General features: G+C 42.8%; 1 protein-coding gene across 1 annotated transcript; it reads right to left on the reverse strand.

Moving 5' to 3' along the window:
- Nucleotides 1–42596: 42596 nt before the first annotated feature.
- LOC147441566 (linoleate 9S-lipoxygenase-like) lies at nt 42597–46903 on the reverse strand. The gene is made up of 9 exons (XM_086483751.1): nt 46749–46903; nt 46359–46645; nt 46037–46277; nt 45686–45967; nt 45512–45597; nt 45326–45433; nt 44718–45019; nt 44371–44634; nt 42597–44134 (listed from the first exon to the last, which is right to left on the reverse strand). Exons 1-9 carry the CDS (start codon nt 46882–46884, stop codon nt 43375–43377), a joined length of 2466 nt encoding a protein of 821 aa, XP_086339877.1. The 5' UTR covers nt 46885–46903; the 3' UTR covers nt 42597–43374.
- Nucleotides 46904–72089: the final 25186 nt, after the last annotated feature.

A 72089-nucleotide genomic window follows, 5' to 3' on the forward strand; every position in this document is an offset into this window, starting at 1 on the left:
AATTTTGCAAATGATTCCATTTACCTTTTCCACCAAGCCATTGTACTGAGGGTAGTAAGGAGTAGAGTGTTGATGCTGAATATTTAGCTTCTGCATGAGTTCTCCTACCAAGTCTGCTCTAAACCCTGGTCCTCTATCAGATAGTATTTCAAGAGGGGTCCCAAACCGGCAACAGATGTGGTCAAAGATGAACTGACTCACATCCTTAGCAGTAATTCTATTGGTCGGCATAGCCTCAGCCCATCTAGTCACGTAGTCTACTCCCATAATGATGTACTCTTTACCTGACTGAGTGCGTGGTAGAGGCCCTATAGCATCAATTCACCACTTCTCAAAGGGCCCATATCCTCTATTGGGTTCTGAGGTTCAGCTATGAGCCGTCGTGGTCCTGCTTTTGGACATTCATCACATGTTTGACACCAGTATTTGATGTCACGATGAAGACTTGGCCAAGTAAACCCAGCTTGTAAAACCTTTCTACTAGTGATGTCGTGTGCAAAGTGTCCTCCACGCACATCATAGTGACAAGTTTTTAAAATCTCTTCAAAGGCACTCTCCTAAGCACACCATCCTTACCAAGACAATACAAATTATCATTTACTATGCGATACCTGGTAGCCTTCCTAGCTAACCATCGCCTTTCCCCTGCATTCAAGTGTTTAGGAGCCTCTCCTTACTCCAAAATGTGCATAATATCTTCTAAGTCCTCCTTGCCTTGCTGAATTGGAAGTTTGATGTCCACTGCTCCCACTATTAAGTCATTTAACTTCGATGATGCTAGGTGGTCTGCATCCTTGTTCTCGTCTCTTGGCACATGATGTACTTGTGCATCCCTAAATCTCCTCATAAGAGCTTTGGATTCTCTCATTTTAGTAGAGAGACTGGCATTTTTGCAAGCCCATGTACCTTGCATTTGCCTTACCAAAAGCATGGAGTCACCAAAAGCATTTAGTCTCTCAATTGAATTATCCAGCCACCAACAAAGGCCATGAATTAGAGCTTGATATTCTGCTTCATTGTTGGAGTGGACATCTTCTAGAGTGATCCCTTCACCATGGATCCTCTCTCCCAATGGAGATAAGACCACGATGCCTGCAACTGCCTTATCCTTGGTTCTCTTGTATGCTCCATCAAAGTAGAGGCTATAAGCATTGACCAGAGCCTCTAGAGCTGGAGGTGGTGGTAGTTCCTTTCTCTTCAAATGGAAAAATTTTTCATAGCACTTCTTTGTTAAAATGTCGGCTAAGCATGCTCGAGTTGTTCTTTCAACCTGTATTGTATAATCAAACTCTTGAAGTCGCACCACCCACTTTGCTATTTTGTCAGAGATTTACATATGTTGTAGTGCATAGGGAAACATATCCTCCACAGTGATAATTACAAACTTCTTTGGCAGCAAGTATCGCCGAAATTTGGTTACCGTTGAGTAGCGTTAAACGGTAACCTTGCATTTGCACTACATTTCTACTCAAATGTATATATTATTTATCAAACTTTTAACCTAGTGTTCATTTTCTCTTTTCGTAATAGCCTTTTTTCATACAAACACCTTACCCTTCTTAGATCTTTATGCATTTACATCATATTTCTCTCTTCATGCTAAATGTAAATAGTAAACTTAATTCTACTCTACTAATTTTTTACTGTATATTCTTTTAACTAATTACCTTTACTAAGTTAAATAGCTATCTAAATCCCATAATTTGTAAATAAATAATTTATGGGCACTTATCTTACCCATCTTCTCTCAAGGGTAGGGTTAACCTTGTAGGCCTTCCCTTCCCCACCACTATGTGACCCAACTCTTGGATCATTTACTTTTGTTGGTCAACAAATCTTAAATATAATGTATATCCCCAATGAATCAAACTTTATTGGAGCCTACCTCATTTGTTTAAGGTGGATTCTCTTTTGAAAAAGCATGCTACACCTTGGATGCATGCTAAAGGGTCCCCTACAAGGAGACTTGGTTCAAAAGGTGTTTTGGATGCATCTTGAACGCCTTAGCTCGTGAATATACTTGAGAAACACTCCAAAATCATCTTAAACACTTTGAGAAGGTCAACTTTTCCTTCTACAGCACCGGATTCTGAGTTACAGGCTGAACGTTATGGTGAAAACAAGGTGCTACGGACACTATTACTGCAGGTCAAAGTTACAATCAGGTAAACCACAAAGGTGAAAATTTTTCTTGACTTCTTCAATATTCTAAAATACCAATGCGGAGTTAAAAACCACTTGCATGTGGAGGGGTCGGCTCAAGATGCTTCCAGAGACACAACAAACAGGATGGGGACACTCTGCAGGAGCCACTGGAGGGACATCATGGTGGGGCCCACATACATTATCAACCCTTATGGAGCCTCCACGACCTAAAAGGCTATTTTTAATGAAAAATAAGTCCCTTATTTTCATAATTGACGGAATGGTCAAAAGGGAACCTAACTATGGTTAACTACCTACCCTAATCAAGTTTAACCTAACCCAAGGTCTTGTACAGCTATAAAAAGGACCTTTGGCAAGCACAAAAATACACACACCTACTCCATTGCTGCAAATAAGATCCTGTATGGTTAGGGAAGCCCTAATATCTCTCTCCTCTTGTCTCCCTACCCATTTCCTAAGCTCGCTATCATAAGCGGTGCCATAGAGAGAGCATCAATATGCTATTGCTACCATTCTCTTGCAAACATCTATCTTACCACACTCATCCCTAAATAAGGATTGTAGCTTCTATATGAGAGCAAGGATATCAAGTTAAATGATCTATCTCATGGTTTGATCAACAAATTGCTGCAATTGGGGTGTCGTCGTCACACTTTTGCTCTAAACGCGTGTAAAATCGGTAAGCATATCTTGGCAGCTTCTCATATTTTGTGCTCATTGGGTTGCTTGTTTTGTTGAGAAATTTTTTTGTGCACCATGATGTCTATTTTCTTGGCTTCTCTCCTTATGTTGCGTGTAAGTAACTCTTGGGGCTGCATAGATGGAGAAGAGCTCTATATGCATGCCGCCTTATGTGTGTAACTAGTCTATTCTTTTGGGAGAGGAAAGGAGTTTTCAAGTATTTGTGCATTATAGTGTTTTGAGCTTTGTTAAGAGGTTGTGTGCTTTCTTTTCTTAGAAGTATATGAGCACTAATATGGTGAAGGTCACTCTTTGCATGTGAGTTTGTGCAGTGTTCAAAGGGATTCCTGAAGGAGTGTGTGTTAAATGGTTGAAGGGAATTTTGTGTTGAAGCACATAAGGAAGGTGTGAGTGTGTGTGTGTGTGTGTGTGTGTGTTGTGTATGGTTTGTTTTGGTTTCCTTCTTTCTCCATAAAAGAGGGTGGTACCCCTAAGAAATATGCATGTGTAGGGTCTCACGGAGTGGTTGTCTGGTGGGAGCCTTGAGTTGAGCCCCATCTCAAAAATCCGTTCTCATAAAAGTGGTGCCCCCACAGAGGAACTTTCCTAATTTCCTTCTATTCTCCTCATGAACAATAGAGTTTCACCATGTGATTTTCATTTTGCACAACGCATCAGACTTAACATTTGTGTAGATCACAAAGTTTTTTACCAGCAACGCATTGTATTTATGTTTGGAGCAGAAAGACTTGGTGAAATCTTGGCATCTCCAAATCCCATCATTCTTCCGTTCATTAATTATGATGATTCATTTGATGTCCGTGTTTTTATTTTGTTTTGAGGCAGGGACAAGAGGCGCCTAGATAGCGATCCACTCAAAAGGAAACTTTCTTCAAGAGAAAGAAAAAGGAGAACACATTGTCACATGAACCAACCTGGAGCTGCTTCTCCTTTTACACCCATAGCTCGTCAATCTGTGCACATCATAATTGCTACAAAATTTAGATTTCAAGGAACCATTAGGAGAATTTTTGGACCCACTCGCCTTAATGAAATTAATGCCTCAATCAACCCTTTTATTTTGCCTATGATAAATTATGAACTAACACTTGATGTATATATTTTCATTTTGATGTGATCACTCATTGTATTCAAAATGCTGTGGTACACAATCCTCCTTGTATTGTAAAAATGTCAAGCACTTCTCCTACCTTTCATTCTAAAAATGGTGAGGATGCACAAGAATTTCTGGATGATTTGGAGGTGGCACACCTCATCTCTGAAAGAGATCAAGAAGAGGTAAAGCTGCGTGCTTTTCCACTCGTTCTCAAGGGGGAGGCTAAGGCATGGTACGAGGCCTTGCAACCTCAAAACAAAACCAATTGGGAGAGGCTACGTGCAATTTTTCTTGCCAAATTTGGGCAAGGAGATACTCCAGAGGTTCTTTGGAAGTGTCTACTTCAACATAAACAGGTATTCCTTGAAGACTACCCATCTTATGTTGGTCATGGCATGTATAATTGCCCTCACCCTCAAAGAATTCCAGGGGACATATACCCTCCTAGACCCCCTCCGCTCATGGTGCAACAAGAGCATGCTCAAGCCCCACAAATTCTTCGTCCACCACCACCACCTCCATTGGCAAACATCCCTCCTGTCCCACCAGTGGAGGAAAAGAGAGGAGTAAACACAAGAGCACACAACAAGGATTAAGACACAAGGAATGAAGAGTCAAAACCTGCAAGGAAGGAGAGGAAGAAAAAGTCAAAGAAGGAGGAAGGAGACACGAAGCAGAGATCAAGGCGAAGGGAGATCGGCATCAATGATTTTCCATTAGGAAAGAATATGGAACCCTACAACATCTTAGAAGATCTGCAAACTCAAAAGCCCAATATTTCTTGGCCTCGACTCCTACATCTATCACCCAAGGTGAGAAAGCACTGGTCCCAACTTGTAAGCACAAGACTCCCAAGAAAGAAAGAAAAGGTGACAGTAAAGGCATTGACTTCAAAGCCACAACAAGATGTGGAACCTATTGTAGATCCTTATGTAAGGGGTAGGAAGGTATCCTATGTGTATGTTGATGGTGGAGCACAAATGTGTGTGATCACGGAAAGATCCATGAATAGACTAGGGCTTGAAATCACTAAATCCTCTAATGGTCAAGCTAGGCTGGTGAACAATGCAAGTGTGAAGTGCCTAGGGATCATCGAGAATTTAAAAGTTTCTGTATTTAATATAGATGCACATGTGGACATGTATGTTATGCCGGCCAGGGGGGGGGGCTATCCCATCATCCTAGGGAGGCCTTGGCTCATTGCTATGAATGCAGATCAAAAACGGGGACGAGCACAATTGATTCTCAAAAAGGGACAACATGTAGTATACGATTGGCATTAAGGAAAGCAGCTCGACATCAACTATGAGACCACGGTTGATGAAGAAAGTGAAGAGAGTTTTGGCTCAAGAGACGAGGAAAGTTCAACCACTACATCCAATAGCGAAGAAGAATCATCTTTGGAGGTAATGGGAATCATCTTCAACACATCAAAAACTCCATCAATAGAGGTTGATCCAACCAAGGAGCAAACAAAGTATGACAAAGGTGACCACAAGCACTTTGAAGACTTTGAGAGGATGCTTGCAAAAGATCTTACCCCTGAGGAGAAGTAGTCCTACATCGATATTCTCAAGAGGTATCCCAATTTGTTTATCACTGATTACTCACAAATTAGAGGTGTGGATGTTATAGAGCATGGCATAGAATTAAAACCAGGTACTAAACCCGTGGCTCAAAAGCTAAGGCACCTAGGACAACTACAACAAGAGGCACTTTTGACAGAGGTTAACCGACTCCTCAAAGCTGGTTTCATTTGCCCTGTGTCTAACTCTGAGTGGGTGTCTCCAATTGTAGTAACCCCTAAAAAGAATGGAAAATGGAGGGTCTGTGTTGACTACAAACCGCTCAACACTGCAACAAAGAGGGATCATTTTCCTCTTCCTTTCCAAGATGAAATCTTAAACGAAGTAGCCGGCTATGAATGTTACACAGTGTGTGATGGGTATTCAGAGTATTTTCAAATCAAAATAGCAGAAGAAGATCAGTTAAAAACCACTTTCATCACACCTTGGGGTTGCTTTGCCTATAGAGTGATGTCATTTGGGTTCACAAATGCTCCTAGTACCTTTATAAGGTTTACAACTCTTGTCTTTCAGCCCTTCTTTGGAAAGTCAATTAGGGTTTTTATGGATGACTTCTGTATCTATAGTAGCCAAAGACTTCATTGCCAAAAGTTGAGGAGGGGCTTAGGAGGCTTCATCAATTTGGGGGACAGCTTAATCCTGAGAAGTGTCACATTGCAGAGTAACAAGTGGTGTTGCTAGGTCATGTGGTTTCTTTGCAAGGAATTCAAGTGGATCCATCAAAAGCAAATGCTCTCTTGTCACTACAACCACCAAGGACAACCAAGGAGCTCATGACTTTCAACCACAAAGTAAGGTACATGTCTCGTTTCATTCACCTTCTAGCGGAAGCTATTGCACCTTTGCAGAAGCTAGCAAACAAACCCACATTTGAATGGAGAGAGAAACACGAATTATGCTTTACTGAAGTAAAGGGTATTTTTAACTCTCTTCCAACAATAATGCCACCAAATCCAAAGGATAGATATTACATCACGCCAAGTGTAGGAATGGAGGCCATCGGTTTAGTTCTCATGCAAAAAGACCCAAAAACATGCTACATGAGGCCAGTATACTTTGCAAGCAAAGTCATGACCGCTGCAGAGAAGGGCTACACCGATATGGAGAAGGTGGTATTCACAATTATGTTTGCGGTAAGAAAGTTCCGATCATATCTCTTACCTGCACCATTTGTCATTCTCACCATGGAAAACAATTTACCATATGTTGTGCAACACATGAGCCTCTCATCTAGGATAGCCAAATGGGTTCTAGAACTTCAAGAGTTCGAATACACTTTTCTTGTGGAAGATAGCACAAGGGCAGGTCTTGCAGACATTCTCACATACAAAGTGAGAGAAAGGAAAGAGTCACCAAAGGGAGGAGACAAAGCTACACCACAAAATAATGAGAAGGACATGGACAACGCACACATTTTGTGCTTTGATGGAGCTTACCGACGACAACACGATTAGGGAGCAGGGGGGGTTCCTATTCTATGTCCACAAAGGGAAGTTCTTGTTAGGAAAGGTATCACCTTGGAAAATGTTCATTCTAATAATGATGCTGAGTATGTCACCTTAAAGTTGGGGCTTGAAGAATGCAAAAAACTTGGCATCAAAAGACTTATAATAAGAGGTGATTCCTTACTAGTTATTAGGCAAATCCAAGGGATATGGAAGTGCAAGAACCCTACTCTAGTGGAGTGGCTTAGACAGGTGAAGGCTTTTATAAAGAACTTTGAAGCTACATAGGTACAGCATGTTGTGAGAACCCTCAACAAGTAAGCAGATTATCTCGCCAATTGGAAACTTCAGATCATGGTGGGAGGTGTGAAGCTCTACGAACCAAAGTACCAAGGCCAAGAGGAATTGAAGGACATCATATTTTTCCTCCAAACGGGTGAGTTCCCTAAACACTTGGATAAAGTGCAAAGGCATAGGTTGGTAAAAAAGGCAACTCTTTACCAACTCATAGGAGATGATTTGTATCATAAAGGGAAATATTTGGTGCTAAGAAGGGTACCCTCTGTTCAAGAAATAGAGAGAATCCTCTTTTCATGCCATGATGATGTCGGTGGGGGTCATTTTTCTCATGATATTACAAACAGGAAGATTTTGCAAGCAGGGTTTGTTTGGCCAAGTCTACATCGTGATGTCCAGCATTGGTGTAAGTCATGCAAAGGTTGTCACATTGCTGGAGATCGACGACTCACTTACGAGCCTTGAGTTCCAATATTTTTGTATGGTCCTTTTGAGAACTGGGGTGTGGATGCAATAGACCCCTTACCTCGCACATCTACCAGGAAGGTCTTCATCATTGTGGGAGTATATTACATGACACGATGGGCGGAGGCATCAAGTACAACACGAATTACAGCCGAGGAGGTATCAAAATTTATCTTTGATCACATATGCAGTAGATTCATCACACCATTAGAGATTTTGTCAGATCGTGGTCCAGGGTTTAGAGCAGAGCTCCTAGATAATCTTTTGGCAAAGTTAAAAGTCAAACATTTGCATTCTACACCTTACTACCCTCAGTGCAATGGGTTGGTTGAAAAGGTGAATGGAATGATATGTAAAATCATTTCTAAGCAGGTTGCAGATCGACCAAATGATTGGGATCGTCATTTGACTGCATCTCTATGGGCATACAGAACATCTTTCAAGGTATCCACTCAATTCACTCCTTTTCATTTGGTATATGGACAGGAGGCACTCCTTCCTATTGAGGTGGAGCTTGCAAACCTACGCATTCTCTCACGGGGAGCAAAGAGGCCAAAAGAAGCTTTGCAGAAAAGAATTTTAGATCTTCAACGACTTGAGCTTGATAGAGAAGAGTCCATCGACTATTACATTGCCCAAGCCACAAGCCAAAGGGACAAAATCAACAAGAAGCTCAAGGGGAAAGGATTTAAGGAAGGTATGCTGGTTCTTTGCTATCATAACCGACTTGATACTTGACTTGACAAAAAGTTTTTGCAAATATGGGAAGGACCTTTCATGATAAAACAAAGTTTGGGAATGGTAGTTACAGATTAGCAGATTTATCCGAAAAACTCTACAAGACCAGGGTCAATGGATGGAGATTAAAGCCCTACTTTCAACGTATCAACCCGTTGATAGGAAGTCATCTACCTACATCGTCTAAGCTCCAAATTCGCATGGCTCCCTTCGGCTTGGCAAATGCTCCACCTATTTTTAAAGCTTTGATGTGGAAAGAAGAACCAGCCTTGGAATCTGAACATGCCCAAGGCAACCCTCCCATCTCCGATTTATGGGATTGAGGTAATGAAAAGCAGGTCTAATGGAGTAAAAGAGTGCATATCACTCCTTCTTTTTTTGGAAAAATAAGAAAAAAAAAAAAAAAAAGGAAAAAACTCTTTTGTTTCATCTGGGAGCATGAATGATCCTAGATGAAGGGGGAGGGCTAATATGAGTAGCGTTAAACGGTAAACTTGCATTTTCACTACATTTCTACTCAAATGCTTATATTTTTATCAAACTTTTAACCTAGTGTTCATTTTCTCTTTCCGTAATAGCCCTTTCTCATACAAACACCTTACCCTTCTTAGATCTTTATGCATTTACATCATATTTCTCTCTTCATGCTAAATGGAAATAGTAAACTTAATTCTACTCTCCTAATTTTTTACTGTATATTATTTTAACTAATTACCTTTACTAAGTTAAAAAGCTATCTACATCCCATAATTTGTAAATAAATAATTTATGGGCACTTATCTTACCCATCTTCTCTCAAGGGTAGGGTTAACCTTGTAGGCCTTCCCTTCCCCACCACTATGTGACCCAACTCTTGGATCATTTACTTGTGTTGGTCAACAAATCTTAAATATAATGTATATCCCCAATAAATCAAACTTTATTGGAGCCTACCTCATTTGTTTAAGGTGGATTCTCTTTTGAAAAAGCATGCTACACCTTGGATGCATGCCAAAGGGTCCCCTACAAGGAGACTTGGTTCAAAAGGTGTTTTGGATGCATCTTGAACGCCTTAGATCATGGATATACTTGAGAAACACTCCAAAATCATATTAAACACGTTGAGAAAGTCAACTTTGCCTTTTACAGCACCCGATTCTGAGTTACAGGCTGAAAGTTATGGTGAAAACAAGGTGCTACGGACACTATTACTGCAGGTCAAAGTTACAATCAGGTAAACCACAAAGGTGAAAATTTTTCTTGACTTCTTCAACATTCTAAAATACCAATGGGGAGTTAAAAACCACTTGCATGTGGAGGGGTCGGCTCAAGATGCTTCCGGAGACACAACAAACAGGATGGGGACACTCTACAGGAGCCACTGGAGGGACATCATGGTGGGGCCCACATACATTATCAACCCTTATGGAGCCTCCACGACTTAAAAGGATATTTTTAATGAAAAATAAGTCCCTTAATTGCATAATTGAAGGAATGGTCAAAAGGGAACCTAACTATGGTTAACTACCTACCCTAATCAAGTTTAACCTAACCCATGGTCTTGTACAGCTATAAAAAGGACCTTTGGCAAGCACAAAAATACACACACCTACTCCATTGCTGCAAATAAGATCCTGTATGGTTAGGGAAGCCCTAATATCTCTCTCCTCTTGTCTCCCTACCCATTTCCTAAGCTCGCTATCATAAGCGGTGCCATAGAGAGAGCATCAATATGCTATTGCTACGATTCTCTTGGATCTATCTCATGGTTTGATCAACAAATTGCTGCAATTGGGGTGTCTTCATCACACTTTTTCTCTAAACGCGTGTAAAATTGGTAAGCATATCTTGGCAGCTTCTCATATTTTGTGCTCATTGGGTTGCTTGTTTTGTTGAGAAATTTTTTTGTGCAGCATGATGTCTATTTTCTTGGCTTCTCTCCTTTTGTAGCGTGTAAGTAAGTCTACGGGCTGCATAGATGGCGAAGAGCTCTATATGCATGCCGCCTTATGTGTGTAAGTAGTCTATTATTTTGGGAAAGGAAAGGAGTTGTCAAGTATTTGTGCATTATAGTGTTTTGAGCTTTGCTAAGAGGTTGTGTGCTTGCTTTTCTTAGAAGTATATGAGCACTAATATGGTGAAGGTCACTCTTTGCATGTGAGTTTGTGCAGTGTTCAAAGGGATTGCTTAAGCAGTGTGTGTTGAATGGTTGAAGGGAATTTTGTGTTGAAGCACATAAGGAAGGTGTGAGTGTGTGTGTGTGTGTTGTGTATGGTTTGTTTTGGTTTCCTTCTTTCTCCATAAAAGAGGCTGGTGCCCCTAAGAAATATGCGTGTGTAGGGTCTCACGGAGTGGTTGTCTGGTGGGAGCCTTGAGTTGAGCCCCATCTCAAAAATCCGCTCTCATAAAAGTGGTGCCCCCAGAGAGGAACTTTCCTAATTGCCTTCTATTCTCCTCATGAACAATAGAGTTGCACCATATGCTTTTCATTTTTCACAACGCATAAGAATTAACATTTGTGTAGATCGCAAATTTTTTTACCAGCAACGCCTTGTTTTTATGTTTGGAGCAGAAAGACTTGGTGAAATCTTGGCATCTCCAAATCCCATCATTCTTCCGTTCATTAATTATGATGATTCATTTGATGTCCATGTTTTTATTTTGTTTTGAGGCACGGACAAGAGGCCCTTAGATAGCGATCCACTCAAAAGGAAACTTTCTTCAAGAGAAAGAAAAAGGAGAACACATTGTCACATGAACCAACCTGGAGCTGCTTCTCCTTTTACACCCATAGCTCATCAATCTATGCACATCATAATTGCTACAAAATTTAGATTTTAAGCAACCATTAGGAGAATTTTTGGACCCACTCGCCTTAATTAAATTAATGCCTCAATCAACCCTTTTATTTTGCCTATGATAAATTATGAACTAACACTTGATGTATATATTTTCATTTTGATGTGATCACTCATTGTAGTCAAAACTTTGTGGTACACAAGCCTCCTTGTATTGTAAAAATGTCAAGCACTTTTCCTACCTTTCATTCTAAAAATGGTGAGGATGCACAAGAATTTCTGGATAATTTGGAGATGGCACACCTCATCTCTGGGAGAGATCAAGAAGAGGTAAAGCTGCGTGCTTTTCCACTCGTTCTCAAGGGGAGTCTAAGGCATGGTACGAGGCCTTGCAACCTCAAAACAAAACCAATTGGGAGAGGCTACGTGCAATTTTTCTTGCCAAATTTGGGTAAGGAGATACTCCATAGGGTCTTTGGAAGTGTCTACTTCAACATAAACACGTATTCCTTGAAGACTACCCATCTTATGAGGCCGTTTTCCTTAACCTATGGGATAGATGGGAGGCTACCTTACAAAACCAAGGTGGTGCACCAAACTTGCTAACGAAAGATAGGTTCATGGCTGGCTTGTATCCAATTTTGAAGACCAAGGTAGAGTTAAAATTCCCATCAACATTTGAGGAATCACGTGAGGTGGCCATGGTCAAATTCAAGAAGTTAAATTTTCAAGGACATAGAACAAGGGACCTAAATGAAGTCATTGAGAGGGATTCTTCACCAAGAATGGGAGCACAAGTTAGGGGCTCTCTTGCCCAAACTTCACAAATAGGGGAAGGATCACAACAAGAGATCTTGCAAAGATTAACTCAACAACTAGAGAGTCTCACCTTGAATCTAGTGCAGGGCCTACCCCAACAACGACAACCAAGAGAAGGGAATCGCAATCCACGACGTCAAGCACAAGAGTTGAGATGTTGGATTTGCAACGAAGTTGGTCATGGCATGTATAATTGCCCTCACCCTCGAAGGCTTTCCGGGGACATATACCCTCCTAGACCACCTCCGCTCATGGTGCAGCAAGAGCATACTCAAGCCCCAAAAATTCTTCGTCGACCACCACCACCTCCAGTTGCAAACATCCCTCCTGTCCCACTAGTGGAGGAAGAGAGAGGAGTAAACGTCATAAAGCTCGAAGAGGAGATAGAGGTGAGCCCTATACATTTTGATGTTATGCCACTAGAAAAGCGCACAAGAGCACACAACAAGGATGAAGACACAAGGAATGAAGAGTCAGAACCTGCAAGGAAGGAGAGGAAGAAAATGTCAAAGAAGGAGGAAGGAGACAAGAAGCAGAGATCAAGGCAAAGGGAGATCGGCATCAATGATTTTCCATTAGGAAAGAATATGGAACCCTACAACATCTTAGAAGATCTGCAAACTCAAAAGCCCAATATTTCTTGGCCTCGACTCCTACATCTATCACCCAAGGTGAGAAAGCACTGGTCGGAACTTGTAAGCACAAGGCTCCCAAGAAAGAAAGAAAAGGTGACAGTAAAGGCATTGACTTCAAAGCCACAACAAGATGTGGAACCTATTGTAGATGCTTATGTAAGGGGTAGGAAGTTATCCAATGTGTATGTTGATAGTGGAGCACAAATGTGTGTGATCACGGAAAGATCCATGAATAGACTAGGGCTTGAAATCACTAAATCCTCTAATGGTCAAGCTAGACTGGCCAACAATGCAAGTGTGAAGTGCCTAGGGATCATCGATAATGTAAAAGTTTCTGTATGTAATATAGATGCACGTGTGGACATGTATGTTATGCCGGCCAAGGGGGGGGGGCTATCCCATCATCCTAGGGAGGCCTTGGCTCATTGTTGTGAATGCACTTTGAAGACTTTGAGAGGATGCTTGCAAAAGATCTTACCCCTGAGGAGAAGCAGTCCTACATCGATATTCTCAAGAGGTATCCCAATTTGTTTATCACTGATTACTCACATCGATATTCTCAAGAGGTATCCCAATTTGTTTACTCACTGATTACTCACAACTCTGAGTGGGTGTCCCCAATTGTAGTAACCCCTAAAAAGAATGGAAAATGGAGGGTCTGTGTTGACTACAAACCGCTCAACACTGCAATAAAGAGGGATCATTTTCCTCTTCCTTTCCAAGATGAAATCTTAAACAAAGTAGCCGGCTATGAATGTTACCCAGTGTGTGATGGGTATTCAGAGTATTTTCAAATCAAAATAGCAGAAGAAGATCAGTTAAAAACCACTTTCATCACACCTTGGGGTTGCTTTGCCTATAGAGTGATGCCATTTGGGCTCACAAATGCTCCTAGTACCTTTATAAGGTTTACAACTCTTGTCTTTCAGCCCTTCTTTGGAAAGTCAATTAGGGTTTTTATGGATGACTTCTGTATCTATAGTAGCCAAAGACTTCATTGCCAAAAGTTGAGGAGGGGCTTAGGAGGCTTCATCAATTTGGGAGACAGCTTAATCCTGAGAAGTGTCACATTGCAGAGTAACAAGTGGTGTTTCTAGGTCATGTGGTTTCTTTGCAAGGAATTCAAGTGGATCCATCAAAAGTAAATGCTCTCTTGTCACTACAACCACCAACGACAACCAAGGAGCTCATGACTTTCAACCACAAAGTAAGGTACATGTCTCGTTTCATTCACCTTCTAGCGGAAGCTATTGCACCTTTGCAGAAGCTAGCAAACAAACCCACATTTGAATGGAGAGAGGAACACGAATTATGCTTTACTGAAGTAAAGGGTATTTTTAACTCTCTTCCAACAATAATGCCACCAAATCCAAAGGATACATATTACATCACGCCAAGTGTAGGAATGGAGGCCATCGGTTTAGTTCTCATGCAAAAAGACCCAAAAACATGCTACATGAGGCCAATATACTTTGCAAGCAAAGTCATGACCGCTACAGAGAAGAGCTACACCGATATGGAGAAGGTGGTATTCACAATTATGTTTGCGGTAAGAAAGTTCCGATCATATCTCTTACCTGCACCATTTGTCATTCTCACCATGGAAAAAAATTTACCATATGTTGTGCAACACATGAGCCTCTCATCTAGGATAGCCAAATGGGTTCTAGAACTTCAAGAGTTCGAATACACTTTTCTTGTGGAAGATAGCACAAGGGCAGGTCTTGTAGACATTCTCACATACAAAGTGAGAGAAAGGAAAGAGTCACCAAAGGGAGGAGACAAAGCTACACCACAAAATAATGAGGAGGAGATGGACAACGCACACATTTTGTGCTTTGATGGAGCTTACCAACGACAACATGATCAGGCAACAGGGGGGGTTCTTATTCTAAGTCCACAAAGGGAAGTTCTTGTTAAGAACGGTATCACCTTGGAAAATGTTCATTCTAATAATGAGGCTGAGTATGTCACCTTAAAGTTGGGGCTTGAAGAATGCAAAAAACTTGGCATCAAAAGACTTATAATAAGAGGTGATTCCTTACTAGTTATTAGGCAAATCCAAGGGATATGGAAGTGCAAGAACCCTACTCTAGTGGAGTGGCTTAGACAGGTGAAGGCTTTGATAAAGAAGTTTGAAGCTACACAGGTACAGCATGTTGTGAGAACCCTCAACAAATAAGCAGATTATCTCGCCGATGAGAAACTTCAGATCATGGTGGGAGTTGTGAAGCTCTACGAACCAAAGTACCAAGGCAAAGAGGAATTGAAGGACATCATATTTTTCCTCCAAACGGGTGAGTGCCCTAAACACTTGGATAAAGTGCAAAGGCATAGGTTGGTAAAAAAGGAAACTCCTTACCAACTCATAGGAGATGATTTGTATCATAAAGGGAAAGATTTGGTGCTAAGAAGGGTGCCCTCTGTTCAAGAAATAGAGAGAATCCTCTTTTCATGCCATGATAATGTCTGTGGGGGTCATTTTTCTCATGATATTACAGACAGGAAGATTTTGCAAGCAGGGTTTTTTTGGCCAAGTCTACATCGTGATGTCCAGCATTGGTGTAAGTCATGCAAAGGTTGTCACATTCCTGGAGATCGACGACTCACTTACGAGCCTTGAGTTCCAATATTTTTGTATGGTCCTTTTGAGAAGTGGGGTGTGGATGCAATAGACCCCTTACCTCGCACATCTACCGAGAAGGTCTTCATCATTGTTGGAGTATATTACATGACACGATGGGCAGAGGCAGCAAGTACAACACGAATTACAGCCGACGAGGTATCAAAATTTATCTTTGATCACATATGCAGTAGATTCGGCACACCATTAGAGATTTTGTCAGATCGTGGTCAAGGGTTTAGAGCAGAGCTCCTACATAATCTTTTGGCAAAGTTAAAAGTCAAACATTTGCATTCTACACCTTACTACCCTCAGTGCAATGGTTTGGTTGAAAAGGTGAATGGAATGATATGTAAGATCATTTCTAAGCAGGTTGCACATCGACCAAACGACTGGGATTGTCATTTGACTGCATCTCTATGGGCATACAGAACATCTTTCAAGGTATCCACTCAATTCACTCCTTTTTATTTGGTATATGGACAGGAGGCACTCCTTCCTATTGAGGTGGAGCTTGCAAGCCTACGCATTCTCTCACGGGGAGCAAAGAGGCCAAAAGAAGCTTTGCAGGAAAGAATTTTAGATCTTCAACGACTTGAGCTTGATAGAGAAGAGTCCATCGACTATTACATTGCCTAATCCACAAGCCAAAGGAACAAAATCAACAAGAAGCTCAAGGGGAAAGGATTGAAGGAAGGTATGCTGGTTCTTCGCTATGATAACCGACTTGATACTTGACTTGACAAAAAGTTTTTGCAAATATGGGAGGGACCTTTCATGATAAAAACAAAGTTTGGGAATGGTAGTTACAGATTAGCAGATTTATTCGAAAAACTCCACAAGACCAGAGTCAATGGATGGAGATTAAAGCCCTACTTTCAACGTATCAACCCGTTGATAGGAAGTCATCTACCTACATCGTCTAAGCTCCAAATTGGCATGGCTCCCTTCGGCTTGGCAAATGCTCCACCTATTTTTAAATCTTTGATGTGCAAAGAAGAACCAGCCTTGGAATCTGAACATACCCAAGGCAACCCTCCCATCTCCGATTTATGGGATTGAGGTAATGAAAAGCAGGTCTAATGGAGTAAAAGAGTGCATATCACTCCTTCTTTTTTTTGGAAAAATAAGAAAAAAAGAAAAAAAGAAGAAAAAAAGGAAGAAAGAAGAGAAAAAAGAAAAAAAAAGAAAAAAACTCTTTTGTTTCATCTGGGAGCATGAATGATCTTAGATGAAGGGGGAGGGCTAATATGAGTAGCGCTAAACGGTAACCTTGCATTTGCACTACATTTCTACTCAAATGTTTTTATTTTTTATGAAACTTTTAACCTAGTGTTCATTTTCTCTTTCCGTAATAGCCTTTTTTCATACAAACACCTTACCCTTCTTAGATCTTTATGCATTTACATCATATTTCCTTCTTCATACTAAATGTAAATAGTAAACTTAATTCTACTCTCCTAATTTTTTACTGTATATTATTTTAACTAATTACCTTTACTAAGTTAAATAGCTATCTACATCCTATAATTTGTAAATAAATAATTTATGGGCACTTATCTTACCCATCTTCTCTCAAGGGTAGGGTTAACCTTGTAGGCCTTCCCTTCCCCACCACTATGTGACCCAACTCTTGGATCATTTACTTGTGTTGGTCAACAAATCTTAAATATAATGTATATCCCCAATAAATCAAACTTTATTGGAGCCTACCTCATTTGTTTAAGGTGGATTCTCTTTTGAAAAAGCATGCTACACCTTGGATGCATGCTAAAGGGTCCCCTACAAGGAGACTTGGTTCAAAAGGTGTTTTGGATGCATATTGAACGCCTTAGATCATGGATATACTTGAGAAACACTCAAAAATCATCTTAAACACTTTGACAAGGTCAACTTTTCCTTTTACAGCAATCAATTCTGAGTTATAGGCTGAACGTTATGGTGAAAACAAGGTGCTGCGGACACTGTTACTACAGGTCAAAATTACAATCAGGTAAACCACAAAGGTGTAAAGTTTTCTTGACTTCTTCAACATTCTAAAATACCAATGGGGAGTTAAAAACCACTTGCATGTGGAGGGGTCGGCTCAAGATGCTTCCAAACACACAACAAATAGGATGGGGACACTCTGCAGGAGCCACTGGAGGGACATCATGGTGGGGCCCACATACATTATCAACCCTTATGGAGCCTCCACCACTTAAAAGGCTATTTTTAATGAAAAATAAGTCCCTTATTTGCATAATTGAATGAATGGTCAAAAGGGAACCTAACTATGGTTAATTACCTACCCTAATCAAGTTTAACCTAACCGAAGGTCTTGTACAGCTATAAAAAGGCCCTTTGGCAAGCACAAAAATACACACACCTACTCCATTGCTGCAAATAAGCTCCTCTATGGTTAGGGAAGCCCTAATCTCTCTCTCCTCTTGTCTCCCTATCCATTTCCTAAGCTCGCTATCATAAGCGGTGCCATAGAGAGAGCATCAATATGCTATTGCTACCATTCTCTTGCAAACATTTCCCTTACCATACTCATCCCTAAATAAGGATTGTAGCTTCTATATGAGAGCAAGGATATCAAGTTAAATGATCTATCTCATGGTTTGATCAACAAATTGCTGCAATTGGGGTGTCGTCGTCACACTTTTGCTCTAAACGCGTGTAAAATTGGTAAGCATATCTTGGCAGCTTCTCATATTTTGTGCTCATTGGGTTGCTTATTTTGTTGAGAAATTTTTTTGTGCACCATGATGTCTATTTTCTTGGCTTCTCTCATTTTGTAGCGTGTAAGTAAGTCTTGGGGTTGCATAGATGGAGAAGAGCTCTATATGCATGCCGCCTTATGTGTGTAAGTAGTCTATTCTTTTGGGAAAGGAAAGGAGTTTTCAAGTAGTTGTGCATTATAGTGTTTTGAGCTTTGCTAAGAGGTTGTGTGCTTTCTTTTCTTAGAAGTATATGAGCACTAATATGGTGAAGGTCACTCTTTGCATGTGAGTTTGTGCAATGTTCAAAGGGATTGCTTAAGGAGTGTGTGTTGAATGGTTGAAGGGAATTTTGTGTTGAAGCACATAAGGAAGGTGTGAGTGTGTGTGTGTGTGTGTGTGTTGTGTATGGTTTGTTTTGGTTTCCTTCTTTCTCCATAAAAGAGGGTGGTTCCCCTAAGAAATATGCGTGTGTAGGGTCTCACGGAGTGGTTGTCTAGTGGGAGCCTTGAGTTGAGCCCCATCTCAAAAGCGTGCTTTTCCACTCGTTCTCAAGGGGGAGGCTAAGGCATGGTACGAGGCCTTGCAACCTCAAAACAAAACCAATTGGGAGAGGCTACGTGCAATTTTTCTTGCCAAATTTGGGCAAGGAGATACTCCAGAGGTTCTTTGGAAGTGTCTACTTCAACATAAACAGGTATTCCTTGAAGACTACCCATCTTATGAGGCCGTTTTCCTTAACCTATGGGATAGATGGGAGGCTACCTTACAAAACCAAGGTGGTGCACCAAACTTTCTAAAGAAACATAGGTTCATGGCTGGCTTGTATCCAATTTTGAAGACCAAGGTAGAGTTAAAATTCCCATCAACATTTGAGGAATCACGTGAGGTGGCCATGGTCAAATTCAAGAAGTTAAGTTTTCAAGCACATAGAACAAGGGACCTAAATGAAGTCATTGAGAGGGATTCTTCACCAAGCATGGGAGCACAAGTTAGGGGCTCTCTTGCCCAAACTTCACAAATAGGGGAAGGATCACAACAAGAGATCTTGCAAAGATTAACTCAACAAATAGAGAGTCTCACCTTGAATCTAGTGCAGGGCCTACCCCAACAACGACAACCAAGAGAAGGGAATCGCAATCAACGACGTCAAGCACAAGAGTTGAGATGTTGGAATTGCAACAAAGTTGGTCATGGCATGTATAATTGCCCTCACCCTCGAAGGCTTCCAGGGGACATATACCCTCCTAGACCACCTCCACTCATGATGCAGCAAGAGCATGCTCAAGCCCCACAAATTCTTCGTCGACCACCACCACCTCCAGTGGCAAACATCCCTCATGTCCCACCAGTGGAGCAAGAGAGAGGAGTAAACGTCATAAAGCTCGAAGAGGAGATAGAGGTGAGCCCTATACATTTTGATGTTATGCCAGTAGAAAAGCGTACAAGAGCACAAAACAAGGATGAAGACACAAGGAATGAAGAGTCAGAACCTGCAACGAAGGAGAGGAGGAAAAAGTCAAAGAAGGAGGAAGGAGCCAAGAAGCAAAGATCAAGGCGAAGGGAGATCGGCATCAATGATTTTCCATTAGGAAAGAATATGGAACCCTACAACATCTTAGAAGATCTGCAAACTCAAAAGCCCAATATTTCTTGGCCTCGACTCCTAAATCTATCACCCAAGGTGAGAAAGAACTGGTCCGAACTTGTAAGCACAAGACTCCCGAGAAAGAAAGAAAAGGTGACAGTAAAGTCATTGACTTCAAAGCCACAACAAGATGTGGAACCTATTGTAGATGCTTATGTAAGGGGTAGGAAGGTATCCAATGTGTATGTTGAGTAGCAGGTCTAATGGAGTAAAAGAGTGCATATCACTCCTTCTTTTTTTTGGAAAAAAAAGAAAAAAAGAAAGAAAGAACAAAAAAAAAAGAAAAAAAAGAAGAAAGAAAAAAAAAGGAAAAAACTCTTGTTTTATCTGGGAGCATGAATGATCCTAGATGAAGGGGGAGGGCTAATATGAGTAGCGTTAAACGGTAAACTTGCATTTGCACTACATTTCTACTCAAATGCTTATATTTTTTATCAAACTTTTAACCTAGTGTTCATTTTCTCTTTCCGTAATAGCCCTTTTTCATACAAACACCTTACCCTTCTTAGATCTTTATGCATTTACATCATATTTCTCTCTTCATGCTAAATGTAAATAGTAAACTTCATTCTACTCTCCTAATTTTTTACTGTATATTATTTTAACTAATTACCTTTACTAAGTTAAAAAGCTATCTACATCCCATAATTTGTAAATAAATAATTTATGGGCACTTATCTTACCCATCTTCTCTCAAGGGTAGGGTTAACCTTGTAGGCCTTCCCTTCCCCACCACTATGTGACCCAACTCTTGGATCATTTACTTGTGTTGGTCAACAAATCTTAAATATAATGTATATCCCCAATAAATCAAACTTTATTGGAGCCTACCTCATTTGTTTAAGGTGGATTCTCTTTTGAAAAAGCATGCTACACCTTGGATGCATGCCAAAGGGTCCCCTACAAGGAGACTTGGTTCAAAAGGTGTTTTGGATGCATATTGAACGCCTTAGATCATGGATATACTTGAGAAACACTCAAAAATCATATTAAACACTTTGAGAAAGTCAACTTTGTCTTTTACAGCACCCGATTCTGAGTTACAGGCTGAAAGTTATGGTGAAAACAAGGTGCTGGGGACACTGTTACTCCAGGTCAAACTTACAATCAGGTAAACCACAAAGGTGAAAATTTTTCTTGACTTCTTCAACATTCTAAAATACCAATGGGGAGTTAAAAACCACTTGCATGTGGAGGGGTCGGCTCAAGATGCTTCCGGAGACACAACAAACAGGATAGGGACACTCTACAGGAGCCACTGGAGGGACATCATGGTGGGGCCCACATACATTATCAACCCTTATGGAGCCTCCACGACTTAAAAGGATATTTTTAATGAAAAATAAGTCCCTTATTTGCATAATTGAAGGAATGGTCAAAAGGGAACATAACTATGGTTAATTACCTACCCTAATCAAGTTTAACCTAACCCAAGGTCTTGTACAGCTATAAAAAGGCCCTTCCGGAAGCACAAAAATACACACACCTACTCCGTTGCTGAAAATAAGCTCCTCTACAGTTAGCGAAGTCCTAATCCCTCTCACCTCTTGTCTCCCTACCCATTTCCTAAGCTCGCTATCAAATGCGGTGCCATAGAGAGAGCATCAATATGCTATTGCTACCATTCTCTTGCAAACATTTCCCTTACCATACTCATCCCTAAATCAGGATTGTAGCTTCTATATGAGAGCAAGCATATCAAGTTAAATGATCTATCTCATGGTTTGATCAACAAATTGCTGCAATTGGGGTGTTGTCGTCACACTTTTTCTCTAAACGCATGTAAAATTGGTAAGCATATCTTGGCAGCTTCTCATATTTTGTGCTCATTGGGTTGCTTGTTTTGTTGAGAAATTTTTTTGTGCACCATGATGTCTATTTGCTTGGCTTCTCTCCTTATGTTGCGTGTAAGTAAGTCTTGGGGCTGCATAGATGGAGAAGAGCTCTATATGCATGCCGCCTTATGTGTGTAAGTAGTCTATTCTTTAGGGAAAGAAAGGAGTTGTCAAGTATTTGTGCATCAAGTATAATTCATGGCATGTATAATTGCCCTCACCCTCGAAGGCTTCCAGGGGACATATACCCTCCGGGACCCCCCCCCGCTCATGGTGCAGCAAGAGCATGCTCAAGCCCCACAAATTCTTCGTCGACCACCACCACCTCCAGTGGAAAACATCCCTCCTGTCCCACCAGTGGAGGAAGAGAGAGGAGTAAACGTTATAAAGCTCGAAGAGGAGATAGAGGTGAGCCCTATACATTTTGATGTTATGCCACTAGAAAAGCACACAAGAGCACACAACAAGGATGAAGACACAAGGAATGAAGTGTCGGAACCTGCAAGGAAGGAGAGGAAGAAAAAGTCAAAGAAAGAGGAAGGAGACAAGAAGCAGAGATCAAGGCGAAGGGAGATCGGCATCAATGATTTTCCATTAGGAAAGAATATGGAACCCTACAACATCTTAGAAGATGTGCAAACTCAAAAGCCCAATATTTCTTGGCCTCGACTCCTACATCTATCACCCAAGGTGAGAAAGCACTGGTCCGAACATGTAAGCACAAGACTCCCAAGAAAGAAAGAAAAGGTGACAGTAAAGGCATTGACTTCAAAGCCACAACAAGATGTGGAACCTATTGTAGATTCCTATGTAAGGGGTAGGAAGGTATCCAATGTGTATGTTGATGGTGGAGCACAAATGTGTGTGATCACGGAAAGAGCCATGAATAGACTACGGCTTGAAATCACTAAATCCTCTAATTGTCAAGCTAGGTTGGCCAACAATGCAAGTGTGAAGTGCCTAGGGATCATCGAGAATGTAAAACTTTCTGTATGTAATATAGATGCGCGTGTGGACATGTATGTTATTCCGGCCAAGGGGGAGGGCTATCCCATCATCCTAGGGAGGCCTTGGCTTATTGCTGTGAATGCAGATCTGAAATAGGGACGAGGACCATTGATTTTCAAAAAGGGGCAACATGTAGTATACGATTGGCATGAAGGAAAGCAGCTCGACATCAACTATGAGACCACGGTTGATGAAGAAAGTGAAGAGAGTTTTGGCTCAAGCGACGAGGAAAGTTCAACCACTACATCCAATAGCGAAGAAGAATCATCTTTGGAGGTAATGGGAATCATCTTCAACACATCAAAAACTCCATCAATAGAGGTTGATCCAACAAAGGATCAAACAAAAGATGACAAAGGTGACCACAAGCACTTTGAAGACTTTGAGAGGATGCTTGTAAAAGATCTTACCCCTGAGGAGAAGCAGTCCTACATCGATATGATCAAGAGGTATCCCAATTTGTTTATCACTGATTACTCACAAATTAGAGGTGTGGATGTTATAGAGCATGGCATAGAATTAAAACCAGGTACTAAACCTGTGGATCAAAAGCTAAGGCGCCTAGGAAAAATACAACAAGAGGCACTTTTGACAGAGGTTAACCGACTCCTCAAACCTGGTTTCATTTACCCTATGTCTAACTCTGAGTGGGTGTCCCCAATTGTAGTAACCCCTAAAAAGAATGGAAAATGGAGGGTCTGTGTTGACTACAAACCGCTCACACTGCAACAAAGAGGTATCATTTTCCTCTTCCTTTCCAAGATGAAATCTTAAACGAAGTAGCCGGCTATGAATGTTACACAGTGTGTGATGGGTATTCGGAGTATTTTCAAATCAAAATAGCAGAAGAAGATCTGTTAAAAACCACTTTCATCACACCTTGGGGTTGCTTTGCCTATAGAGTGATGCCATTTGGGCTCACAAATGCTCCTAGTACCTTTATAAGGTTTACAACTCTTGTCTTTCAGCCCTTCTTTGGAAAGTCAATTAGGGTTTTTATGGATGACTTCTGTATCTATAGTAGCCAAAGACATCATTGCCGAAAAGTTGAGGAGGGGCTTAGGAGGCTTCATCAATTTGGGGGACAACTTAATCCTGAGAAGTGTCACATTGCAGAGTCACAAGTGGTGTTGCTAGGTCATGTGGTTTCTTTGCAAGGAATTCAAGTGGATCCATCAAAAGTAAATGCTCTCTTGTCACTACAACCACCAACGACAACCAAGGAGCTCATGACTTTCAACCACAAAGTAAGGTACATGTCTCGTTTCATTCACCTTCTAGCGGAAGGTATTGCACCTTTGCACAAGCTAGCAAACAAACCCACATTTGAATGGAGAGAGGAACACGAATTATGCTTTACTGAAGTAAAGGGTATTCTCAACTCCCTTCCAACAATAATGCCACCAAATCCAAAGGATACATATTACATCACGCCAAGTGTAGGCAACTCCTTACCAACTCATAGGAGATGATTTGTATCATAAAGGGAAAGATTTGGTGCTAAGAAGGGTGCTCTCTGTTCAAGAAATAGAGAGAATCCTCTTTTCATGCCATGATGATGTCTGTGGGGGTCATTTTTCTCATGATATTACAAACAGGAATATTTTGCAAGCAGGGTTTGTTTGGCCAAGTCTACATCGTGATGTCCAGCATTGGTGTAAGTCATGGAAAGGTTGTCACATTGCTGGAGATCGACGACTCACTTACGAGCCTTGAGCTCCAATATTTTCGTATGGTCCTTTTGAGAAGTGGGGTGTGGATGCAATAGGCCCCTTACCTCTCACATCCACCGGGAAGGTCTTCATCATTGTGGGAGTAGATTACATGACACGATGGACGGAGGCAGCAAGTACAACACGAATTACAGCCGAGGAGGTATCAAAATTTATCTTTGATCACATATGCAGTAGATTCGGCACACCATTAGAGATTTTGTCAGATCGTGGTCCACGGTTTAGAGCAGAGCTCCTAGATAATCTTTTGGCAAAGTTAAAAGTCAAACATTTTCATTCTACACCTTACTACCCTCAGTGCAATGGGTTGGTTGAAAAGGTGAATGGAATGATATGTAAGATCATTTCTAACTAGGTTGCAGGTCAACCAAACGACTGGGATCGTCATTTGACTGCATCTCTATGGGCATACAGAACATCTTTCAAGGTATCCACTCAATTCACTCCTTTTCATTTGGTATATGGACAGGAGGCACTCCTTCCTATTGAGGTGGAGCTTGCAAGCCTACGCATTCTCTCACTGGGAGCAAAGAGGCCAAAAGAAGCTTTGCAGGAAAGAATTTTAGATCTTCAACGACTTGAGCTTGATAGAGAAGAGTCCATCGACTATTACATTGCCCAAGCCACAAGCCAAAGGGACAAAATCAACAAGAAGCTCAAGGGGAAAGGATTGAAGGAAGGTATGCTGGTTCTTCGCTATGATAACCGACTTGATACTCGACTTGACAAAAAGTTTTTGCAAATATGGGAGGGACCTTTCATGATAAAAACAAAGTTTGGGAATGGTAGTTACAGATTAGCAGATCTATCCGAAAAACTCCACAAGACCAGAGTCAATGGATGGAGATTAAAGCCCTACTTTCAACGTATCAACCCGTTGATAGGAAGTCATCTACCTACATCGTCTAAGCTCCAAATTGGCATGGCTCCCTGCGGCTTGGCAAATGCTCCACCTATTTTTAAAGCTTTGATGTGCAAAGAAGAACCAGCCTTGGAATTTGAACATACCCAAGGCAACCCTCCCATCTCCGATTCATGGGATTGAGGTAATGAAAAGCAGGTCTAATGAAGTAAAAGACTGTATATCACTCCTTCTTTTTTTTGGAAAAATAAGAAAAAAAGAAGAAAGAAAAAAAACAAAAAAAAAGAAAAAAGAAAAAAAAAAGAAAAAACTCTTTTGTTTCATCTGGGAGCATGAATGATCCTAGATAAAGGGGGAGGGCTAATATGAGTAGCGTTAAACGGTAACCTTGTATTTGCACTACATTTCTACTCAAATGTATATATTTTTTATCAAACTTTTAACCTAGTGTTCATTTTCTCTTTCCGTAATAGCCTTCTTTCATACAAACACCTTACCCTTCTTAGATCTTTATGCATTTACATCATATTTCTCTCTTCATGCTAAATGTAAATAGTAAACTTAATTCTACTCTTCTAATTTTTTACTGTATATTCTTTTAACTAATTACCTTTACTAAGTTAAATAGCTATCTACATCCCATAATTTGTAAATAGATAATTTATGGGCACTTATCTTACCCATCTTCTCTCAAGGGTAGGGTTAACCTTGTAGGCCTTCCCTTCCCCACCACTATGTGACCCAACTCTTGGATCATTTACTTGTGTTGGTCAACAAATCTTAAATATAATGTATATCCCAATAAATCAAACTTTATTGGAGCCTACCTCATTTGTTTTTGGTGGATTCTCTTTTGAAAAAGCATGCTACACCTTGGATGCATGCTAAAGGGTCCCCTACAAGGATACTTGGTTCAAAAGGTGTTTTGGATGAATCTTGAACTCCTTAGCTCATGGATATACTTTAGAAACACTCCAAAATCATCTTAAACACTTTGAGAAGGTCAACTTTGCCTTTTACAGCACCCGATTCTGAGTTACAGGCTGAAAGTTATGGTGAAAACAAGGTGCTGCGGACACTGTTACTGCAGGTCAAAGTTACAATCAGGTAAACCACAAAGGTGAAAAGTTTTCTTGACTTCTTCAACATTCTTAAATACCAATGGGCAGTTAAAAACAACTTGCATGTGGAGGGGTCGGCTCAAGATGCTTCCAGAGACACAACAAACAGGATGGGGACACTCTACAGGAGCCACTGGAGGGACCACATACATTATCAACCCTTATGGAGCCTCCACGACTTAAAAGGCTATTTTTAATGAAAAATAAGTCCCTTATTTGCATAATTGAAGGAATGGTCAAAAGGGAACCTAACTATGGTTAATTACCTATCCTAATCAAGTTTAACCTAACCCAAGGTCTTGTACAGCTATAAAAAGGCCCTTTGGCAAGCACAAAAATACACACACCTACTCCATTGTTGCAAATAAGATCCTCTAAGGTTAGGGAAGCCCTAATCTCTCTCTCCTCTTGTCTCCCTATCCATTTCCTAAGCTCGCTATCATAAGCGGTGCCATAGAGAGAGCATCAATATACTATTGCTACCATTCTCTTGCAAACATTTCTCTTACCACACTCATCCCTAAATAAGGATTGTAGCTTCTATATGAGAGCAATGATATCGAGTTAAATGATCTATCTCATGGTTTGATCAACAAGTTGCTGCAATTGGGGTGTTGTCGTCACACTTTTGCTCTAAACGCGTGTAAAATTGGTAAGCATATTTTGGCAGCTTCTCATATTTTGTGCTCAGTGGGTTGCTTGTTTTTTTGAGAAATTTTTTTGTGCACCATGATGTCTATTTGCTTGGCTTCTCTCCTTATGTTGTGTGTAAGTAAGTCTTGGGGCTGCATAGATGGAGAAGAGCTCTATATGCATGCCGCCTTATGTGTGTAAGTAGTCTATTCTTTTGGGAAAGGAAAGGAGTTGTCAAGTATTTGTGCATTATAGTGTTTTGAGCTTTGCTAAGAGGTTGTGTGCTTGATTTTCTTAGAAGTATATGAGCACTAATATGGTGAAGGTCACTCTTTGCATGTGAGTTTGTGTAGTGTTCAAAGGGATTGCTTAAGGAGTGTGTGTTGAATGGTTGAAGGGCATTTTGTGTTGAAGCACATAAGGAAGGTGTGAGTGTATGTGTGTTGTGTATGGTTTGTTTTGGTTTCCTTCTTTCTCCATAAATGAGGGTGGTGCCCCTAAGAAATATGCGTGTGTAGGGTCTCACGGAGTGGTTGTCTGGTGGGAGCCTTGAGTTGAGCCCCATCTCAAAAATCCGCTCTCACCGCAAACATGAGGGCTAACACTAGCTGTTCCATCAGGGTGTAGGCATTCTCTGTGTTTTCCATTAGGCGGCTAGCAAAATACACAGGCCTCATAAAGGATGTGTTTTGATCTTTTTGTAGGAGGGCAGCACCAATGGCCTCTTCTCCCACACTAGGGTTTACAAAGAATGTTTCTTCCCAACAAGGTTGGAGGATTAGTGGGAGTGACCCTAACATTTTTTTTATCTCTCTAAGATGCCCATCACTTTCTTCACTCCAAACAACCGTCTCTTGACGAGTCAGGTGTTGTAGAGGAAATATCACTTGGGAGAGTAAGTGTATGAATCTACTCAAATATCTTAGCTTTTGTGAGAAAGAGATTAATTGTTTGATGGAAGTTGGGGAAGGTAGATTTAGCTATGTTTCTATCTTTTCAGGATCTACCTCGATTCCATCAATGGACACTACATGCCCCAATAGTGTAACCTTGCTTTCCCCAATGTGACATTTGTCCTTGTTTAGTTGTCCACCAAGCTTAGCTAAACAAGTAAATCCTTCACCAATCTTGCCAAGATGCATACTTTTGGAGCTGTAAATACAAAAGTCATCCATGAAAACCCTTATGGACTTACCAAAGTAAGGTTGGAAGACCATTTTCATGAATCGTTGAAACGTGGCTGGAGCGTTGGTGAGACCAAAAGGCATGACTCGAAATGCAAAAGAGCCCCATGGTGTGATGAAAGTAGTCTTTTTCTGGTCCTCCTCTGCAATGCGTATTTGAAAGTAGCCGGAGTAGCCATCACACACTATGTATCGCTCGTGGCCTGCTACTTCATTTAGAATCTCATCTTGAAATGGGAGAGGGAAGTGGTCCCTCTTTGTTGCATCATTTAGTGGCTTGTAATCCACGCACACTCGCCATTTACCATTCTTCTTTGGCCTCACCACTACTGGGGAGACCCATTCTGAATCTTCTACTGGGTGTATGAATCCTTCTTCTAAGAGTCTCTTCACCTCGGACAATAGTGTATTTTGTTGCACAAATCCTAATCTTCTTAGGTTTTGTACTACTGGCTTGCTCCCTTCTTTTAGATGGATATGATGCTTCACTGCAGTGACACCTGTAATGTGAGTGTAATCAGAAATAAACAATGATGCATGCTTCTTGAGAACATTTACATAACCCTCCCTTTCTTCTTCCTTTATATCCTTGGATAACATCTTCTCTAGGCTAGCATCCCACACATTCTCCATTTGGATCCTTGGGTTGTCTTCTGATGAGGTAGTTTCCTTTATGCTGACGCCCATGACTTCGAGAGTGCTATCACTCTCTTCACTTGAACTCTCTTCCTCGTCCATGGATGAGGAGCATCCACTTGAGCTCCACTCATCAGCTGACGTCTCTAGTTCAAGGTTCTCTTGTCGCCCATTCTTCAAGTTTTAAATCACCTTCCGACTATGGCCACCCACACTTGGCCTCAACTCCAAGTCTCCTCTTGCCCAATCTTGCCTAGCTCCTATACCCATGAGCCAAGGTCGTCCTAAAATAAGGGGGTATCCTTCTCCCTTCACTGGCATCACATAAGCATCAACCTCTGTAGTGATTCCAAAAACAAAAACTCTCAAAGCTTTCACTACACCCACACAAGTGACAGAGACATTATTGGCCATTTTTGCCCTAAAGTTTGATGATTCCATTACCTCTAAACCCAATTGATGCATTAGCTTTTCTGTCATGACACAAACCTTTGCTCCACTGTCAATGTAAGTTTTTGGAATCCGTTGTCCCTTGATTTGAGCCTCCACCAAAGGCACTATATCCTTGAGACTATAGGCTTTGATTACACTTACTAGCTTACTTCGCTTTGCCCTCGTGCTCACCATTTTTTACCATTGTCGTCACAGCTTTGGGGAGATATGAAGTAGTTGTGGCCAAGTAATATTTGGTCCTTGAGAACTCACATCAGCTGTCAAGTCATAAGGTTGTGTCCGAGATCTTATAGGGAAATCAGAGATATCAATTTGAGACCTAGTATGGGTCTTTCTCTTCTTGGCTTCATCTTTAGTTGCCCGAGATGTACTTTCTTCTTGCTTGCATCCTTGCTTGTTTCTTTACTTACTTCATCTTGGACACGCACACGCTTGATAGGCATTGTAGCCACTTCATCTATCTTCATCTTCCCTTTAGCTATTTCTTCCTGGTTTCTTCTGCCCTTGATGACCTCCTCCATCCTTATGATGCTCACATTTGGTTGAGTAGCAGGGGCTTGAACTTGAGCACGAGGTGGCTGCAAAATTTGAGGTTGCGGTTGCTCTTGTGCTTGAGCTCTAGCACGGGGAGGACTTACTTTTTGTCGAGGACCTCTGACAGGGTAGTCATATCTTCTGGGATGAGGGCAATTATACATTTCGTGGCCATTTTCCCCACAATTGTAACACAAAATTTCCCTTGCTTGACGTCGCATTGGTGGCCAATTCCCACCATTCCCCTCAATAGGCCTTCTTGCACCCTGCACAAGATTTACTCTCAAACCCTCTAGCTGGTTTGTGAGATTGTTTATTTGTTGGATCATATCTTCTTGTTGACCTCTATTGAGGTCTGGTGCATTAGCCACATTTGGAGGTACGTGAGAAGCTTCCATAGTTGTGATAATGCCTCCCAAAGCTAGCTGGCCAGCTTGGGCTTGATAGAGAATCTTTCAATTCTTTTCCCTAGCAATTCTTAAGGCATCTTCAAAAGTATTTGGAAATTTGCTCTTTACCTTCTCCCTTAGCAAGGGGTACAAACCTGAGATAAATCGATCCTTTTGGAGGCAATTGGGAGCTCGCTCACCAGGGTTTAGTGAGTCTAACCATTGCCCCAAAGTTTCAGAAAACCTTCCTCATAGGTTGCATAACCATGAGGGTCAACTTGATGAAGGGTCAGAAGCCGTTGCCATAGTTCTTCTGCCGAATTGGCTCGTTGAAATCTTCGTAGGAAAGCCGCCTTCAATCCCTCCCATTCAGCTCTTTGGGTTGGATCTAGAGCCTGGAACCATATCCTAGCTTCTTCTTTGAGCACCAAAGGAAAAGCTCTCAATTTCAATGCTTCATCATCCCTCCCAGAGACAAGAAAAGCCATCTCCAAGTTATCCAAAAAATCCCCAGCACTTTCCCCACTACGCCCAAAAAAATTAGGGAAAGCCATGATAGGATGGGTTACCTTCCTCTCAATACAGCACAAAGATGAAAACGTTTAGGCCCAAATCATATCTTATTAAGGGTAGAATAAATGGATTGATAGATGCATTAATCTCAGCTAGACGACGAGGGCCTAGTAAGTTCCTTATGATGTTTTGGAACCTAAGCTTTCTGCTAGCTATTATATGCACAGTTTGTCTAGCAAGAGGTTGGATAGGTCCATATAAATCCCTATGATTCATGGAGTGTGCTTAAAGCAAGATGAAGATGTGAACATCAAAAGATACATTATAATCCAAAATAGGAAATATTATAGGGTCAAGGGACAACAATATCTCTCTCAACCTCTCAGCTCCAAAATAGAAGATCAATCTTTGTTGGAAAAAAATCTTTCTATCAATGCGCACATTCACCCTAATATTTTGAACTGATTGGAAGTTGTAGAAAATGGGATTATTCATTTGTGCATTAACTACAAACTTCCATGAAGCACTTAATTGAAGTTCAGCTCTCTTGGATCCCACCATTTGAGAGATGCAAAGAATTTGCTCACCATTGATTAGCTTATCTTTGGTGTGACCATATTCAGCTTTGTAGAGTTCATAGGGTTCAATGGCTACCTTGTCAACCACCTTGAGCCTTCTTGCTAGTAGTAGTTGGAGTGCATCACCATATGTAGCCTCTCGCCAATACCGCACACCATTGATGTGTAGCTCCCCCTCCAAAAACTTGTTAATACCCGAGTTTGAGAGTTCTTTCACCACTTGAAGTCGAGGCTTCAAAGGAAGTGTCTTCACACTAGCCACGAAGCACTCATCACAATGCTTTGACCTAGGGACTTGATGACTACAAGATTTTCCTTGAAGCAAAGAAGGGTGTATGCCATTTGTCGATAAAGACGCTTCTTCTCTCGAGCTTCTTGGGAAGACCATAGTGGAAGTTTTGGAGAATTTGATGGACCTTCCTTCATAGGATTGGCAAAGCATTGCTTGAGAACTCCTCTGGGGGGGCACCAATTTATGACGAAGGAAATTTGGAATGACGGCCTCTACACCAAAACAAACTCCATTGCGCCACAAGGGTAATGAGATGAGGGCACCACCTAGTCTTGGAAGCGTGGACTAGGACCGCTACGCAAAGAGAGAGAGAGAGAGAGAGAGAGAGAGAGAGAGAGAGAGAGCTATCACTATGAATGAATCATTAACCTCAATGTGTGTACAAGGAATGGATAATTCCAAGCACTCCCAACACAAATAGCATGTAGATTACTAAACAACAACTCAAGATTTGGCCAAAATCACATCAAGCACTCTCACACACACATAAAAGATCTCTCTTAATTAACATAAGTAAGAGGAGGGGAGGTTACTAGCATAAAACAATTTGCACTCTAGAATGTGCAAAGAATAGAGTGAATGAATGAGCTTTATAGGCTCATGATGAGTGATACAAAGACTCAATGAGGCTGAGGGAGACTTAAAATTACAAAGGGGAGGCCTCTTTATATAGGCAAGAGAGTGATCAGGAGTGAGGTTAAGATCCAAGTGCAATTTGTACAAATGAAGCTTGATTAGGGACATTCCACCAATGAAGAAGCTCTTTCCAAGTGATTTGTTGACCTATTTGCAACTAATTGGCTCCATCATCACTTGTGTTGTCTTCACTCCTTCCTCCATAGCTTGAGTCCAAGAGCTTCCTTATTTTAAAATGTAAAGAATCTACATAAAATCAAGGCATATCTAGTAATAATAGAAAGGGGTTGAATGAAAACTTATGAATTACAACAAGATTAAGCATGATTTGAGACGTGATTAGAAGAGGAATTTATGATGGTTTTATGAGCTTGAGAGAGAGGAGGAAGGAGGGGAGGGTGAGAAGACTAATGGCTGATTTTTAGAGAAGGACTCATTGTGGAAAAGGAAGGGTGTGTGTGTAAAGGTAGAGGGGGTGGTCTCCACCACAGTTGAAAAAATTGGCGTCCGCCATTTTGGCTATATCGCCTAGACCATAGATGCAAAAATTATAAAACAAATATGGTCAGAATCTCCAACTCATAAGCTACAACTTTGATGAAGACAAATTTTCTTGGATCGGAGTGGACGTATTTTTAAAAAATCCAGCAAAATCATGTGTCTGTTTCCTTCCTTTACCAAGTCTTCCACCTGGGTCCCATCTGTTTGAATCATCATATGGATCCAAATCCATGATGATATGAGCCCCTCATGACCCTTGAATCATGGGTGCATGGCTCCACAAACACATCATATCTTTTCTTTTCTCATTTACATATTTTCCCTTCCCTTTACCATTAGGTGCTACCTTTCACCTCCTATGAACTAGTCAAGGAAAAATTCCCATCATGTCATTTTTTGATTTTTTCCAAGAGGTTGTTCTCACTCTTTCTTTTATTGTAAACCTCTAGAAGCAGGGAAAACCAACAAAATATAGTAACCAAAAAATTTGTGATAGGCTCGGATCAGTGTGTGCATGCATTAGTGTGTTTTCACACACTAATTTGTGCCCAAGCACACACTAATGCAAGCGTTAGTGTGTGCATACCTCTCTAGCACACACTAATGCTTGCATTAGTGTGTGCTTGTACACTAATTAGTGTGTCTACACACTAATTTGTGCACAAGCACACACTATTGTGAGCATTGGTGTGTGAAAAAATTGCACACACTAATGCTTGCATTAGTGTGTGTATAATGCATGCACACACTAATGCTTGCATTAGTGTGTGCTTGCGTTACAAGCACACACTAACGCTAGCATTAGTGTGTGCTTGGGCATGCATTAGTATACCAAAACATACCTCCATTAGCATTAGCATACCAAAACATACCTCCATGTGGGTGTGTGATAAGGTTGATTGAGACCCCAATGGTCACCGAGAAGCCCAACGGTAGATTAAGGTCCAACACACACACACTAGATTAATTTCTTTGCCACACACTAACGTACACACACAATAGATTAATTAGAAGCACACACACACACACTCTAAATGGATGCAAAAAAAATAAGCACACAAACCATTTCTTAAATAGAAGATGAAAGGAATCCTATGTAGGGAGGAATCCTATGCAATAAAGAATCTCACTTTGACTAGAATCCAATGTTAATTAGGGTCCCTTTTTTTGTGAAATTGTAGGATATGGCATCCTCTTCCACGCCCGGCTATCGATCCATAGAGGACTTTCTCGCCGAGGGCCTCTCTTACGAGGACGCTTGCGATGCTTACTACTCGCAGTCTTCCTCCCACCAATCACAATCCACCTTCGGCTTTCAATGGTTCTGAGATGCAGTACACGACCCCGACCTCGAGAGGGCATACCGTGCCCAGGTAGAGTGGCTATCCTCACAGCAAAGTCTTCGTGGGCGGTACACACCAGCACAGTTGGCTGCCTATGGGCTCTCACCGCTTGCGACACCGGGCGTCGGCACTCCGAACGTGCAGAGTGTGCCTCCCTCCACCTTACCCTCGACTTTCCCGTCACCCGCAGCTCCCTCCACCTTGCATTCACAGCGATCCATGCCCGCACCGTCGAGTTATCCGTCACCTACACTACCCAACGGTTCGGGCTCGGGCCAGCGCTCTTTGGGTGGCCAGCGCTCTTCCCGTAGTGGTGGCTCACCCTCTCGTCAAGGTAGTGGCTCATGCTGCTTTGGTGGTGGAGGGGGCAGTGCTACAGATTCACCTCCTCCTACACCCCGACCTCCTCGCTCACCCCTTGGAGCTCCACATGAGGATGAGGACCACGATGCGCCCGCCCCGGACGCTCATGGCTACTACTATTATATACATCGAGGGGAGGAGGTGGATCTAGGTTCCTCTTTGGGGAGGACATTTTGAGGGCACGTTAACCAGCTGATCCACTCGACATACCAAGATTGCTTTAAATCTTTCAAATATCAGGACCTAGCCGACTTGAGGTGCGTACATTCACACGAAATTGCTCATGCGGTTCCCTAATCCGGAAGTGGAAGAGTTCTCCAGGCAATGGCTCGAGGAGTACGTCAAGAATTTCTTGAAAAATAAGAAGTCTAGTGTGCGAAGGGCGGCAAACCAAACATTTGAATCTGAGGGTCACAACTATCTCCCTGGAAATGTTCACGACAAGGAGTGGGAGAAAGCCCAGGGCGAGCTGGAGGACGAGAGAGCGGCAGGTGCTAGGACACACACTCGGCAGGTGGAGGCGAGGGCGCAACAAACGCCCACGCATTACGGCTCGGGCGGAAAAGCAGCATGGAAAGATAAATTTGTGAGTGCACATATTTTCATTTGAATTGATTTAATTTGTGGTAATAAGGTTAGGTTTGTGATATTTTTTAATTGATATACAACAAAATATTACTATGACCCGCCCAAGCCGAGAGATCCAGAGATACAGAGAGAGCCACTCCGAATAACAGACATGGTGCTGGCTGTAGGAAAACAACAAAATCAATCGCGAAGAATTTGAAAATGCATGTCGTACACTACAGCCTGTAAGTGTGAACTTTTTTTTTTAAATGAGTGCATGCAAAATTATGTATCCATTTGTATTAATTAAAGGTTTTGTTGTTTTTTTCTTTTCTAGAGTCAAGGAGTCCCTCGAGAGGTCCCAGGATCCGAGTAGCTCAATCCTCCAAGTGTTTTTGGGCCCGTCTTCTTTTGGCCACAGTTGTATAGCCCCCATGTATCGCCTATTTGGGCAATTTTGTAATATCCAATATAATTAAACACTTGATTTTGGCCCAAAGTCTTCTTTTGGCCACAGTTGTATAGCTGCCATGCATCGCCTATTTGGGCAATTTTGTAATGAGCAGTTTCTCCAATATAATTAAACATTTGATTTTGGTCCAAAGTTTTTGTGCAATGAAATTTTTGTTTTTCTATTTATTAAATGTATAGTAAAAAAAAGGCAAACGACCATTTGGATGGGTCCTACCAAGGACCATCCAAATGGTCATCTACTTTTTTTTTAAAAATACTCGCGTGCGCGGTAATGGTTGCAGTTGTATTGGCGGTAAGTCCCGCGGAAATAAGTGTGGAAATATAGCTGGGCCGATTACCACGTGCATTGCTGAAGGACCATTACCGTCGCGAGCATTGACTCGAGGCTTACTGCTCCCGAGATTTTTTGTCTTGAACTTTTCCTTTGTTTTTGTGTGTCTATCTGAGCGGTAATGTGCTCCAAATGTCATAGTGGTTGTCCAAGAGCGAGCTACACCGGTCGCTGAAGAGTCAATGTCCACCTCAGTAAGTAGTCAGGGGAGGGGGGGGGGGGGGCACAATTGTGAGGGTGGCAGATGCAGCAGACGAGGGGGTGTGTCTCAGCACATGAGAGAGATAGAGAGTGTTTGATGCGACTATTTGAGCCTGGTCTTGGAAACCAGTTTGCCTCACAGAGAGTCGAGAGGGAGAGAGAGATGTTACTGTGGCAATGCAAAACAACACCCTAGCTGAGTCCCACGCTATTCATGTCCCCGAGCACGGGCTTTTTTGTCTCCCGACATCACCTTTCTTCACACAGATGGTAGATTATCCCGACCTGTCTTGGGCCACGTTTCCTCTTCTGCTCTTTTACACCCTTTATTCTAGGCCATGCAGGCCCTTTCCCATGTTGTCTACATCATGGTAGAGGTTTGCATTGACTCGATAATATTCTTGAGTCTCTCCAGTAGTCCTCCTTGCCCTCAGAATTTGTGCTCCTTCTCAGCTATCTTTGCATGCCTCACAAGTTGCCAATAGCGCCTCACAGAAGGCGTCCATTTGCACCTTCCAAACAACCACAAGCTTGTCATAGTTGCACACTTTGTAGGCTGCTACAAACTTGCACTACAAGCATATTCCAATCATGATGTGCTTGTGGGATTTTCATGGCCTGCATCAGCTACAAACAATGTCGCCAACACATGCTTTTTACTAGCTAACAATATAGCGCTTGTCACTTATAGCTATGAGTTGGTGGCAGTTGCATATTGTGCTAGAGTGTCTGGTGTGTGTGGGTGTGTGAGACGGTGAGTAGGAGGCTGTAAGATGGAGGCTCTGTGGAGGTGGAGGTGGAGGCGGTGCAATGCGCGCTGATGGTGTGAGGAGAGTGTGATGGTGCCGCAACCAAAATTTCCTACTGCAGCATGGGCCTGCTGAATGACTCGTGACCTACTGCAGCATAGCTACAGAAGTGTTGACATCAAGGTGATGTCCTGGGAGTGCATGCAGCCATCGGACATAACCAGAGGCGGGCATGCATCAGTTCCCCAAGTTGGTCTAAGGCGCCACTAGTTGTTGGGTGGGTGATGCCATGCAAGCAACTGAGAGAGAGGGAGAGTTAGAGAGAGAAAGAGTGTTTGATTGGACTTAATGTGGTCACAAGATGAGGAGTAGAGAGAAATTGGGGGGAATGTGCATGTCACAGGCGAACGAGGAGAGAGAGACGACATAGGGTAGGAACTATGCAACTCATAGTTATTCTTCTTATCAGGCCTGAGTTCTGTGGCAGTGGATGGAGCCAAGCCTGAGAGTGGTTGGGAGGATGAAGGGTGGCAGGGCACGCATGCATGCAATAATGGAGGGTGGGCCACTCCAGTGGAGGGTGGCGTAGACAAAATAGGAACCCGGAGAGTGGATTGGGGGGGGGGGGGGGGGGGGGGGGGAGGGGGGGGGAGGGGAAGGTACGTAAGCTATATAAAAAAAAGAGTGGTCGATACCGTAGGAAACAAGTAGCGGAGCAGTGGTTGCAAGCCAAAGAGCCGAACAACAAGAGGGGATCCTATAAAGGCGGGTCGCCAAGTCGCGTACGGTTGGCAGGGCCTGCCGAGCCCTCTGCGGGTAGAAGGGGGAAAGTGGCACCCCGGTAGCACGTGAGGCTGGCGCAACACAGACACACACACACACAAAGAGAGAGAGAGAGAGAGAGAGAGAGAGAGAGAGAGAGAGAGAGAGATATGACGACAAAAAGTAGCCAGGCCTTTACCCGTAGGTTAATAATTTAAACATGGAGAATATGAGGGTGTTCCCACAAACAGTTTGTTAAGGTAACCTTGCACAAGGGTAAACTAACAGATAGCCAGTCATGGCAAAACTCCATCGTACTCATGCAATTAAGATGTGATTAGCAAAGACATCATGTGATTAAGAAAAACTTGAAGCAAATTGTAACCATAATCATGCAATTAATGGAAATTTAAAGCAAATTCTTAATCATAATCATACTACTTAGGATCAAAGCTGCACTTATCTTTGCATGCGCAGCCTTCGTAATGTTGAAACTGATTGGAGCGTAGTCCTGGGCTTTGATACCACTGCTTGAAAGGGAAGACGTGGCGTCCCTATAAAATACTCGAAACAACATACTACTAGTCATAAATGAACGAATCCGCATACCTGACGCCTCGCATAGTACATAATCGACGATATACGCGAACAGAGGGAGATAGAGAGCGAGAGAGAAATAAGAACATGCGCAGGTGCACCTCCTAGAGCAGAGTGCTACACTAAGAGAGGAGAGAAGAAGAATAAGACGACACTGGGTGCAATCTCCCCCCGTGCAAGAGTGACCATTTCCCTCATGCATGTATTTCATTTATAGATTTCTTGAATGGTCAAAGATTACAAACTGGCCGGCCGGTCATAAATGGCCAATGCTCATAAAAGAGCACTTGAATAATAAAATGTACAATATATATAAATATTTCCATTCAGATAGGCCTAGCTCGGTCTAATCTTTTCCACCTGTCAGCTGCAATAAATTATAAAATATCAATTCTATAACACATTAGGCTTGCAAGATGCATCAATAAACAGTTCTCTATCTTGTAGAGGCTCAAAATCAAGTAGAGCATCATCCAACAAATGCATAAGGTCATCATCAGCTGCATCTGAGTAAACTTTCTCATGCATGAATCTAAATTGATTGGTATCCTTAGCATCTGTATTTGAGAACCATTCCAAAGCTTTGTCCAATAAGCACATAAGATCTAGGTCCACCTCTTTAGAAGGTTTCTCCATCCTACACATCTCAGGCAGTTGTAAACTAAGATTTCCACATATAACATGCATACTAAATACGTCTATTGTAAATTGGTCTTCAAGTCTTTCACCCTCATCCAAATATCTTTGCACTTCCGTAGCACAAGTTTAGCAAAAGCACATTAAAAATTTCATCTATTTCCCTGTTTGTATCATCGGCACAATGAAACCAATCATATTCAACACCAAGAGATTGCACTTCACTATGCACCCCCTCTGAATCAACATCATCAAGTTCATGACATATTGTGAGCCTTCTGTCACAAACTCTTGATGAAGAAGAAGCTTGTTCCCCCTCCAAATCATCAGCAAATTCAGGATTAGTTTGCCACATCGGTATCTCTGGGTCACAGAAACTTGTCAAAGAAGGAGTCTGCACCCCCTCTGAATCATTATCATCACATTCAAGCTCAGTTTTCCACATCGGTAGCTCTGGGTCACAGAAACTTGTCAAAGAAGGAGTCTGCATCCCCTCTGAATCATTATCATCACATTCAAAACCAGTTTTTCACTTTAGTAGTTGTGCATCACAACAATTTTTCAATTAAGGAGTCTGCACCCCCTCTGAATCAACATTTTGCGGATCTTCAAGTACATACTCTTACTTAACCAAGTCCTCAAAATCTGGTACATCCAAATTTGGTAAATCTAGTATACCCAAATCCATGGTCATGTTGCTCTCAATAGCAACCTTGCTTTGACCTATAACATCTGTATCATCAATCAACTCTATGGTAGAATTTGTACTAGAAACATTTTGCTCTAATTCTGAGTCAGTAGCAAAAGTATCAGTTAAAATTGAATCTTCATGCATGTCTACATGAATATGGTTGCACTCATTCACCTGCACAATTTCTTCTTGAGCTTTAGCCCATTTGTTGTTTTGATCCCCTGATTTCTTTCCTCCTGTATTGCTTGTATGGGTTCTCTGCAAAATTCACCCTGTGTATCTTGAGGATGTAAAGCCTCACCCTAACGACTTCTACTTCATGCACAATGTCTGCAAACCCCAACTTTTCACACACAGTTTTAACTATGTCGTCGTCATTAGCCTATAAAGAGGTAGCATCTTGTACAATACACTCATCAATCACAGCTTCTAACTTTGATCATACTTCTCCTTGAATATCTGCGTAGTTTGGTAGACTTGAACTCTATTCTTGATAGCTTTCATAATGCTCATAACTTACTTGTACAATAGCTTCTTTGAAATATTCCCAATCGTTATTGCAGGCTTTGGTAACCTCTTGAATCTACTCCTTCAAATCTAAACTCACTAACTACTCAAAAGATCTGATCATTTACTCTTCTAGTATCCCTCTTACCTTGGTTTTCAACTCATAGCACCCTAGGTAGCCCTCTGGATTGTATCCATCAAAGACTCGTCTCTCGTCGTATATCGAATCTAAAGCTGCATACAAAGCTTCATGCATTTGCTTTTTCTTCTTTACGGTCTCCATTTCAAGGAGAGATCCTTGATCCAATTGAAGCATCTTCAAAAAATCTAGAATTGCTGACTTATCATCAAAACCATTTGCACTTAATTCTTCAATCAACTTCATCATGTGCTCCAAATTCTCCATCTTTACCCCCCACCTCCGTTTCGCGTCGGGTTCACCAAAGATATCGGGGGATATATGTTCGAAATGTGAGCCGGCTGGGCGTCGGGCCTCTGGCTGTGAGAGGTGTGAAAGAAAAAGAATCGCAAACATTGAAAGCTCGGGCAATCACCGTAATCTTCAATTAATTGAATAACTCTTTGAGTTCAACTTAATCCTTAACCAAGGCGAGCTGTTAACAGCACCGTCACTTGGCTCATCTGCTTACTAGGAGTTTAAGCTTTCATTTTATAGGATTAATCGGATTGTTAACAACATCGGGGCTTAACATGATGGTTAATCAATCTCTAGATGATGATGATGGTGATGGAAATTCTCTTCTATTGCTTTCTTTGCTTCAAGTGCCCCTTATATTTTGCAAACTTTAATTTAAGTTCGTTGTGTCAATCATCATGCTTCAATTATTGTAAATTGTTATGTAGACTATCTCTACGTGGCATTCTCTGCTTAACTAATCTTGTCCTGATAGCTCTCCTGGAGATCCTTCCTTCTTGCGTTGCGTTGCCAAAATCGAGCTCTGATTGGTCTTCGCCCAAAAAAATATTATATGTTCTTGCCCACCAAATTCGAGAGAGAGAGAGCCTTAAAAATCCCCTTCTTCCTTTGTTAACCGAGGACGAGAGAGAGAAAAAGCTTTTTCTTCGTTACCTCCTTTCCTTGCCTCTCGTAACACCTTCACGCTCCCCTTCTTTTGCTTTATGACCTTGTTTTTGCCCTGCTACGCCTCTCCAACACGAGAGAGAGAGAGAGAGAGAGAGAGAGAGAGATCCCTCACTTTACTTCTCCAACACGAGAGCGAGAGAGAGATTCTCTTGCTTGCCTCTTGTGCCGACAAAGAGAGTTAAAGAGAGAGAATGCTCTTCCTGCTTGAGATCGAGAGCGAGAGAGAGTGAGAAAACCAAGGCCTTCTTTATCACGAGCTCAAGGGAACTTCCGAGGCCTTCTTCCCTTCGTTTGCTTCCTCCAATTTCCTATTCCCCTCCTTGTCCTGGCTTGAGAGAGAGAGCATGAAAAAGAACTCTCCTTCCTTCTCGTTCCTTATATCTTCCGCTATGCCCTTCAATTCTCCCTTTTTTACCATATTTTTCCCTCAACCCATCCCGTGACTGATGTGGCACGTGAATTGTTGGATGACGTGGCAGCTGGCTTAGGTGACTCCACGAAATTCTGAGAGCGTAGCACCGAATGTGGTCATCCTGTTGAGCTGAGCAATCTTGTCTTCATGCACGTCGTCGTCCCGACACCATGGAGCACGGTGTGAGCTCCTCTATCTCCGCCTGCGCCGCCTCCCGCTGCTCGCACGCCATGGCCACATTTTTCTTCTTTGCTTACACACTAAAACCCTTTAATTTATCAAGTGGGCAGCCATTGACTTCCCATAGTGGTGGACGGTCACCATAGTGGACGGCCTTAAGCTTTGTAAGGACACCGCATTGAACATACACACCGAGCAAAGCAATGCCAAGCACATCAGCCAATCAATACACTCCATGAGACGTCATTTCGGACAACGAGCTCATCAAGAGCTTTTTGTGCTTTCGTAACGGCACCACATTAGGCATACATACTGATCGATTGGGCGGCCAAATTATTTGGCTTCTTCCTCCAACAGTCCTTGACGAACAATATCATCATGAATTTCGCTGCCATTTTCCAAGACACAGCCTTCAAGATGCTAGTATAGGTGATTGCATTTTGAGAGAGACCCTCCATTTCGTATTTTCTTAAGCCATAGCCGTGTTGGGCATTTCTTGCTATCAACAATCTCCAATAAATAATATTATTGTCATGACGTTTCGAAACTTGGTTGAAGTCAAAAAACTCCCAGATGGCACACCGATCGAGCCGACCAAACTGGCACGAGACCGACCCCCGGTGAATCTTTAACGGACAATATCTTGGCAACCAGAACTCCGATCGCTGATCTGAAAAGACCGATGCGCTCACACAGTGAGCACTCCAAGCCCGTGCATTCACTTCATTTTTGTCCCCTTAGCTTCAGTTGCCCAATCCAGTACGGATCTGCAATTGACTCAACCTTCAAACTGCCGTAACTTTTGCACCGTAGCTCCAATCGACGAGCCGTAAAGACAAGCCAATAGAGCACTTTAAGCACTGCAGTTCTAGATCACAATCTCTCATCTATTCTCACTTCAAGCATACTCTTTTTTAGCATCATTAAGGCATCTATTGACCCTTTAAAACCGTATCTGACATACATTAATCATTAAACTTGACATGTTAACAAGTCGTGATCACTGCTCAATAAATATGTAGGCTTCAAAGAAACTTAACTTGCATTTCTTTGCTCTTTTTCCCATCATGGAAACGGAGTTGCACGACATCGTGTGGAGGATAACACAACACTATTGTCTATGCCCTTTAGGTAGGCAAAAAGCCACTCTATTTAAACAATCCCAAGATACCTCAAAATTTATTCGATAACAATTCTACCAATTGGCTTGGATAATAGAAAGGTTATTTCAGTTTGCTCCTCTGATTTTCGTGTACACACACAAGCATCAAGCATGACCAATCATGTTGCTCACTTTGGTGATTATAGTTTCCTTTTCTCATCCACATGACACATAAAAGGAAAGTTTTAACGGTGTGATTGATCCTCGATTCCTTTGCAGCTGACCTATGATTTGGGTTAAGTATCTTTGTACATTATCTTGGTGAATACAATACATACACTCCCTCTTGTGACAGGCCAAACCCTTTACACTGTTAATGGCAAGCAATTTCTCTTCGTGCTGTTAGATCTAAATATTTCCTGTACTGTGCTGGATTCGACGTGTGGAGTAAGTAAAATTAAGGTATGGCCGTGAAGGATGGCTTATAATGGTAATGCCATGGGTCGATCTACGTAGATCTCCCTCTCTCCCAAGAGCATATAAGTGGGCTGGCTTTGATCGCAATGAGAGGGGCAGGGCGAGCAGGAGGGCGAGGGTTCTCTTGCTCTCATCGCTGTCGCGGTCGTACCCTACCCTTGCATCCTGAATCTTGAAGCTAAATTATGATTATTGTTTCAAACACACCAGTTTGGTAAGTATGGATACTATGGTGGTGGAAGCTGACACACCAGGAGTGACCCTCCCTTACATGGAAATGCTATTAGGGACCCCACAGAATGTCAAGCCTGCAGTGGACGATGAGGGCACTAGCAATGTGTAGGGCAAGCCCCCAGCTTCTCCTCGACGATGAGGGAGATGTGAGCTGGCATTGCGCGCATGGATGCCAGCTTCAACTTTTGCAAGGTTTTCCCGAAAATCGTCCAATGCTGCCAGTACTCGTGCATCGCAGTTCCATCGAGGGTCTACGCGCTCACCTAGGTATTCTTCTTCGTCTAGATGTTGCGCCAACAGCTCAAGGACTGCGATAGTCAGCGCAGTGGCCCCTTGTGGGGGCACCATCTCCAGCAAGAACTTCTCAGGATTTGACAACATTTCTGCGTATCTGGCTGTTCCTTCTTCTGGAATAAGGCATGTGCTCATGCAGGGACTGTTGGGCGTGTACGCGCCATATGCGTATTGCCCAAAATTCATGGCTGCATGATATGCAGACACCACCCAAATGAGTGTGGTCACTACCTCCACCAATTCATCCAATGTTTTCATGCTCACCCACCAGTCCGCCCTTGCATGGTCTGCGTGCCCAACCTCACGGATCTCATTCCACCAGTTGCTTACTTCACTGTCCTTTTGCAATGCCTGGTCATCTCCATAGTAAAGAATCAAGTAGTCTTTCACCCATTGACGTATGGCTGCCCACAGCTCCAGCCCATCCACTGCATAAGGATAGTCCTCCACAAGCAACCTCACTCCGTGCTTGGCACTCTTGTCCTCTACAGCCATACCTCTGGCAATAGCAAACGACAGGTTCAAATCTTTCAAAGTGGTCATTATTCATTGCCATCAGCAAAGAAAAAATTTGTGAACAACTTATGTGATGCTGCCTGGATGCCCCTATCATTATTAATTGGTTGCAAGGACAAGTATGGCCTAACATATCTAAGGTGCTCTTTGAAATTCTGTCTTTGCATACACGTTTTGTGGATGCACAAGTGGAAGTGCACACACAAGACTGGAATCTACCTTTTGATTAAATCTTTTGGTAGAGATTCTTCATCAAGACGCCAACTCTTATAAGCTACTGATGTTATCTCCATGCAATATCTTCCTGCACTATAATGCTTCTCCACTTTACCGCCTGCATTGATTAAAGATGTTTTGGACATTGCATTGATATGTAAGGTGTCTTTGAAGTGTGGGGACAAGAGCGCATGAAGTGGGTGCATTGTGCTTAGCTGCCTTCGAGTCGCAATGATGATGGGCTCTACACAAGCATGCGATCGCAACCTGCAGAAAAGACAATGTTCCAATTATTGTTCTTGCCCACAACTCGATTAAAAAGGAGCTCTCACAGCGTGCAATTCATGTACCAATGGCTCACAAGCTGGTGGTATCCACAATCAGCAATAGCAACATGGTTCTTGGCAAGCATCCATAGGCATGGATGACAAAACGAAGGATCAGGAGTAAATACTCTGCTATGAGCTTTCTCGCCATTGACCTTGGGGGGAAGTGTGAGCTCAATAGCCACAGGAAGTAACACTTTCTCTTTCGTTAGGTAAAGAATCGTCCGAGAGGCATACAGTTTACCCTCTTGCTCATTGATCCTATTGATAAATGGCAAGAACGAGTCGTGGAGGTCCAGAATGTAGAGAAGGTTTTGATTCATAGCCTGCAGAGCAACAAAAGAATGCACCAACACTTAGCAAAGTAAAATCAGGCCAGAAACATTTAATAACCCATAATGGAAGAAAGAAAGCTCTAAATCATCAGTGACTTGGTGACAAAACCAATACAATGATAGCATCCTAAACTTTTGTGAGAGGCGACTAGCTAGACATGATACCGGGAAATCGAAGTGACTGCCTGGTCATAGTGGGGGGCTTGTAGACCCCCATCATCCCAACCACAGCTAGCTAGGTAGGCACCGGCGGTGCCTTTGCAAAACTCACAATGTGCCAACATTCAAACAAATCACCTCTTTAATGGAGAGTCCTTGGAGGGACGGTGTAAGATCATGAGCAGTAATGGATGATATGCTTTCTCCATAGATATGTGTGTCTAGTTTGCTGCTTGGAGGAAAAACCTGGCGAATTCAATGCAAAATTAATAGATGCATTGAGCAGAGACTCCGCAAAAAGTGGCCTATAGCAAGGCTCACTACCTGGAGTCGTTGAATGGCCACAGGATGTTTCCCAGCAAGACATTGCCGGCCAAACTCCTTATCCGTAATCCAAACATCCTTGTTTACTGTCGACAAAGTAAACCATGAGCATGCACAAAAGATTTTTCCAATACTTGAATGTTTCATCGTTATGGTCATTTTAATTTCCTGCACCTTCTAGAACTCCTGGCTTTGGGAACTTTGAGATTGGTCTAGAAGGCTTTTTGCTGCCACTGACATGACAATTATTATCCGCAAACAAGCGATGGATTTGCTCAATGCAAGCAAATGATTGATCTCTGTAGAGAAGGCGTCCCTTGGCGCACACTAGGAAATAGGTGCAAAAGCTTCTTACTCCTGCATTCATGAACAGATTTTTCTTCAAGTCACTGAACCTTTCATCTCGTGGTACATATACCTTGTCGAAAGCTAATTCTGGTTCTTCGAGCTCAATGTCTGCAGCAAAATCCAAAAGATTAACCTACTTTCCTTAACCAAATGTACGTGGAACAAAACATAGCATACCAGTTTTAATGCGGTTTCTCCCCGTCCTGCACCTGCGTGGATAAGGATACATCGCGGAGCCCCCAAGAACAGGCCTTGTAAGGTCCTGATTTTCTTCAGGATTACCTAGCTCATTATACACATCATAATCATAGATCCGTTCCCCATGCACTCTCTTGCCTTTGCCATCACCTCTAATAGCGAGGAGATCATCTTCACGAAGCTGTAACAATGCCGTCGGTGTCTCGTTTGGTAAGTACATCTGCATGAGAGAGTTGACAATGTGAAGGAGCACAAGCATTCTAAGAAAATGATCCAGACAAAATCGAATGTGACGACTCACCTGATTAGAGAAGAGGATGCGAGGTTGACCGCAATGGGCAAGACGGGTAGGGCAAATCCAACTGTAGCAAGGAAAGTAGAGGGGGGATGCTGCTTCATATGGCAGCTCCAAGGTTATGGACTTGAGGTAGAACTCATTGGCATAATGGGAATCCAGCAGAATGGCACCAGGTTTCCCAAAGCTGCTTTCCACATAAAAAATAACTGTGCTGCAGGCATCCACGCCGTTGGGTTCGGCACCCCACAACAGGAGCTCGCATTTATTGCTCAGTTTTGGTTGCTGTGTACCTGGAAATCGAAATATAGCATATGTTTGTGTGCGTGCGCACGCACACGCTCTCTAAAATGTAAACAAACAATCACACCTTGAAGAAGAAGAAGAAGGACTTGCCTTCATTCAAGTCAGGGCTGACGAGAGTGAGAGAGGCGGTGTTGCCCAGCATTTCGCAGAAGGCATCTTGAGAGGAGGCGAGGAAGCCCTTGCCAAGAGTTCTCACAGTAGCCTTGATCATCACCATGCGCGCCATCTTACTTCTCCTGATCGCCTGACTATATTATTGTGTGTGGTCGCAATTCCTCGGCCTATATAGTTTTTTTTGCATGGTCAAGAGCAGAAGAGACATTCTACTCGGTGTGGGGTCTCTCTGTACCTGTAGATGGCAATGGGAATCTGGACATTCTCCCATGTGAGAGTTTCTGTGGATGGCAATGGCCAAATGGGACATTCTCCCATGTGAGTTTAGAATGTCCACATCGTAAGGTAAATGCTTATATTAATGCAGTGTTCATGCAAGCTCGACAGATCTATAGCTACTCTCCATATTCTCATCAAATCAAGAGTGAATTTGTCTTTTTTATTAGCCCTATGTCTCATTTCTCAAGGGCAAGTTCTAACGACTCATGAGGTGTAACTAATCTCTTCATACTTTCCACGCTAGGTACATGCTTTTCCATGCGGAGCTTCAACATGCTCTTCCCAATCAAGGCATGGCCATTTGCCTCCCTCCCTCTCTCTCCCTCTCTCTCTCTCTCTCTCAAGAATTATCATTTGATGTTGGAAGTCTCATGGGATTGCCCTTACAGTGTTACAAATTCTCTTTTTCTTCTTCTCTCGTTTTGTCAATGCTACACTGACTTGCATTCTCTCTCTCATTCTCTCGAGGCCCATGTGATAGATTGGTTACCCCATTTGATATCGAGTGTGATAGATCGGTTATTCCATTTGATACTCAAATATCTAGACATGAGCTCAAGATATTTTGAGTCCTTTTGGATCATGAATGTGACATTAAAACTTTCAATTCTCTTTGAATTGTTCTTCCTACATCAAAAGCTCTCTCCCCCTCTCTTTTTTACCCAAGTGTGGTAGATTTCTTATCCCAATTTCCCCGTGACTTCCAGGTCTTAAGTTCAACACATATTGGATAAACCCCTAAGGCATTTTTGGATTAGTCCTATCACACGCACACATGACTCTTGGCTATCCAACGTGGTGTAGGATCTCACAATGACACAACCCATCTGAACTCTCCTATTTTTTCTTTGTCCAATGGGGATGCAACAACGTAGTACGCACCTATTCTCATATGCATGCAGGGAAGGTTGGGAGTCTTGGGACGCTTAGAAGGGTGGCAGAAGAGCCTCTCCGGCCTTCAATTCAATGTAATGGAAATTGATATTTATTTACAGCTGACAACTGGCCAAAGCACGCTTGGCTTATGGACTATGTAAAAAGATAGCAAGTTTATGGACATTCGATTGGCCTGCTAAAGCCGTTAGTATCCATATGGTGAAGGTCGTTCAATTCCTTTTTTTTTTGTTCATACTCACAATTGTTTGTGGAGAAGTTATATTAAATTCTCCACTCAACAGAAGAATGTACAAAAAACTCAAGCACAACTTGTGCCTTGAGGAATCAGCAATACCTCAGAGGGGCTTTTTGGTAGCAAGCAAAACAAAGTTACTTGAGATAGATACAATGCAGGGAAGCAATCCCAAGTTGGCTTGTACCATGGCCACTCTTGATGTCAACTAGCATGGAGTGTGATAGCTTGAAATGCTTGGACCCACTTATTATAGAATTGATATTTTATTATCTATTGCAGCTGACAGGTGGCAAGAGCATCAGCAGATAATGGATTATGCAGAAGGATGTTACATTTTATGTATATTTGATTATTCAAGTGCTCTTTTATGAGCTTTGGCCAATTATGACCAGCCGGCCAGTTTGTAACCAATTTGACCATTCAAGAAATCTATATAACAAATACGTGCAAGAGGGAAATGGTCACTCTTGCACGGGGGGAGATTGCACCCAGTGTCTGCGTTGCTCTTCTCATCTCTCCTCTCTTCTCTCTCGCCGTGCCGGCGTAGCACTCCGCTCTAGGAGGTGCGCCTGCACGTGCTCTCTCAATCTCTCTCACTCTCTGTCTCTCTCTGTTTGTATTGTGCTAAATTATGGATTTGTGCGAGTCGACAGGTATGTAGAGTTATTCGTTTATGTTTGCTATGCGCTATTTTGAGTATTTTGCAGGGTGCTCTACGCTTTCGGTTGTAGCAGTGGTATCAGAGCTAAGACTAAATCCTTGGATTCGCAACCATCATGGCTTTGGAGAAGTTTTCATAGACAAATCAAAGCTAAGTCATGTTTCTCTTTAAACTACGTTTGAATACAAGATGCATGTGTATAATTTATTTGATTAGATTGTTTGGTTTTCCTAATCACGTGCGTTATATTATCCGACGAGAATTATTTTAACCGTGTATATCGAGCTATGTATGAAATTCAAGGAAGTAAATATGGTAGAGAAGAATTAGGCCAATTTTAATGTCGTAAGAACAGTCCGCAGAGACCTAGTCAGATATCTTTTTGAGGAGAGCTGAACTCGAGACTTGTTACTCCTGGGGGAATTTGGATGACCATTCTTCCCATGATTGCAAAGCACAAGAGGGGGTGCTATATATATAAATAGGTTTATAACACCTAAGGGACGTTAATACATAATATTAGCTCACATAGTAATAAAGCATATTGTCTGAGTTTTTGGTGGGCTCCAATTAAGCGTGGTCGTCAGAGTCACAACCGGAAGTGCACGACAATGGCCGACAACATCATCGTCCACAACCCTAGTCCATTGGCTTAGGTGATCCTCCAACCTTGGTGCCTCAGCAGCATACAAAAGTAGCACACTAACTCTTAGAGTTGTACGCCGATTCTGTCAATCTAGAGAGCTTCAACCGTTTTTGTTTTTTTCTCCTGCACACTATTGCAGTCCAACGCCAACGACATGCATATTTTCTCTCACTCTCTACTAGATCACCAACGCCATGCACACTTTTGAGTGACGCACTCACGCCTACTATGCATGCATGCTAACACCCAACCAGAAAAAGAACACACACAGGATAGAGATAATAAGGGAGAAGTCGTGCAGCGCAATTGACATCACTACGTGACAAAGAAAAAAAAAACCTGGAGATTTTGATAGACAGGGTGCCGCCATGCAAGAGAGAGAGAGCGTCTGACCACAGCCAACAAAGTAGCGTTAGCTACCTTTCTCTCTCTTCCTTTCTCTCATTCTCATGCAGCTTGGTTTTGCTTGTGGCGACAGTCTCTCTCTGGCCACCAACTACCCTCAGTCTCACACTCTCTCTCTCTCCTTTGCAGCCACCAATTCCATTGCCCTTGCTGACCATCTTTAGCTTCAACTACTGCTCATTCAGCTGGCGATGGCATCTATGACAAAGCAGTTGCATGGCAGATCCTGACCGTCGCGTGCACCACCAACTCTCACTCTCTCTCTTTCATTATCTGCTAGTCGGGGAGTCTCTCTCTCTCTCTCTCTCTCTCTCTCTCTCTCTCTCTCTCTCTCTCTCTCTCTCTCTCTCTCTCTCTCTCTTAGCCAGTCGTGCAGTAACCTTCCAACCAACACTACACACACCCACAAAAAGGCATGCAGGCGGCTAGCTCACTTGCAGTAGAATGCATGCCAGCAGCCAAAAAAAAAAATTGGAGGGGTGTGGTTTCTTGGTCTGCATGGCGTCCCCCAGCCACACAAACCGCAACCAATCTCATGAAAAAGGATGAACAACCTTTCATACAGACAAGAAGGCATAGAAGAGGTTAAGATTGGAAATGCGGTGATCATGCTTTTGCTTTATGCTGATGATGTAGTGCTCTTGGCACATACCTTAGAAGATGCACAAAAGCTTATGAGTGTCTTGGAACGCTTTTGCCTACATAGCGGGCTGATCGTGAATGGATCCAAAACCAAGGTTATGCTTGTAAAGACCCTCAATGATGAAAATCCATGCATTGTATATAACAATGAGAAACTTGAAGTGGTAGATCACTTCAAGTACCTTGGCCTTGAGGTTCCATCCAATCATAAATGGAAGGATTGTGCAATGCGTCGCTTGGAAGCCGGAAAGAGGGCCTATTATGCATTTGAGAACATGTGCAATGCAGGAGAGATCAAGTGTTGGGCTCTCAAAAAGTACCTCTTTGACACATTGGTGAGACCAGTGCTTCTTTATGGAGTGGAGGTGTGGGGTGGAAGCATCGGGAAGTCTACTTGGAAAGAGTTTGAGAATGTCCAAAAGCGTTTTCTCACCAACTTTCTCCAAGTCAAGACACAAACACCCTACATGCTCTTACTTCTTGAGTCCGGATTGCTTCCCATTGAGGTCTTGGGCATGCAAAGGGTTGTGGAGTACATGCGTAAGACACAATGTAGCCCTTTGCATCGACTTCCTAGAATCGCATATGAAGCAAGTCAAATGGTTCAAAAGACATGCAAGAGCAAAATACTAAGTTCGGGGTGGATTCTTGATATCAAGAAATGGTTTGGAAGATGGGATGCATGTCACTTGGTCAAAGGATGCGTCGATCGACTCCCAAGTTAATGAGGCCTTCTTACAACGCCAATGTATCACGGCTTGGGAGAAATCCGGAGGTTCTCGCTTCAGCCATTACACCACACACGTTGCCCCAAACTACAAATCTCTCTTCTTCTCGGAACGAGGTAACCGAACCCATTCCTACATCCTTGAGCCCATCCCGTTGAGTGCGATCTGCACCATTGCCTCCATTCGTCTTAGCTCCCATTCTCTACGCTGCGAGACAGGACGTTGGGGCACTGGCGAGGAGTGTCATCGACTTTGCACCTTATGCCCTCGTCAAGTGCGAGAGAGTGAGTACCACACACTACTTGAGTGCTCAGCTTTTGACCACATTAGGTCCTCTTTTCCCCATATATTCAGCCATGATCTCTCCCTACATACCTTCCTCTCCCAACCATAATGTGGACTCTCTATTGCGACGCTCATTTCAGCCATTTTTGAGCATCGAGAGTCACTTATGAACTCCACTCACACCACGTGACATGTTCATTTGGTCCCATAGGTCATATTTGACCTCCTAGGACGATAATAGAACTATCTATCTATCTCTCTCTCTCTCTCTCTCTCTCTCTCTCTCTCTCTCTCTCTCTCTCTCTCTCTCTCTCTCTCTCTCTCTCTCTCTCTCTCCTCTTCACATGCAGCTAGCCTTCAACCTTGCCCACTTATTATTCGTGATCTGCATGGTGTCTCCCAACCACAAAAATCGCAACCACCCTCATGCAGGAGTTGCGACACTTTCTCTCTCTCTCCGTCTCTTTCCCTCACTCTTTGCAGGTTCTGATAGACGTCCTCATCGAGTTTTTGATCTTCTTCTGTGTCACCCTAGACGCTTCACAAGCGATTATTGCAATACTATGAGGTGCTGCCATTCAGGCCTTGTCATAATCAGCAGCATTCTGTGTATGGCTGTGAATGCTTGTAGACGGGGAGTAAGAAGCATGGCCGCTCGATAGGAGGGAGCACAAGCAGAAAAGGCGAGCCAGAAGGACTTGGAACTCGGGGAACATTCTCTCTCTCTCTCTTTCGTGTGCTATGGCGACCCGCCTTCAGTATCTCTCTCCCTCTCATGTAGTAGCTGCCATGCAACACTCGCTTCTCCAATTTTTTTTACTTTTTTTTCCCCTCACTTGCCTACCATCACACAGCCAGCGCGGGCAAACACGGGGCTTCTGTCCTGAAGCTGGGCCGCTCCTTAGCAAAGGCATTGGTGATGTTGATAGCCTACAAGGCTTACATTCTGAAGCAGTATAGGAAAGAGCCTTCCTAGTGTTTGAAGTTGTAGCTAACGCCCCCTCTCCCGGCCGCCCTTCTCTGCTAACATGCAGCTCAAGCTCATACTCAAAGCAACCTCCCACCTAGGTCATCCAGCTTATCATGCATGTGCTACAGTGCTACAAAAGTGAGCTCCTCTTCAGCTACCCCGTCGTGTCGGCATGGATCTATCAAGTGTGGCAGCTTCTGTGGCGGATCAGAAGAACTCCATCATCCAGCTCCACGCCGTTCTTGGCAACCGGGACTACCTGTTTCCGATTGTAGCAAGGCGACAAGGCCTTGACCTCCATGACATGGTCGACCATGCAGTCCGCTGGCTGCCCCCAGTGCAGTCCGACAGGCTATAGGGGTTTGGAGCTCGAGAATGCTATTGTCATTGCTTTGGTCAGTGCACTAGCCATAGGGTCACACCCTTGTCAACTACAGGCGAGCTTACAACTGCATTATCAATGGCAGCACCAAAAGCAGTTGAGGTAGTGCAGCACAAGCACATCATCTACTCTAATTGCAATTGAAAGCATTTTTTTTTTCCTTTTCTTTCGAAAGAGTGTCTGTGTTTCACTTGTTCGACGACCTTATATTGGCAAGAGTGAGCTCAGCTCTCCTCAATCTAACCAATGTCTACGCCATATTTCGTGAAGGTCAAAGTGGCTGCTTGCCCAGTGCTAGCCGTCGGACACTGTATTTTCATGGGACACTACATTTCCTGGGTTTATTCCCACAATAGTTTGCCTTAAATTCTTCTTCTACTTCTCTTTCTCTACGGGCATTAACTAGGTCTTCAAAATCTAGGGACTTGATGCACTCGTCCTCTCTTCGCACTCTCACAGATTTACGCCTATTATAGCAAACTAAAGCCCCGAATTAATTCATCACGCAATTACATATATCCTTGTGCATAAGATATCATTATTAAAATTGCTTTTCCTCATGATAATTTGATGAAAAATGATACTCTGCTACCTTGAGGTAATTATAAAGGTTTACTAGAATCTATTACAGTCGTATTACTTATATTGTCGGTTTTTCCACTTGTACTAGTTAAGATTGAATGATAACGCCCCTTCTTGGGTATCCTCGAGCATTGACGATGATGATGCTGATTCTACTTACGCTTTTAGGCTTTTGGTTTAAGTCTTTTTTTTTCTTTTTTTTCAGTCTTTCACTTTACTTCATTTTAATTTTGTACCCGGGCATTGGTTTCGATCCACAAGGATTGTATTAGTTTGGTCTCATACGTAAATTTAGCATTTTTGAAGACGGTTAATATAACATTTCATTTCATTTTCTCTCTCTCTTCCCCCCCTCAACCAAAGTGCAGACCCTACCTTTGTATTCGATTGTCCCTAACCTCGCAAGTCGATGACCTCTTGCCCTCCACACACACTCACTTGTCAATTTCGATGATATACTCATACACACTCACATAAACACACACACACACACACACACACACACACACACACACACACACATATTGTAAGTGTTCTATATGGTCTTTCATAGCTTGAAGTTAATGTTCGTGCCTACGTGGTGTGAGATTTGTGTGTCTATAGTTAAGGTGGTGACAAGAATTGCTATGTCTCTTGGTATTTTAGTGTTTCTTGTGTCCATTCAAAGATGGCCATCGAAAGTAGTTCCTACGAAATTTTTAATGAGAAATTATCTTTAGATCAGGGTACTCATAGCAATGTTTGTTGATGGAGTTAGGGCTTGCCAAAAACAATTTTCCTAACTGAAGACAATAAAGGCACACCTAAATCTCTTTTGTTTTTAGGTCAAAATTCAGAGATTTTCAGGTATTCACACTAGAACTTGTAAAACTTTACCGATTTACTTAAAAGAAATCATGGAATCTATCCGATGTTTTGCTATTTTAGCTAGTTTCAATAACACTCTTGAAATTTTACCAGCTTCTAATTTTCTTGTAACAACAATCAATGGTTTAAAAACTTACTCACATATACAATCCACCTCACCGGTCTCTGACACCCATCTGTACAACTTGAACTTTATGGCATCTGTACTTTGGTTTGTTCTAACTTATAAAGTCAAGCAATTTGTAATAGGGATAATAGCATTGGACAGTTTGAAAGAAAAAGGATCTTTTACTTCTTTGAATTTTCTTATGGCATATGCAATCAAGAATCCCTAAAGTTCTGGCTTGTGCTTGCACTACATGAGAGGATCTGACATTAAGCTATGCAGCTACTCATATGAGCTATGGTGCTTTGAGTTAGTGAACAAAAATTTGTAAGTACTCTACTAATCAACTATACTCCAACGTGGTGTCACATAGGTAGTAAATGTTTTGTCCTTTTATGCCTTCTCTAGTCCATTGGTCACAAGCACACAGATCCACCGATTTAGGCAGTGTGTCAATGCTCATCTAGTGCAGATTCGCCGATTTAGGCAGCACAACAACAAACTACAGATTCACACTTTTTGAACTTATATCAAATGCAGATTCGCCGATTTAGGCAGCATTAGTGCAGATTCGCCGATTTAGGCAGCACATCTTATTGGTGTAGATTCGCCGATTTAGGCAACACCAATCACAAAATCATGCTGCAATGGTTGGCCACCACTGTAACTGGTATGATTTTGTTACCCGAGTATAGAAAATGAAATATATTTTGGATTTGGATTTATATTGTGGAATTGGAATTGGACTGGGATTTGGTATCTGGTGATTTTACAGCAGTGTTTTATGTGATGAGATTGACATTATGAGATTGATGATGAGTGTGACCAATGATATCCTGATTCATCAGGGTATGACATATACTGCTTATTCTAGTGGTATGGGACACTAGAATAGGTAGTATGTGGATGACGGTAGGCATAAGCTAATGTTTTTTAGTTTCATAAATTTTTCTTTTATTATGTGATGTTTTTGACACAACATACTAATCACTGTTGTTGACAAGTACTGTTTGCAGATTTTTATCTTCGCAACTGAGGACAGTTGCTTTCCAACAGAGAGGTATGTTATAGAATTGATATTTTATTATCTATTGCAATTGACAGGTGGCAAGAGCATCAGCAGATAATGGATTATGCAGAAGGATGTTACATTTTATGTATATTTGATTATTCAACTTCTCTTTTATGAGCTTTGGCAAATTATGACCGGCTGGCGAGTTTGTAACCACTTTGACCATTCAAGAAATCTATATAACAAATACGTGCAAGAGGGAAATGGTCACTCTTGCACGGGGAGAGATTGCACCCAGTGTTTGCGTTGCTCTTCTCTCTCGCCGTCCCGGCATAGCACTCCGCTCTAGGAGGTGCGCCTGCACGTGCTCTCTCAATCTCTCTCACTCTCTGTCTCTCTCTGTTCGTATTGTGCTAAATTATGGATTTGTGCGAGTCGACAGGTATGTAGAGTTATTCGTTTATGTTTGCTATGCGCTATTTTGAGTATTTTGCAGGGTGCTCTACGCTTCTGGTTGTAGCACCACTCACTAGAGCTTCCCATTTTTCCAATAAATACCACTACTTTCCTACTTTCTTGGATAATCTCGTTGAACTCTGTGCGCTCCTTGCCGCACTGTCGAAGCAAGGGACTTGCCAATGCACCGTGTGCGAGCCGCAGACGGCTCCATTAAGCACACAACTAGTTTAACTAGTAAGCTCAAAGAGGGCAATGGTGTGCCACTCACCGCCGTATGCTCCTGCCGTAGAGGATTCCTCGCCGCGAAGAAGAAGGAGACGCCGCTACGCCGTGCTCAACCGCCTCGTCGCCGCCGTGCCTTCGTAATGCTCGATCGCACACACACTCTCCCTCTCTCTCTCTCTCACACACACACACACACACGAGGAGGTGAAGAAGAAGAAGATGGAGATGGAGATGGAGCAAGAGCACTCTTCTATTGCACAAATGAGAGAATGAGTGAATTTTAGGTTTAGTTGGCTTTTATATGAGCTCACCCCATTCACACTTGGGCGCCCATGCTTAGCCAACTAATCCCTTGAATGTCCCAGTTAGAGTGCGCCTCTCATCGGCGATCACTCTTACCCTTTTCCTATTGGTCCGACAAGCCCGGTACCTGACTCTACCAAATACATAATACACGTCCGCCGTAGGTGATGGGGTGTCCGTGAATCGTGAGGGTTAACATGCCCCCCTTCCTGATGTAGATTCCGTCCTCGGAAGCTATTGAGTTGAAGCTCGTTCGTCGAGGTGGAAGAGCATTTGAGATGAATGTCCTTAGCCTTCTTCAGTCATTGCAAAATCAAACAACATTGGCACAGTAGTTGCATTCTCATAAGTGATTAAAAAGCATATGCAGTTTTAGGTAGACACATTGATTGGTAAAAAAAATTTCAAACAATTTGTCAGCAATGAACATTAAATTGCAATGTAATCAAATGCATAAACAGATGTAAAGGTAAAAAATTAAACAAGTCTGGGGTCGCTAATTTGACGGTCGAAAGGCACTAGAGATCGAATATTAATACCATGGGTAAGCTTCTTAATTTTCAGTGGTCAATTAAGTTGTTTAATCGTGAGAGCCAAGTATTCATGTTCGAGGGCTGACTAGAGGCTATACCTAGAAGACTTTGTAGTTAAGCTATGATAAAAGGAATTTCTCATGAAATCATCGCCTGACTGATGACCTTTTTGTTGACCCCCCAAAGTCTTTTCACATTGATTCAATTATGATGTGTGTGCTTATTTTGTATGCCTTGGGTTTTTTGCTTTTCAAGAAAAAGCGCCCACACTGGGAACCTCTAGGGCTCTAGTACCATAGGCGATACATGTGAGTGAAGTACCAATTTAAGAAGGGATTTCTCTTCCAGGTTAAAATTTTACATTGTGGCACTTTGATTTTTTGTTTGTTCATTTTCAGCATTTTAATTTTGTAACTTTGGGGGGTCATATAACACTGTTACCCTCCCCAGGCTCATCACATTATTAAACTCCCTTTATAATACTTAAGCTAAAGGTCAATAGGGTTAAGCCCACTAGAAAGCCCTAGTACATTTCATACAATGCTGCCTAAATCGGATTAAGAACCTAAGTAACCATTGCTTATTAGGAAGGCATTCCCCATGGTATTAAGAGAAGATTTCTAATACCTAGCTTGGTCAAACTAGCTTAGTCGGACTGCTTGATTTTTAAACCTAGACAAGTGATTATGACAAAACATTACATTGAATTAAATGTTTGATACTAAGCCAATGCGCTGAATATTATGCTATCAATCACAATCAAAGAAGACAAACACGGATGCAAAAAGATAAGGGCAATGCTAATGGACATAAAACACCTGTTTGTGTTGATGGTCGCGCTTGATTTGAAGTGTGAACGAGAGAAAGGTTCCATGAAGGTCCAAATCCTATCAATAGCAACACGCTCCTGTACACACTAGGAAACAAAAGGAATACCTCCAGGAGGCACATTAGTGGGAAAAGAGAACTTCGCTAATCTCTCAACTCTAAAACAGAAACACTCCGATCGTACTAATCTTACCTACCCTCCATCACTCAAGTGATGAGGATCAAAGGTGTTTTATGGCATAGGTTTCTGTTTCACTGTACCAGATGTGACATGTGTAGGTCTGAGTCAATGTTTTGACTTTTAATGTGCATACTCGTTTGCTAATTGCTCTTGCTCTTTTTTTTTTTTTTTTGTGAGTATAAAGCTTTATATGTACATTCCCTAAGATTGGGAGATATAGAGGTCAGGGAGAAAGGTTGAGAGGGAAGCAAGTGAATGATGGATGTCCAAAAACACTCCCCCCTTCCTTGGGTAGATCATACCATTTGAAATGAGCTTGTCACCCTTTGAAACCAATTGTTCCAGTTGGTAATAGGTGAGGATTTTTGCCAGTAGTTTTCTATTACCCTAGGTGCCTCGTCAAGCTGCAAGGGTGGTAAGGTACTCTCCCAGGATCGAACTTGAAGTGGTTCATCAGGTGATTCTTGAACACTGGGAGGTGTGGATTCTTTTGTAGCTTCATGGAGGTCCACTACTATAGATGGAGGCTGTGTAGAAGCTTTTACCTCTATGGATGTATTACATGAGGAGCTAGAAGCTTCATGGGACTCCCCCCTTCCTGAGCTAGGTGGAACAAATCGTTCTTTCTTTAGTACCCAAACTAACTCGGGAGCGGGTGTGTAGCATTCTGTGATTTTTTTCTTTCCACGATCATTGATTCGTTTTGGAGCTACGGGATTGGGCTCACTTGGGTCAGGTGATAGGTAAGAGCACAATCTACGTTTTGGCACCCAGATTTGATCATTTCCTTAATAGTAGCCTTGGGCTTCCAATAGTCGTTTAGGGATCCATCGCAACATTTTCTTACTTTTCTTGGAGCGAGTGGTACGTTTCTTACAAGGCTTCTGTTTTTTAGCACTAGCTATGGTCACTAAAGAAGCTTTAGGGACCCACTTGTATGTTTTCTTCGTTACAATAGGATGAGTCTTGTCGGAAGCGATATGCATTGCTTGTAGCATATTTAAGGGTATAGGCATTTCATCCCCCTCAGGTGTTACCCAGGTCGTCCCCCTATTTCCCCAAGTGTCTATGGTTGCTGCTAGGTGGACCCAATCCACATTGTCCGACTCAGTCATCCCAGGTTGGATATCCATATAAGGAGAATCTTGGCCAATGTCTGTATCCTTCTTACAAGTGTAACAATATTGTTGTGGGGCCGAGTGAACTCTGGTGTCAGAGCGATGATCAATAATGGTTTTACTCCCTAAGGGGTGTACCTTACCAGTCACCAAATCCACTCTAAGGACAGAGTCTTGGAATTGCAAATAGACATGATTTTTAGACCAATCATGAACCATTTGTGCTTCCCTCATGAATGGTCGTCCTAAAATCATTTCATATAACATAAGGTGTTTAGAGAAATCCATTACAATGAACGTATGTCGTACCTTGTGTCCTAGAACTTTGATCTTAAGATCCTTGAGCATCCCCATAGGTTTGGCTATGGTACCATTTTCCATCTTTACCACAATGTTAGTAACACTGAGGCGGGGTTTTCCCATGGATTCCCAACAATCTTTTGTAACGATGCTAACTCCCCCACCACCATCAAGAATTCCCTTTATAGTTAATCCCTTGGTAGTGATGGGTAGGGTCGCATTAGATTCGTCGCCTTCAAAATACTGCCCTAATTCGTTAATGGGTACCTCGATCACAGACTCGTGTCCATCTAATTCAAGTGATTGCACATGATTTTCCTCATCAATCATAATCGAGTCAGGCCTATTTGGTTGCGCAAACTGCAGTAATCCCGTTCGTAGCTCTCTGTTAAGGAATGCTCGAAGTGCAAGGAATAACTCAGGATCTCCATACAGCTTTGCTATGATCGTGGTTCGGACCTCAAAAGACATGAAGTCCACTAGTTTGGCAACATTCATTGGCATTTTGCAGGGTGTAGGTCCTTGACTAGGAACTGGTGAGGATGGAATCTCATATTCCTCAATGGGATCAAGTATTCCTTCGTTAAACATCCTTTCCAACAAGAAGGGTGTATGCTCACTTTCTGATGTCCCGTCCTCACTCCCTTCTTGGATGATACTAGATATGGCTAACGGTCTATGGTTCATGTGGGGTGGATGAACTTGCGTGGGAAACACTGTGTCATGAATTTTGACATGCATGGGTTCTGGTTCTAGTTTCCTTTGAGTCTCCTCCACTAAACCTCTTAGATGTTTCACCTGCTCAATCTCGTCTACTGGGTTTGGGTACGTCCCAATCTTCTTGTTACGATTCTTCCCTTTTTGCCCCTGCGGTTTATCTTGGGGGTCTTGGATTGGATTTGGAAACACTTGTGGTGTTTTCAGAGGCTCTTTATGGTTTTCTCTTATTCGGTTTTCATTTGGTTCCATGTTACGGTTTTCTTTGTTGGTCTTTACCTTTGTGGTATTGGTTCTAGTCTCCATTGTCTCGATTGAATCTGAATCATCCTCGAGGTCATTCATATACACGGGGTCATCTCCTGTTCCTATGTTTGTTTTGGAACTTGGCTTTGAATTTCCCGTATTTTGCGACCTCTTCCCTCGTGTCTTCTTTTTCTTTGCTTGGATAACTGACGCGGTATCTCTCTCTTCGAGGATATGGCCTGGCCCTTGAAGCATGGACCGTGTAATCGCATAAGCGGGTGCGATGGGTGGTATTGGCGATGTCACACTAGCAATTTTGACCAAATTTAGGGGTGTGATTTTAGGCACATTTGGGTTATAGGGGCATTGGGCAATCTATGCCACAACGATTACATGTGAGTATTGGCATTGCAGACGTGCTCCCTTGATTCATTTGCATCTGTGCAGCATTCTTTTGCAGCCTAATAGGGCACTCCGCTGCCCGATGTGGTCCACCACACTCGTAGCATTGAAGAGGTGGCCTCCTAGCCTGGGTGTTGATATTTTGACCTCTGGATGCGAGAGCAGCAGCTTGATAAACCGGCTTGACTTGACCCCAACAATCTTCCATGTAGTATATAGGACACTCTTCCAATGTATCAAGTCCGTAGGCAATACTAGTGTCTATTTCCTCCTCACAACCATTTGCATAAGCATTAGATGGCTCGCAACCCACTTGATTCATAGGGGCGACTCTTGGATGCGGGGGCTGCGGTCCTAGCACAGGAGGTGGTAGTGGTGTAGCTTGTACAACATTTTGAGATCTAGGGACCATGTGTTGCGGTAGTTGCTCAACAGGTGGATCAGGCATCAATACAGGAGCTCGAGGTGCATCCGTCCAGGCTACAGGTGGTCTATTTGCCATCATACGTTTGATAATTAAACAATCCTTAGCTTGGTGACCATACCTACCACATGCGTTGCAAGTTCCATTAAATTTTACTCTAAACATAGGGCACTCACTAGTGCTATGTGGACCTAAGCAAATGGAACACCATTGTTGCTCCCTTCTTGGATACATGTGACTATTTTGAGGGGGTTGGTTATTGTTGAAGCGCTCATTTACAGGGCAGCGAGAGTGTAAGTGCTTTAGACGACTAATGAAGTCCCTTACTGACTCTCCTTCCTTACGTTCGGCCTTCTGTAGCTGAGATGCTACACCCCAAAGCACACCTTCTCGTATGTACTCCTTTAGAAACAACCTTCAAAGGGTAGGGTAGATTGTTTTCTCGTCCACCCTTAGGGTTCTATACCAATCTCCAGCCTTCCCACTTAATGTCAAGCTTAAGGCATTGCACTTATGTAGTTCGTTGCGTTCCCCTAAGGAATCACATACTTGTTCAAACACTTCAATGTGTTTTCTAGCATCTTCGTCCCCATTTAATTTTTGCGTGAGTTTGGCAATTTGTACTGCCTTACTTCTAGGCTCTCTATTAGATGCATGACGCATATTTTCCGCGATAGATCAACCTATGGTTTGAGCAAACACTGCCAAGTCACCTATGTGAGGAGGCAGGGCCGGTGGAGGTACTCTTGGAATCATATGTGGGAGAGGGACGGGTACCGGTCTTGGCATATGTGTGGATGATGCAGGATATGGAACATAACCGGGCATAGGTCCACTCGGATAAGGGCTAGGGAGCGGCACTCGAGGAGCATAAACAAGTGGTACAATTGGAGGTGTGGGGGCCATGTGTGCATAAGGGGCTAGAGGCACATACGGTCGAGGCCCCATATTAGGTACTACGACACTAGGTAGTGGCACTGCGCTAACCGTAGATGTCATCGGTACATTCTCTGTCAGGCTTATCCCTGGAGTGAGCACTGTGTTTTCCTTAATAGAGGGTTGATCCAAGTTAGGGAAGCTAAAGTTGTCGCTCGGAGGCTCAGATTGAATAGAGACCCCAGGTGAAATGACGTAAGATGGGTTCATGGGGCTCATTAGTGGAGTCTCCATTTGTGATAGAGTAGGCTGTTGAGCCTTGCTCGTATCCAGAAATCTCATGGGGCCAGTTGAGAGTATATTTACCCCTCGGTTTTGCCTTTCCGATTGAATAATGCCATGGATAACATTACAGATCATTTTCTGTTGATCTTCGATGCTCGTGGCACTAGAGGTGGATTGTACAATCTCTATCCATCCTACATGGTAGGCGTGGCCAGAGTGTAGATCCGTCAACACCTCAGTGTGGAGGTCGTATGTCCAATGATCATTAATGAACAATCCTTCTAGAGTCGACGTGTTAACGGTTTCTTGTGAGGTAGAAGCAATGTTGCTCCCCCGTGGTTTTACTTGTCACCAACGGTACTCTAGAGGGAACTTCTGAAGGAGGCATCTCAACAGGGCCTTCTTGGTAAGAAGTTGGCAGGATATCCACATGGACACTCTTTGGTGGTGTGGGGTCCACGTGCGATGTGAAAGGAGAGTCCACTTCCCCACCCCCTTCATGTGCTTCATTTGCATCAGGTTCCGAGCGAGTAGCTCTACCTAATGTTTCCATGAAACGGCTAAACATACTAGTACTAGGCTGTGGAGCTTCGGGAGGTGCATGGCCTTCTCTCTCAATGTTTTGGGTAGGGTATGCTTCCATGATTTCTGAGTCGGAGGAGGAATCATTAGCGGCTATTTTAGGGTCTTGGGTGGTGCTACCTTGTGTCCCCGCTGAGGGTCTAGAGCCTATCGAGGATGGGTAATGGGTGTCCGTATGAACAGAGGCACCCTCAATATGCTCGTGTTCTAGCACCCGCCCAGAGCGTAAGTGCATGTGCTTTTGATACCCTAAGGTGTCAAAAAGCTGCTCTAGGAGGCCTTGTGACTAGTTTTTTGCGTGTTTTTTTGCTAGATTTTTAGAGCGTGTCATGGAATGGGCCGTGTGATAGCTCGAAACGAGCGTATCGCTAGGAGGGACGCGCTGTGCTTTACAGCCCACCGTTTGGTTCTATTTTGCTCCAGAAAAGCCCGAAACAGTCTTTTCCTAGCTGGGGAACTAGGCTCCAAATAGCAAGTCTAAGGGTGCAAGTGGGAAGAGAAGGGAGGAGAGTGGAGGACTTGCCCCACATGCTCTCATTCCCTCTTGAGGGAGTAGGGTATATATATAAGAGTGAGTCTAGTATATATCATAAGACTGAGGACTGAGGCCTGGGCTTGGGCTTGGGCTTGGGCTTGGGCTTGGGCTTGGGCTTGGGGAAACGATCTTGATCCCGATCTATCTTTTATACAAACCAACCCGTCCGTTTTTATACCTCACGTTTTTTATTTTCGAAAGATTTAACCTCCCCCTCACTCACGTTTTTATTTTTCGTTTTTTTTTTTTTTTTGTGAGAATTTTTTTTTCTGCAAAAAATTTTAAGTTTTTTTTTTTTTTTTGGTACGCGTTGACCTCACCTACCTACTTACTGTCTCGCCTACCTACTGACCTGCTAATCAGTGGTTCACCTAATTACTAACCTACTTAATTAACTATCTGTGCGCCTAACTGTGCACAAACCAGGAAACACAGAAAAAGCAGAAAATTGAAACTTGACAGAACTGTGCAGTGCAAACCAGAAAATGCAAAAAATGCAAAAAAACGCAAGAAATGCTAACTGTGTGACTAATGCTAACTGTGTGCAAACAGAAAAATAGAATTTTGCTAATTGTCTAACTAATACTAAATGTACGCAGCAGAAAAACAGAAAATGCAAACTGTGCGCAACAGAAAAACAGAATTAACAACTTGCAGAAAAAATACGCCTTCCTCTCCCTCTTCTTTCCTACTGCAAACCACTCATACAACAAGCACAAAGTGCCTCTTGGGCTTAGTGCAGGGCTATTCCCCGGCAGCGGCGCCAAAAATGTGCGCTCCTTGCCGCACTGTCGAAGCAAGGGACTTGCCAATGCACCGTGTGCGAGCCGCAGACGGCTCCAAGCACACAACTAGTTTAACTAGTAAGCTCAAAGAGGGCAATGGTGTGCCACTCACCGCCGTATGCTCCTGCCGTAGAGGATTCCTCGCCGCGAAGAAGAAGGAGACGCCGCTACGCCGCGCTCAACCGCCTCGTCGCCGCCGTGCCTTCGTAATGCTCGATCGCACACACACTCTCCCTCTCTCTCTCTCTCTCTCACACACACACACACACGAGGAGGTGAAGAAGAAGAAGATGGAGATGGAGATGGAGCAAGAGCACTCTTCTATTGCACAAATGAGAGAATGAGTGAATTTTAGGTTTAGTTGGCTTTTATATGAGCTCACCCCATTCACACTTGGGCGCCCATGCTTAGCCAACTAATCCCTTGAATGTCCCAGTTAGAGTGCGCCTCTCATCGGCGATCACTCTTACCCTTTTCCTATTGGTCCGACAAGCCCGGTACCTGACTCTACCAAATACATAATACGCGTCCGTCGTAGGTGATGGGGTGTCCGTGAGCCGTGAGGGTTAACAAACTCAATAGTGGAGAGGTCATTTCAAAGATGCACATGTTCCTAGATCTCTAGACTTGTTGAAAGTAGCAAAATTAGACAACTTCTGTGCAAGTAAGAATAGCTTGGTTCTTCATATACTTCCCTCCCGTGATTAGGTCCTCGCGGAAAGAAATTCTCCAGGTCTTCAGCTCCATTTGCATACATTGCCTGTCAGTCTGCTTATAGTCGTGCAATCTTTGACTAGGTGGCGAGAGATCTTCACTTGGCCCTCTGTATCCCAAGCATCTATCTGATCCAATTTCTCTGGCTAGAATCTTATCGCCAATCGGAATGGTCCCCCCAAAGCACCTTCCATAGGAATATCTTCATCTCCAAGGGCCATTGCTTATGCCATATATTATTGAGAGGGGAAAATCAATCTTTTCTAAACATCAGATTAAAGTAAAAAACCTTGGTTTGTGGTGTGGACGATTTTTTGTCCTCAAACCATCACCATGATTTCCACTCAAATTTAGCCTTGCATATAGGCATCGGGATTTGATTCAAATCTTTGATGGCTCTTTTAATTAAAAGGCTTTCAATTTTGTTGAGGAAAAACTGAGTCACCAACTGGTTTGTATCTTTCCACCTAGTGGTGTTGCCATCCCAAAATTGAGCTCCTTGCAATCTCTCTCCAACATGGATCTACTAACTTCACTTTCCACCTCGATAAACACTGGGATCATTGTGTTATGAAAATGTTTGCCAATCTCCCCCCATTCTACGGACTTTGCAGCTCATACATTTATGGACAAGCTCGCTTGTAATGTCCCCAACCTTAAGTTTTTCCACCAAGATGCCAGTAGTTTGTCATGGATCCCTAGCTCCTTCCATGGGCCCCCTTGAGAGGAGAGATTTCCTTTATCAACCATGTCCCTTGCCATAATGGCCCATGTCTGGTATTGTTTGGCTACTGCAACAAATTTTTTGGCACATTGAGCTAAAAAATTCAAGGTTGAGCTCCTTAGGTCTTGCAACAATTTCCCATTTGGCCCACTGCAGGGGATTGAAGCTTTGGTGCAATTCTTCCACAAAAATCTTTTCACTGGTTTCAAGAATTCCTTCCAGATGCATTTAGCTATTTTCAAGAGAGGACCCGTGAAGGAGATGTACAAGATCATAAACAGATTAACCATAATATATTTTGCCTTGGAAGGGGAGGAGCACATACTCCTAGTGACGCATCTTGCTATGTACTTTGTCCAAGATTCATTGGAACCTATGGTTGCTAATAATGTTAGCCCCAAGTGGTGCCCCTAGGTGGCAAAAAACCTTTACTTTAGATACCTCTCCCAACCATTCAGAAGGGTGGAATGATTCATTCTCTAATAGAGAGATCAGTCTTGATTTCTCAATATTTCATTTAGACCGTGAGGCAATGGCAAACGTTTGAACGATAGCCAGAGCCTTTCTCTGATTCTGGGGGCTGGCTTTTGGGAACAGCAAGGAGTCATCAATGAATAGCTTGGCCAAAATCTCTTTGTTGTGAGGTAAGGATACGCCTTGGATCTCTCCTCTTTCTGCATTGGCTTCTATCATGGCGATCGGAGGATGAGACTTGATGGTGCAACCCTAGTTGATAGATCTTTTGACTTCAAAGGCACCCACAATTCTATTGTTAAATAAAAACTCTAAGTGACTACCTGCCCCAAGGGTGTGCATCAGCTGACAAATCTGTGTTCCAAACACCAATACTTCCATGACGACTTCAATCAAGGACCAACTAATTTGGTTGTTTGCTTTGTCTAAGTCGAGTTGCACAAGGATACAATATTGGTTTGTGAAGTTTGCATATTTGATGCCGACCATAGCTGTCAAAATGTTGTCATAAATGGGCCTTCCCTTTATAAATTTGTGTCAGTGTGGAGTTACCTCTTTACCTAATGTTGAGATGTCGAGCTCTACATCTTGAGCTGGCATCCACTACGGGTCTTGGCCGCTTACGACATTTACTCACTAGCGCGTTAGGTGACCGACACGGAGGATATCTGCCAGTGATTCTACAGCTGGACTACACTTATAGTGCCAGCCTAGTATGCTTCTAGCGAGTTCACACTTAGTGACCGCATGTACATATGTGCTACTTTTGAGTTTTAGCACTTAGTCATTTTGTACTCTCTTTTCTGTGAGAAGAAGAAGAAGCTTTCCATCTCTGTGTGGTGTGTGCTTGTCTTGTGTAGCTCTCTTGCATCCTCTTTCTTTACATGGTATCAGAGCCTGGTACAGGCAAGAGAGGCTAAGAGAGCAAGAGCATCACAATCCCTTCGTTCGCAATCCACACGACCAAGTTTCTGAACAGGTCTCCAAAGTGCAGTACACAGAGATTTACTGTACAAGTACAGTGGTTGTATGTACACTTGATTGTGGACACTCGTTGAGTGTAGAAAGCATTACAGGTACCACGATAGCAGGTTCAACAGATTTGCAGGTTTTTGCAGATTGCAGCTATTTTGTCTTAGTGCTTCAAGATGTCTAACGGTTTCAGTCAGATTGTTACTGAGAAGCTTAAGAAAAATAACTACCCTGCATGGAAGTTCAGAATAACAAATTTCCTAAAAGGAAAAGGTTATTGGGACTATGTAGAAGGAGACAATGAAAAGGAACCAGAGATTCCCGAGGCAAATGCTACAGCATAACAAAGGAAAGCTTTGAGGGACTGGCAACAAGGCCATAGCAAAGTGATGTATTGGCTTTCTATGAGCATCACAGATGGTATGATGGTCTATCTATAGGATGCTGAAACCCCCGCCATTGCATGGAAAAACTTAGACAGAGTGTTCGAGGTAAACACCAAGGCCAGGAAGCTTCAACTAAAGTCGGAGCTAAATCAGGTTAAGAGGAACAACCTCTCCATCAATGATTATGCTTTGAAGATCAAGAGTATCATCGAGGCTCTTGGATCTATTAAAGTCTCAGTGGAAGACGATGACATTGTCCGTGCATGCTTGGATGGTCTAGGAGATGAGTATGTACATTTCAGGTCTTCCATGAATACAAGAGACGACATCCCCGTGTTCTAAGATTTGATTTCTATGCTTACTCTTGAGGAGAAGAACCTTGACACATATTCTTCTCATGGCAGAAATAATTATGAACAGGCCTTCTATTCTAACTCCAACAGAGGTAGAGGTAGAGGTCGTGGTCGAGGCCCAAGGGGTTGCAGGGGCCAATTTCAAGAAGGTCAATCAAATCAAAACAATACAGGTGGCAGGGGAAACCAGTCTCAAGGTAGGGGGAGTCAAAGAGGTCGTGGTGCAGGATCAAGCAAGCAGCAACATACTCCAGATAGCAGAGAATGTTGGACTTGTGGTGAAAGAGGTCACATGTCACGTGACTGTCCAAAGGGAAACGAAAGTGGAAAGAGAGAACAGGGCAACTATGCATCTACTACCAGAGATGCAGATGACAGCAAAAACGAGCGCATGTTTGTTATGCAGCATGTAATGAATATAATGACTGCAGAGAATTCCACCCAAGATGATGTTTGGTATGTGGATTCTGGTGCCTCTAATCACATGACGTCTCGTGGAGAGTGGTTTAGAGATATGCGCAAACCAGATGTGTCAAGCTATGTGCAGACAGGAGATGACACAGCTCACCCCATTGCTCATGTAGGCTAGATACCTGTAAATACAAAGAGTGGCAAATCAAAGTTCTTAGCAGATGTACTTTATGTCCCAAACATTACAAAGAATCTTGTTTCTGTTGGACAAATGGTTGAGCAGGGTTTGCAGGTTCGCTTCAATCCAAATGGTTGTTATGTAGAAGATTTCCAGAATGGCTGTAAGCTGATCACAGAGGGCAAATGTGTGGGCAGAATGTTTACGCTGAATGTAGACATGCATGAGGTAAAAGCTGCATTATTTGCACAGGGCACAGGTGTTGTGGCTGATGTTGACATTTGGCACAAACGCATTGGTCATGTCAATGAGCAGAGATTGCGCAGCATGCAATCAAAACAGATTGTAAAAGGTTTGCCCAAATTCAAGGTCGATGGTATGCATAAAGTGTGTGCAGCATGCCAGTTTGGAAAACAGTCAAAGGGCTCATTCCACATGAGCTCAATGTATGTAAAAACCCACTTGAGGTGGTGCACACAGATGTTTGGGGTCCAACCGATACTGCAAGTATACATGGTTGCAGGTATTATGTCTCTTTCATTGATGACCATACAAGGAAAGTATGGGTCTACTTCATGCGTAACAAAAGTGAAGTGTTTGGTCGCTTTCAGGACTTCAAAGTCATGATTGAGAAGGAGATAGATATGCAAATCAAGACATTGAGGTCAGATGGAGGGGGAGAGTACTTCTCCAACGATTTTTCAGATTTTCTGCGAATGCATGGTATACGCAGACAGTTTACATGCAGATATACTCCACAGCAGAATGGGGTCGCAGAAAGGAAAAACAGGCACATTGCAAAGGTTGCACGTGTATTGATGAATGAGAAGAACATGCCTCATCATTTCTGGGCTGAAGCTGTAAATACAGCTGTGTACATTATGAACAGGACATCTACAGCTGCGGTGCATGATGTAACGCTCGAGGAAAAGTTTACAGGTACAACGCCTGATTTGGCACACTTGAAAGTGTTTAGTTGCATGGCTTATGTGCATGTACCAGATGAGTTACGTAGGAAATTGGATCCTAAAGCAGAGAAATGTATTCTTGTGGGATATTCCCTTGAACAAAAGGGGTACAACTGCTACAACCCTACTACACGAGAATTACGAGTGAGTAGAGATGTACTCTTTGATGAGATGAGCAGCTGGTCCAGTAATGCACATGGCATTATTGGGGCTGATGTAAAAGATGATGTGGTTGTACAAAATGTGAGGCCACAGTCACAGGTTTTGAGTGGACCACAAGAGTCCTCTTCTCGTGGCTCTGTTGAGAAGCCATGGAATGGTAGACTACGTACGCAGGTTACTCCACCAGCAGGTATAGGGAATGTATCACGAAAAGGAAAGGAAAAGGTTGATGAACCTCCCCTTATGGCTGATGCATCATCAGGTTTTTCACATGTAGACATGGATTCAGATGGTTCTGAACAAAGTCTTGATAAGGAATTTGGAATTCCGGCTGTCAGGACACCTGGTGTAAGGAAAGTAAAAGAAGATGCTAGAGGGCAAGGAGTGACCCATGACCGTGCAGATCTAACAGAGTCAGAAATCCAGTTTAGAAATTGACTTATGATGGGTATCTAGCGCATCACCAAGACTACATGGCTAAGGTGATACAGGATGTGGATCCCACATGTTTTGAGCATGCAGTTGGAAATGTGCATTTGGATGATGCAATGAATTAAGAGATGGTTGCATTGGAAGCAAACAACACATGGGAGTTGGTGCCATTACCGAGTGGCAAGAAAGCTATTGGCTGTAAATGGCTGTATAAAACCAAGCATAAGGCTGATGGTAACATTGAGCGTCACAAGGCAAGGCTGGTCGCAAAGGGTTATGCACAGACGTATGGCATAGACTATGAGGAGACCTTTGCTCTAGTGGCAAAGATGATGACTGTGAGAGTTGTCATAGCAGTGGCTGCATCTAGAGGATGGATTATGCATCAAATGGATGTAAAGAATGCCTTCTTGAATGGTGAGTTGCAAGAGGAAGTGTATATGGATCAGCCACTTGGTTATGTCAATCCAGGTTACCCAGATTATGTATGCAGACTTCTCAAAGCTTTGTATGGTTTGAAGCAGGGCTCTACAGCATGGTATGAAAGGATTGCCAAGTATCTTGTCAGTATTGGGTTTAGGAGAGCTCATGCTGATCATTCACTCTATGTACATGAGAGTGATGTGGGTATTGTGGTCATTACCATATATGTAGATGACCTTATTATTGTGGGTGACAATGCTATGGAGATTGACCATGTGAAGGGTCTTCTCAAACAGGAGTTTGAAATGAAAGATTTGGGCAAGTTGTGCTACTTTCTTGGCATTGAGGTGATCAGGACTCCGGAGGGTGTATGGCTGTCACACAGAGACAGTATGCTTTGGACATGTTGTCAAAGTATGGTATGGCTGATTGTAAGCCAATTTCTATTCCCTTGGATGTGAATGCAAAGCTGAGTGCAGAGAAGGGTGATGTTGTTGAGGATGTCAAGATGTACAGGAAGATTGTGGGTAGTCTAATCTACTTGACTATCATGAGGCCAGACTTGAGCTACACAGTAGGCTTGGAGAGTCAGTTCATGCAGCTTCCGAGGAAGCCACATTTGGATGGAGTACGACGCACACTTCGGTATGTGCAAGGGACTGTTGACTACGCATTGTTCTATGCAGCAGATGTGCCATTAGCATTGTATGGGTATACAGATGCAGATTGGGCAGGTAGCATTGTTGATAGGAGATCTACGAGTGGCTTCATGTTCTCTTTTGGGAGTGCTGCTGTTACTTGGAGCAGCAAAAAGCAGCCCACGGTTGCTTTATCTAGCACAGAGGCCGAGTACAGAGGTGCAGCAGTTGCGACGTGCGAGGTAGCTTGGCTACGGACATTACTTGAGGACTTGGGAGTGCAGGTGGACCAGCAGATTGTCATCCATTGTGACAACCTCAGCAGCATGTAGTTGGCTAGGAACCCAGTGTTCCATGCCAGGACCAAGCACATAGAGGTCCATTACCACTACGTTCGAGAGCGAGTGTTGGCGGGCGACATCGACTTGGTCTACGTCAGCACAGAGGAGCAGATAGCGGATATCTTTACCAAGGCCCTCGGAGCTGAGAAGCTTCGACATTTTCGGACTATGCTTGGACTCTGCGACATGTAGAGATCGAGGGGGAGTGCTGAGATGCCGAGCTCTACATCTTGAGCTGGCATCCACTACGGGTCTTTGCCGCTTACGACATTTACTCACTGGCACGTTAGGTGACCGACATGAAGGATCTCTGCCAGTGATTCTACAGCTGGACTACACTTATAGTGCCAGCCTAGTACGCTTCTAGCGAGTTCACACTTAGTGACCGCATGTACATATGTGCTACTTTTGAGTTTTAGCACTTAGTCATTTTGTACTGTCTTTTCTGTGAGAAGAAGAAGAAGCTTTCCATCTCTGTGTGGTGTGTGCTTGTCTTGTGTAGCTCTCTTGCATCCTCTTTCTTTACATCTAAGAGGGGAGATATCATAAGGGCAACAACTTTGGCAATTATTATGTAAGCTATAGCCATCATGGTGATGGGCTGGCAGTGCTTTATATGGGAGCATCAAACTTGCATGGGGATAT

Source organism: Adiantum capillus-veneris, chromosome 15 (genome assembly GCF_014529385.1).
Source record: "Adiantum capillus-veneris isolate H3 chromosome 15, ASM1452938v2, whole genome shotgun sequence".
NCBI lineage: Eukaryota > Viridiplantae > Streptophyta > Polypodiopsida > Polypodiales > Pteridaceae > Adiantum > Adiantum capillus-veneris.

Excerpts from the sequence above, each read along its gene's own strand:
- LOC147441566 (XM_086483751.1), bottom strand. The coding sequence starts at position 46,884 with ATGGCGCGCATGGTGATGATCAAGGCTACTGTGAGAACTCTTGGCAAG. Across the intron at positions 46,646-46,748 it reads CAGCCCTGACTTGAATGAAG|GTACACAGCAACCAAAACTG; the intron begins GCAAGTCCTTCT and ends TTCGATTTCCAG. Across the intron at positions 45,434-45,511 it reads TGGCCATTCAACGACTCCAG|GTTTTTCCTCCAAGCAGCAA; the intron begins GTAGTGAGCCTT and ends TGAATTCGCCAG.